Source organism: Schistocerca americana, chromosome 1 (genome assembly GCF_021461395.2).
Source record: "Schistocerca americana isolate TAMUIC-IGC-003095 chromosome 1, iqSchAmer2.1, whole genome shotgun sequence".
Taxonomy (NCBI): Eukaryota; Metazoa; Arthropoda; class Insecta; order Orthoptera; family Acrididae; genus Schistocerca; species Schistocerca americana.
The window spans coordinates 1,147,892,684-1,147,964,772 of NC_060119.1; the positions used below are offsets into that span (position 1 = coordinate 1,147,892,684).

Below are 72,089 nucleotides of genomic sequence, written 5' to 3' on the forward strand. Positions count from 1 at the left end.
TTCTGTTTTTTCATGCTGATGTTTTCCAAGTCTAATATGAAAACATTTTAATGACTTTGCCTGTTCGACAACGATTTCTTGCACACTAGCTAAGAATAACAAAATAAAACAAATATTTTTTTATGTTATTCAGTTTTAAATTGCTAAACAGAAAACACTCTTCTGATTTTTTTATGTTGGAAAGTATGATTATAGGCATCATGTGAAAAAAAAATTATGATGGTGAAACTCGTGATTTAAGAGCAAAAAATTTGGAAAAAAAGGTCTTTAGAAATTACTTTCATTACAGATTTGTAAGTATTAGTATGCATAATTCCAGCACAGCAGTAACTTTATATCGAAGTGGATCTTTTTATCTTTCTAATGACATCAAATTTAATAAAAGTAATTCATAAATAAAAGAAGTTATAATGCTTACAAACTTTTAATCCACCTTCCCTACAGACAACAGTTTGTGAAAATGAAGTGTATTTTAATCTTCTTTCATTATGTACTTCCTTGCACCAATTTTTAATAAACACCTGTGACAGTATGGCACCAAGATTTTATTTTGAGTGATTTTACATCATATGAGCCAGACCTAAATCCTGTAGTACTGGTTTGGAATTTTACAAAGAATAAGATTCATAGTCATAATATTTCAAGCAACTTGCTCTTTAACCTGAAAAAGTAATGGCTGATGCTTTCGTTGTTAATAAATAAATGTCATGTGTGACCTAGCCTGATGCAAGCCTTTCGAAGGAATATTATGTCAGTGACTTGCACACAATTTTGCTGCTTTATATTCAAGCAGCTTTTTTCAGTTGGTCCCACAAAAGGCTGACAGGGCCTCCTTCCAAACCCTTCATCCAGATAAAAATTTGAGATGATCACTGGGAATTAACCCTTGGACCTCAGCATTGCTAGCCAAAAACGACATCTACTAGACCACACAGCCAGTTTGCTTTTAGTGCCGTCAAATTACTGTTGCGACATCAGAAGAGTAGAGTTGGATAGGCTGTGTATCACATAAATAAAGTGTGCAATGATTACTGGAAGAAGATACTGTGCTGGACAAGGAAACTGAAAATATAATAAATCAGCCAGTAGACGTTCGAAGAAAGAATCGGTATTACCATCCACGACAAGCAGCAGGTGACAAATCAGCAGACACATTTGTGGAAAATAGCAGCATTACCGGAGAAGGTAGTTTTACAGATACTGCAAGCAAAATGTCATGAATGTCCAAGGTGAGATACACTGTTTGTTACATTTCTGTTCGAGAAGTAGTTTCATCTGTGGTAACCACAGCACATTTTAAGTAGCAGTAATGAAAAGGCGTGTCACAACATAAGTTTTTGATTAAGTATCAAATACATATATTATCACCAGCATACATACTTTCTGAGTGTGTTCAGGTTTACATAGGTCGTACCCTAACACTTAGGACCTCAATTTGAAGAATTGTTTTTAATATTGCTGCTGAAAATATTTATCTTTTTAGAACTTCATCTCTGTTAACACTGTTCAGATATATAATGTCTGCATCATTCTTTCTACTGTATTTTTGGTTTGTAATAAAACTGCCTTTATATTAATAAAGATCGTGTAATCTTGTTCATCCTAAAATGTTTACAATAGTACAATTATAATTCTGGATCATTCCCTCTTTCTGCAGTTTTGGGATTATTTACTTGCATAGGGAGGAGAGAACATAGTCTGCGTGCTTCCAGATATTTAACTTGCTTTTACAAACACGGTGTAAATGGAACTTAGTTACGTGAAATGCATATTCACTCAGTATTTTACATTATTAGTCAATGCTTCAAAATATACATGAGTATTGAACAAATCTGAATCAGTTTTATGGCATATATCAGTCCAAACTGCTAGCACTCCATTTTTTTACAACAAGGCATAATTCCTAACATTGTTTTTTTATACTCTTCAGGTAATTAGCGTGTAGAGAGATCTTGTCAGCTTATATTCTCCATATAGTCACCAACACCACTCAAGTTTGAAGCTGTTACATCAACTGTGAGGTCATCAGTCTGAAACAATAAGCAACTTCCTTTAGTATGTTGTTTTTCTTAGAAATAATACAGTTAAAGTTTCTTTACTTTCTGTTCTTCAGTTGACAAGAAACTGTTAAAGGCTAATGCTATGGTTCTGCTGGGACCTTAAGGTTGCAGCTTCAGTGGCACCATAGCTTCAACCTTTAACAAATAGTTACAAATAAAGTACTTTGAAAACACAAAAAGTTCATACCACTGATGCATTACTCAAAATATCATCAGTGCCAATATCTTCCTCTATCTCAGTATCGCTTCCAGGTGTGGTAAGTTTGCCACTTTTTCCTCCCTGACCACTGCCACTCACAGAAGACTGAAAATCTTCTTCATAGTTGTCAGCAGTTTCTGAAATGATACAGATGTATTCAGTATTCACTGTGTGGATAAAATTAGAAGAAACAGTTTAGATACTACAGTCATTCAACAAAGAAACTGTATGTAGCTTTTGACTTATAAAAACATTAAGGGGCTCCAGAAAGGTTCAAAATCATGAAATGTTCAATTTTTACTTTCTTGCATTTTAAAAATATACAGACTTTCCCCTTTCAATTGATATATAATTTACTCAGTTCAAAAGACTACAACTATTTTTAAAATATGTTCTGCACGGGCGTGACCCAATGTGGCACTGTTACGCTGCTGTCAAATGTTGAACTTTTGAATCTACATGTTCATCATGTACATTTTAGTGCAGTGAGAGAAAATAAGTGTTACAAAATAATGTTTTGTGGCTAACTTTTGATAGTTCAATATATATCGTTCGCCCGACTGTTGTGGTTTGATGTTTATTTACTATTTTGTAATCTTGAAAATATTCATAGTGAATTTTGTTCATTAAAGTGTCTGTTTTATTGAAGGATAATCATGTGTAAATGTAAAGTGACTATAAATCCTCTGAAGGCTTTTAAGAAAATAAAAAATGTTGGAAAGCCAAAGGTAGGTGCTATTACCGTAAACAATAGAGGTGATAACCAAGTGTGTGAATCTAACCTTGCTGGTACACCTGCCCATTGCAATAAAAGTGGGAAAGAAAGTATTTCGCAGAGGAAGCTTGGATCAGTTAGTGAAAACTATGATGTTTTAGTGGCAAATCAGATGTGAATGAAATATTTGATATGTCAGTTCTCAGTGGAATTTTTGCAAACTGTGTAAGATGTATTCAGTGTAGTGAAGTCAGTCTGGAACTACCAAAAATCATGTAGGACTCGCCTGTGAAATGGAACTGAAACTGAAGTGTGGCAAGTGTTCATACATGACTACTTTTTGGAATAGTGTTGCAGTAACTTCAAATGAAGAAAAAGGTAGTGAAATCTATGAACACAACATTAGATTTGTTTATGCCTGGTGTACTATTAGTATGGGGGCTACTGCAGGTGCAATTTTCTGTGGCATGATGAATCTTCCAAATCCTCCAACCCAGTTTACAAATAACAGATTTATATGGTCTAAAGTAGATGATGTCTGTATAGAACCTATGAAGAAAGCTGTTGAAGAGGCAGCAATAGAAAACAGTGGCAACAGAGACTTGACAACAGCATTCAATGGTGCCTGACATAAAAGGGGACACAGATCTCTTCATGGTGTAGTATCCGCCAACAGTATGTGTACAGGAAAAGTTTTAGATGTAGCAGTAATATCTAAACATTTAGGTGTCCACAAAAAAAAATAAAGGTACTCATGAAAATAACTACACAGCTAACTCTAGTGGCAGTAGTGGAGGAATGGAAGTGACTGGTGTTGTTAGTATATTTCAACATTCTGTAGCATGTGATATGTGAATTATCTTGGTGACAGTGACTCTAAAAGTTTCAAACATATTCACAAACTGAAGCCCTATGGTGGTGGTGATGTAGTGCAGAAATTTTAATGTATTGGACACGTACACAAACAAATAGGGTGATGACTTTGGCGACTGAAGCACTGTACAAAAACCAAGAACTCACTGATGATAAAGGGCTGGATAGGAAGGGGAGGTTAACTGATGGTGAAATTGGCTATTAGGCAAAACACACACAGTGTCGATGAAATGAAGAAGGCTGTTTGGGCTTTTTCTTTCCCCCCTCCATACTTTTTCAACTGATGAAAGTCCCCATCATTACTAGTGTCCCAAAGGAGAAAATATTGGTGTAAGTACAAGGGATTGCGAACTGGTGAAGAGTATACTCACAGACATAGTCTGCCTGATGTGGTAATGGAGATGACAAAACCTATTTTCAGAGACTTAGCAGCTCCTGAACTGTTGAAAAATTGTGTTCATGGAAAAACTCAAAAGCCCAATGAAAGTTTAAATAATGTTATATGGTCAAGAAACCCCAAGATTGTGTTTGTTGGAATAGAAACACTTCACTTTGGTGTGTATGATGCTGTTGCTACTTTTAATTATGCCAATGCTGTAAGGTACAAAGTATATCGAAATATGGGAATGAAGATAGATTTCAACATAGTACTAATGATGCTTGATTTAGACAAGGAATGTCTTCGGGCTACTGACAGGGCTGTAACTAGCATATAAATACAAGCCAGAGAAAACAGAAGGAAAAAGAGGAAGCTGGAGGAGAAGTTTACAGAAGATGAAGATAATCCATCCTATGGACCTAGAATGCACTAAAAAGTTGTTCAGCCGGTGCTGGCTAATTGATGGATAATACCCAGTGTTGATACAGATTTTCACTGTGGGCTCCTTGGTCTGTCTTTTCTCCATTCTGGATTTGAAAATATCCCAAAATTGGCGCACAATAGCTAACACTTGTCAACACTGTTCCTCAGTCAGGCTAGAGCCTATTGGCAGATCGATAGTACCTGCCCTTCCTGTGTTGTCCGTAGTGGTAGTACAGAATGATTCTTTGCCAATGGCATTAAGCTACCCTCTGTGGTATTGTTCGAGTGTCCCTAAGCACATAGCTTGAGGGGAGAGTTGGAACTGCTTGTGACACTTAGAGAATGGAAGTTCTCCTTGACCAACTACAATGCTTATCATTTTCACTGGTATGTAGATTTCTTTTGTGAGCCTGAGCATCATTTTGTAATTGAAAAAATCTTCATAATTTAATTGAGCATCTAGATTAACAACTGGAACTCATCTCACTGATGACTGTGGGATAAAAAATTTCCAACAGCAAACAACCATCCAGAGCAATCTTTGTTATGGATTCTTGTTGAAATAGCTTTGTCAGTCTGGAGTTCTGATCATCCACGGTCAACAACACTTTCTGATGCCTGCAAGATGTTCTATCCAAGAATAACACTGACAATAACAGCATGATCACATTCTGTAAAAAAAAAAAAAAAAACTAATTAGAAGGGCTGTGTTCTGTCACTGACAGTTACTCTTACAATACGTGTTCCCATCAGCTAGACATGTTTCACATTTGCGACTCTCAGCATAATCACTTTTATGGTATATCATGTAACAGAGTCTTCTTTATCTGGTGACAACAAGCAATCAACATCACAGAAAAGGAAGCCCTCGAATTGACTACTGCCTGGACAACATGTTAGCCATCAATGATTAGCTGTAAATGACAATATCAATAAAGATTCCCCGAGATATTAGTGACTGTCATCCATGGGGGATTTTCGTCTGTGGCAGCCTCACCTCCGTATGTGGTCAACCTCGCTTAGTTTTTCTGAGGTCGGTGGCTAGGTGAGCAGCTGGTACTTGTGTATCGTCATGGGAGTGGCTAAGACATCTTTATGAGCAACCTTCCCTATGGTACAGTGATGGGGTTTGTCCCACAGATCAACTATAATTGTCTACAATAGACTGGCATGAACAGAGCATATGTGATGATTGATGTCTGACAGCATAGCAGTCATCAAAAACTCATCATCTTTCTCTGCAGTAGCATATGTGTCCACAGTGTCCATAGTGTGGATAGAGTTTTTACATGTTGTTGTCTGTCTTACAAATGCCCGTTCTTCTGTGGACATTATACTTAATGGAGGAGTTGGTTGTATCTGAGTTAAACAGGTGCTGCGTAGTTGTTTGACAGCTGCCACTTAATACTGGGTTCACGCCACATAATTCTGGGTTCATTCCTCATAGCACGTTTGACTGGTTGTGTAGATTGCTGCTTAATACATCTCTCCTTCAACACTTTCTCCTCGTCGCCAATTTTGTGTTAGCGGAAGAGCCAACACTGTGCTATGAGTGGAGGCCGAAATGCACGTGTTTTAGCTCACGCAGACTGGCGTAAGGAGGGAAGAACTATACTGACGTGAGGTCTGGAAGATGACAAGGAATGAGAATTCAGAAAGCGGACGTAATTAGTTTGATACTTAACTTTAATCCATTAATGATGAACGTCGCTCTTGACGGTACATGATTCACAATATTATCTGTTCAGAATACATTCTTGAAGATAGTAGTTATAGTACCTGAATATGGTGCCTTGCTAGGTCATAGCAAATGACGTAGCTGAAGGCTATGCTAAACTGTCGTCTCTGCAAATGAGAGCGTATGTAGACAGTGAACCATTGCTAGCAAAGTCAGCTGTACAACTGGGGCAAGTGCTAGGGAGTCTCTCTAGACTAGACCTGCCGTGTGGCAGCGCTCGGTCTGCAATCACTGATAGTGGCGACATGATGGTCCGATGTATACTAACAGACCGCGGCCGAGTTAAAGGCTACCACCTAGCAAGTGTGGTGTCTGGCCGTGACACCACACTTTCTATTACCTCCTGCTACAAGCGGGTGACATTCTTGGCTGTTATCTCTTGCTTACTTAGTCTGACAGTTCTGGCTGCCTTCTCTAACAACCTGTGTGTGAGAGAGGTGTCATCATGGTAGTCTTCCATAACTGGCTTAGAGACCACATTTGGGACTCAGGCATAACTATTTTGTCAGACTATTCTGTTGCATTTCCACAATGCACTGGGACCACTTGATGAATTCCTCTGTTGCTGTGACATCCTTTACCATAAGAGCTTGGTACAGGTCTTCTTCTTCTTCTTCTTCTTCTTCTGTCATAATCAGACTTACAAAGTGGTATAAAGCCAACACTTTCTGTATGTAGGACTGTGTTGTTTCCCCATGATGTTGGCTCCTCTTCTTCAATTGTTCTACCAGTAAGTGGACTTGCTGCCGATTACTGCCAATTCTTCAGTTTGGTCTCGAATTTATACCAACTATTTAGCTTCTTTTCATTGTTCAAGAACTACTGCTGGGCTGTGCCATCCAAATAAAAGTATATATTTGCCAAACACACCATGTCATCCCACCCACTTTATTTGGAGGCTCAGTTGGATCTTTTCAGCCATTTTGTTGGGTATTGAACAGCACCTCCAAATAACACTGATGAGTGCCTGATGTGCAGCTGGAATCCAACTGTAAGGTTGTCAATGTACATCAATAGCCTGAACAGAACGTAACTCTGTACACAGAGTGGCGGTGTTTTCACGAACATCAAATATTTCAGAATATACAAACATAAGAACTTCCAAGAACTTTTCCAGAAATAACAAATATTAAACAACAAATAATTGCTGGTGGATGGGGTTTGAAATGGTGATCCACTGCATACCAGCCGGCAACACTAATCACTACATTGCAATGCAGGCAGCACAGCTCGTGGCAATATTTTTCATCCTCAGAAAAATTTTTCTTGTTCATTTGCTGTGTTAAGTATCTTGTAAAGACCTAATCCTCACTTGCAAGAATTAAATGATTTGGCATTTAGTTAACTATCAAGTCATTAGTGACCTGGTCCGGCTTTGTATAGGTAGTATCACTGGACAACTTGTCTGACATATCAATGAAGGTGTTTACTGGCCATTGTGTACAGTTAGTTATGCATAAAATTTAGAGAGCAGTGTTAAGCAACTAAACATGATCAGTTTCTGATAAGTTAAATGATTTAAGTGGGGCAAACCAGGAAACTTCTAAGTAGGCACGAATGTTATGTGTTTCACATTTAATTGGCGTTTGGAGTGACATCTTGTGGCAGTGATGGGTGTACATCATGGTATACGTAATATGTTTGCAACCAGCATAAGTAGTCCATGGCTCATTCCACGCCAAGTGGTCTAGAGGTCACCACATGACTATCACGAATTTTGATGAAGTTTTGTATGAACAATAGCACGTGGTCCCAATTAACATTGGTACAGTTTCATGATAATTAATTCAATACTTCCAGGGATATAATCATTTGTTTGACCACACAGTGCAGCTATCAACAGTGCACACGTGAGTTTTCGGCAGCTTTGAGACGTAACAACTCCAGTAATATTTTCTTGAAAGAAACAAAACTAGATTATCTTGTACAACTTTTTACACTCTCTTAAGCAAAATAACAAAAAAAAAAAAAAATTCCTTAATGATTCGCATATGGATAATTTGAACCAAAGTCGACCAAAAAAGTAGACACTTAAAAAAAAGGGAAGTTTAACTTTTTATATCTCTGGAAGTGATTGTGGGATGAACCTGAAATTTTGCACATAATAATTTACCAAAACAAGGTCTTAGAACATACTGTTTCATTCTCCTCCTGCTTTCCAATAGTTTACAAATTGCAGGCAAAGTTGATGATTTTTTCTAAACAGCGCCAAAAATGGCTATTTTTGGACCACTTCTACAAAAAATGTCTTCTGAAAACACTTTTAAACTGTTCTCATTATAAATACCATATTATAAACCACCTAAAAACTACATTTGGTTTTGCAATGTGAGCATACAATGCCCTAAAAAATGACAAGGTGTAGTTGCTGTTTAGTACTCTCTGGGGAAGGCAATATTAAAATTCTCGATTACTGGGAGGTGAGACAAAGCCCGAATAACTGGAAAAACTTCAGAAAATGGGTGTCTTTTACCATGACTCATTGTGACACATTTCAGTCAGTTTTTCTGCTATAACTACTGAATCAATCTGGTTATAAACTTCACAATCTAACTGTGCATTACCAAGGCAGAGGAGATAATGGTAGAAAAATTGCTGCATAACAGCTACAGTATGCACCATATAAACAGCTTGCAGGTTTTACATCACTGTCATATTGTGTAAATTTGTTAAGTTTAGATCAGTCTTCCTGACATTTTTGGAATGGATTAATGTTATAATAGAGGATTATTAGCACGTCTTTTTGTTGTGCAATGCTGGTAATGTACTAGTTTAATTCTGGTTTAAGGTATTGCACACACTGTGCTAGCGTAGTTTGCGGTTAATATGGGACATTAGTGTATGCATGAAAAATTGTATTAATGTGTTGGTGGGATCCAAGGTGGGTTAACCACTGCTCTTTCCTTTTAAAGCGAGAAAACCAGCATCCCCATTGCCATAGGGGCCATGACCAGTAGTTGTGCAGTAGCAGCCATGGGTGAGCTCCTTTATCATAAGTTCCCAAACCTGATAAGGGTTGCTTTACACAGATCCCAAGCTGATGATACATTTCTATACAATTCAAAGGCGAAAGCTAGAAGAGGTCACTTTTAGGATCCTAAGCTTGTTTACGTCACCTTGTTCTTTTTTGGGGCCTTATATGTGCGCATTGCAAAACCAAATACAGTATTTTAGGTGGTTTAGAACATGGTATTTCTAATGAAAATGGTTTAAATGTGTTTTCAGAAGACTTTTTTGTAAAAGTGGGACAAAAATAGCCATTTTTGGCATTTTTAGAAAAGCCGTCAACTTTGCCTTCAACTTGTAAACTATTGGACAACAGTAGGAGAATGAAATTTTATAGCCTAAGGCCTTGGATTGGAGAGTTACAATGTGCAAGGTTTCAGGCATACCCCGCAATTACTTCCAGAGATATAAAGAGCTAAACTTAACAGTTTTTTTGAATGTTTACTTTTTCTGTCAACTTTGGCTCACATTATCCATACGCGAATCACAGAGGAAATCTTTTTTTTATTACTTCTCTTAAGAGAGCACAGAATGTTGTACACGATGACCTACTTTTGTTCCTTTCAAGAAAATATTACTGGAGGTATTATGTCTCAAAGTTGCTGAAAACTCTTGTGCGCACTGTTGATAGCTGAGCTATGGGGTCAAACAAATGATTATATCTCCAGAAGTATTGAATTAATGATCGTGAAACTTTACCAATGTTCACTGGAAACATGCAAATGTCCACACAAAATTTCAGCACTGTGACGGTCATACAAGGACTTTTTCTGAAATTAGACCTCTTGGTGTGGAAACCCCCCCCCCCCCCCCCCCCCATGCAAATTGTGTAATTCTTTGCCGCAGACTATTTGTGGTAGACTTTTTCTCCCTGCCATGCAAGAATCATGTCTTCATCTATGTTTAGATTCAAAGAAAGCAGAAAGCTGGAAGTTAAGTTATCTCCTGCACTGCTGAAAAAACTTTACACAAAAGAACAAATCCCTTACACAAAAAAAACCACAGTTTTGGCTTAGAATGTTTTTCTGCCGTGCAATTGCTCTCGAACAATTGCTTGTGATACTTTGAAGTTAAGTAATACACTCCCCATTGTTTGAAGAATGTCCAGTGAATTAAGAGTGTCAATTGTGACTGCAAATAGAAGGCGCAGCAGAAACTGACACTATAAAATTTTCACCTTTTTTCAAAACGCATTCGCCAACAATCTGTGAAGTCTTTCAAAATCCGGCGAATCCCATTTCTCCCTCTATTTCTAAGGTGTAAAGATCATGCCCACAACTACTGTTTTTTCTTTAAGTAGACCATGAATCCATGAACGTTTATGAGCAATGCTGCTACTTTTCGATTGGTGCACTTTAGATTACACATGGCTGCACACAAAATGAAATACACATTAAGTTGCAGCCACACCGACTGCCCCATGCTGAACATGTTCCACCTGTTGTCTGTACATCAAACAAAATGGAGCATTTGCGCTGTGCTCAGTTTGGCCATGACTGCATCGCGCCATGCAGAGGTTTGCGTCTGAGTAGTTTCGCCATTCACTGCCAGGTGGCAATGGCATTGTTTTCACAACAGCAGGAGACGAATTCATCTTAGTTCAGCTAATCTGAACAAAATATTTATAAATTATACACACAAACCTTCCTCACAGATCAGTCCACCTATTAGTAAAAACTGTATCAAAATGCCAACAGTAGTTCCTGAGATTAGTCCAAACATATAGATGGAAGTGAGCAAGGGACTTCAACTTATAAATGTACATATATATAAACACTTACCATTCCCCAAATTGATCAATGGCTTCATGCTTCTGTCCCCTTCAGAACTTTTAGACATCTGCACTGCAGTAGGTCTAACATCATTCTTAAGCATGCCAGTCAGGGGAGGCAAGTTGCTCAGTGAAGTTAGTTGGCTCCCATGTTGTAAATATATTCCATCACTGAAACTTTATGAATTAATGTTACTGTTCTAAAACATAAGTTGCTACAGACAAAAATAATGATTACAGTTAATCTGAATGGTGTGTTTCGCAGAAGAAGAGAGTGTTTCTTATTGCTATAGTGTTGTAATTCTAGGGGGCGAATAATGTACCAACTTGCAGTAGCAATTAACATACTCAGTATCTCTTTTCCCAGCTGTGGCTGGTGGTGGCTTCTCAGATTTAGATGATTTATGGCTCACACTTCCCTTTGATATTTTGCTACTGTCATCCTTCTTACTGGTGCTGACTGTTTCTTCAGTTGGACCATATTTTTCTTGAGACTTCTGTCTGTTTCTGGTTTGAACAGAAACTGAATCTTCATTCAGACTTATATCCAAAATCCTACTTGTGTCAGGCACACTGTCTGCCACACTAGCATCTTGTGATGGTACTGACAGTATGTCACACTTTTTACTGGCTATGTCCTGTAAAGAGTTTTGTATATGTTTGTAATGGACAGTAATAATCTAATTATGAAGCTCACAGATCAATGGACACTGAGGATATTAAATAAATATGTATCTGGCGCCAAAGTGTCAAACATACATTTTCTGTTGGCTTTTCACGATGTTTTAAAACATTCTGCAGAAGACATGACAGGACTGGAGCATTTCTTTCTGAAATGAGAAAATTTAATGTTAGTGTTAATTTCAGTAGTTACATAATTATGGTTTATTAGTTTTATCATAACTTATTTAAAAAAGTAGAAGTTTATATGCATAAAATAAGAAGGTAAGAACTACATGAGTAAAGTAACTTTAACTACTGTGTTCACTGAAATTGAAATACATGTAAGATTAAAACTTTGCGGACGTTGCAACCTAAACCCAGTTCTAAGTATTTCATGGACAATATGCTATTGAAAGAGCCACCAAAGGATGTTTCAGTTTTCTATCTCATACTTTTAATGTCAGTAGTTCATTTGAGATGCTGCAAGACAAGCATATCTGTCATTAAAAAAATTAACAATTGTTAAAGGATGAAGCATGGTCTTGATTGTAGTACCTATAAAAATAAAAATTTGCTCTCAAGTTTTTAGAATGAGAGAGTATCAAAGACTGTGACACCCAACTGCAAAAGCAATGACACTGGCCACAAGGAACGGCAAGTTCTTCATAGACCCTAATGTTCCAGATACTTGTTTTGACTCCTGCAAAAAGCTTTTACATATGAAATCATTTGACCTAACTACAGTTCACAAGAAGAATGGCACAATTTGTAGGTGTGAACAGGTCGAGGTGCACACCATGTTGCCAAATATTCACAGATTCATACTATATCTGAAGTGTCATAAGATGGAAAAAATATAAAATCTTCATTATGTTTGATTCCACTGAATGGGTGTGCCACAATACTTGTGTAATCCAGGACAAAAAGGAAGTCAGCATCAGTCATCTGTCTTTTTTATTGTACTGCACAGATCTACATTTCAGCTGACAGTGCAGCTATCATCAGTACATTATAACTAGTAATGTAGACTGGAGTTATGCATTAGTCACATTAGTCCCTAATGCTTGTACAGGCCTGCATTAGGTTGGAATATATGACACTATAACTATGTTCAGTCTACATGACTATTTATAATGCACTGTCAGGTGAAATCTAGATTTGCAATGCAATAAAAAAGACAGATGACTTCACGGACAGTGCTGCCCTCCTTTCCGTCCTGAAAAATAAAAAAAGAGTATTAGGTTGATACCAAAAGACTCACACCCCACCCCACATCCAACTTTCAAAACAAGAGTTCCTGCTGCTGCTTTCAGTAACTCCTCCGTTGTCTTCATGATGCTGAGGATCCTAATCACATTTGGCAGCATCAGAAGTCAAGCCTGGGTTCTCCAACTACAAGTGAGACAGGCTGATTGTTCATTTATGGAGTCACAATAAAAAAGAAGAATATTATTTCAGTATTTTGGAGGCCATCTCCATAACAGTTTGAAGAGGGCAGCACAGTGAAATGTCTATCGGGTCCCAATTCTGAATTATTTTGATATGTGTAGGCATATTGTAAGGCATGATGCACTGAGTTTAAAAACTTTTACATTATGTGACTTTATGGCAAGAGTAATTTACAAACTGACTTTAAAACATTCCATGTGTGACTAAAGACACTGAATATTTGTGAAGAACACAATTTTAGTACATTATTTGAGATATTACATAAAGGTTGAGGGAGTTTCTGCAGCCCAAATTTCTCTGCCAGAGGATGGGGTGATTATGATTTGGCTTTGTGTGTGAGGGTTATTCTTTCTTGGATGTATTCTATTCCTTTAGCACTTGAATAGTGTGCATTAATTTTCTAAGCTACTAGTAGGAAGTGATTATCAAATACTCTGGCACCAGACTGCTAAAATTTATTATTTGCCTTTTTCTTTAATAACTAATCCATCACATTCCTTAACTGATTTTCTGGTTTATCTTATAACTATTCCCTATGTAAATGTAATTTGACTATCTAGATTGTTAAAGCTTATATTGTGACAGTCTTTTTGTTTTGCCTATTTGCAACTCAGCATCTTCACTATATGGTGAGTAGCAATTTCCCATTTCATAATACTGTTACATTTCAATGTTGAGTATTCTGATATATCTAACACAGCAGATCTGGTTTCCAGTAGACAATTATGAACCAGATATAAACGTACTGTCATGACGATTTTATTCCTGTGGGAACAGCTCTTCTTAGCATCATTGTATGGCTCTTCCATTCCATACCACAATACCACAAATGAGGAGAATGTCAGCCAACACTATACAACTAACCCCATCCATATTGCTTACCTACAACTAACACTGCCAGAAACAGAAACAGTCGGAGGGCAAAGAGAAGAGAAGGCGCTTCACTGTGTGTCAACAATAATTACCATGAGTCGTCTAGATTTACATCATACTCTGCAAACCACTGTGAAGTATGTGGCACAGGGTACATTCCATTGTACCAGTCGTAAGGGCTTTTTGCTGTTCCATTCATGTATGGAGCACAGGAAGAATGATCACTCCAGTGCATCTGTACGCAGTGTCATCGATCTACTCTTGTCTTTGAAATCTCTATGGGAGCAATACGTAGGAGTATGTAATATGTTCCCAGATTCCTCAAAGTTGATTCTAGAAACTCTCTCAGTATGTTTTCACAGGATAGATTGTGACTATTCATCAAGTGTCAACCAGTTAAGTTATTTTAGCATCTTCATGACACTCTCTCATGGGTTGAACAAACTTGTGATCATTCATGCTGCCTTCTTCATATCCATTCAATATTCCCCATTAGTCCAATTTGGTACGGGTCCCACATACTTAAAAAATATTCCTGCAGGAGACGCACGAGTTTTTGTTATAGAGTCTCTTTTGTAAAATGACTGTATTTCCCTAGTATTCTACCAATGAACTGCGCAGTTTGCAACCTGCCTTACCTGTGACTGAACCTATGTGATCCTTCCATTTCATATCTCTACAAATTGTTACACTTGGGTATTTGTATGAGTTGACCAATTCCACTGGGACTCACTGATACTACAGTCATAGAACACTACATTATTTTATTTTGTGAAGTGCACAGTTTTCTATTTCTGAGCATTTAAAGCAATTTGCCAATTTCTGCACCTCTTTGAAATGTTATCAAGGTCTGATTGAACATTTGTCCAGCTTTTTACAGATAGTACTTCATTATTGTGGTATCTGCTATCATTCAGCCACCAGCCGACAGTGGTGGATGTCAATAAGCACAAAGCGCGGCCAGAAATGCAACTGCAAAGATAACATACGCAGACCGGGCATATAGATTCGCCAACTGGCCGTGTAGTCCATTTTGAGATGACCACTAGAGGGCCAGTGTTGTGAGATGGAAGCGAGTCTCGACTCAGCCCCTGGCACCACCACATGCCGTATTCCTGGACTACCAGGATCGTATATAGGCAACTGCAACAGCATCGTACAGCCAGTTCCTATGCCTGCCTTTGCTTGTACTTGTGACTAGTGACCGCAGGTACTAGGAATAGGAACCCTGTGAAATGGGGTGTGGGGGGGGGGGGGGGGGGGATGTGACATGTGACAGGAGGAAGGGCATCAGGCCACACATTAAACTAAACATGCCAAATGACACAGTCACTGAAAGATTATGGAAAAGACACAAAACAGTAGCATCTTAGAATCCATAATTTAGAGCCAGATTTTTCTGGCACATGTGGTCTCACATAAAGGAAAATTCAGAAGTTGGTTTATAGATGTAAATAACATGTGAATTGCACAGATTTTTTTACTTACCAGATTGAATATGTGACACCTTCAACACAAGTGTGCCAAAGGAATACTGTAGTGTCAGTTTATTATAGTAAAATTTCAAAAACAGTGGACCACCAACAAAGGGCATCTTCAGCTTGTGGTTGCTGACGATGGAAACACTTCCATTACAATTGCAACACACATTTTGTATTACACACATTCCTGGCTCAACATGGTCTGGTCTCAAATGTAATTGAGGTCACAAACAAAACTAATCCCTATAGAAAAATACTCAGCAAATAATCTTGATCAAGCTCTGAAAAGTTGGCTAGTAGAGTTGAGGCATATCATACATGCATCACCAGCATCACATTATATTTGTGTGATTCTTCTGCTTGTCTTGTTTCCTTTTTCTTCTAATTTGTTCCAGAAAGAATTTGTTCAGTGGATTGTGCACCAAAATGAACTTCATTGTGAAACAGAGTTTTAATCTGAATGAGACCTTTATCTTTCCCCACTCAAGTCCTGTAAGCACACAGCAGTGGCCAACTCAGTACTTCATTAAGCCAATAACTGATTCCCGCAAAGCCAAATTTCACATGGGCTCACATTCACTTTTAACAGTGCTTATACCTAAATCACATGGTAGACCATCGGATCATCACTTGCAAACAGCACCCCTCGGTGAAACAAATCAAGTAGTGACCCACCATTTCTGTAGGTTCATTAACCTGTCTGCAAAGTATGTTTTATTTAAAATTTCCTGCCAGATTAAAACTGCATGCTAGTTCAGGACTTGAACTTGGGACTTTTGACCCTTGCGAGCAAGTTTTCTACGGATTGAGCTAGCCAAGCATGAGTCACAACCCATCCTCACAGGCTTACTTTTGCCAGTACCGCTTATTACATGATTTACAATTTTTAAATAATTTGATCCGGTAAGCAGGAGATACATTAAGATAAAAATGAAACAACTGCTTCAAACACAAAATTTTACATGATTTTACACAAACCATTACAATACTATATAATGTTGTATTTTTTTTTTTTTTACACAGAAAATATGTAAGATATGTAATAAAAAACATAATTGATTATTAAAAAACTGCTAAATGGAATTTATTGTGCCCTGTTCACTTTGTGCCAAAAATTCTAGCTCTTTTCAAGCCCACTGTTGATTTGTGGATAGTGTTCCATTTCATGCTGGATTAAAATCCATCTTCTACTGAATCCAGTGAATTCTACAGAGATACATACCATTACAACAGTATGGCTTCTTGTACTTGCATCTAGTATCTTCATTTGAGTGATGTGCAGATTTTCACGAATTTCTACTTACAGTTGCGGTGAAAGGTGTTGCAATATCAGCAGCTTAACATAATTTCTGAGTAAGTATTTTTTTTTTCTATTTTATGTTCTTGGATTCCTTCTCTACAAACAACAATTAACTGTTGCTTCAACAAACGTAACCATCTTAGCAGCATAACATAACTTACAACAGCATTTTAAACAGATTTTTGTAGAGAAATATAATGCTTTTGCTTAATGGACAGTTTTTTTTTTCCATTTGTAATTGCTGCTTTCCCCACACCTGTTGCAGAATTATCAAACCTTGACTATTTCTGACAAACTTACATTAAGTTATTTCATAAGTTTGTAGTGTTTTTGTCTTGTGCATTGATGTTGCAATTGCTATGGGTTTACTTATCTGAATAAAATTTTCTCTTTTTTCATGCTGCGTCAATTCAAAAAATTATCCACCTTTTGATGGCTCTCTCCTCCATCATCATCTGGAGTAGAACCACTGACTGCCGAAACCGGCATGGACTTTCACTTATATAGGACCGATTGCAGCCCCTGGCACCAATCAGAGGGCCAAAACGATGCATGCACGCAAGGTGACTCAGGTAGCTCATAGCAGCTTAAGCACACTGTGGAACCGAGTGACATCAGGTGGCAAAAGGCGGTGGCATCTCATTTCAAACAGCCACTCCTGCCTCACTACAAGTGATAAGCATCCATACCGGAACTGCTATGAGCTGCCCAATGCACCTCCCGTGTACAGGTCATTTTGGCCGTCTCTGATTGGTGCCACAGGCTGCAAGTATACCTATATAAGTGGAAGACAGTGCCAGCCCAAGCAGTTAGTGGTCTTTCTCCTAACGATGATGGTCGAGATAGCCATCAAAAGCTCGAGAATTTTATTTGAATTGATGCAGCTTGAAAACCGAGAAGATTTTATTCAGATATGATGCCGCAAAAGACTCAGAGAGAACATGGTTTATTTATCAGTTGTCATTTTTCATTCGTAGTTTACTGTTGCTATTTGAATTTACATATTATCACTTTATCATTTGGAGACAGTGAGTGGAGTTGTGGGCACTAGAAAATTGAGTGCAGAGTGGTTAAACATGAGCATTTCGAACATTCTTCTGTCCGAGTTCAATATAGGGGTGACAGCAGTGCAGACAGAAAGAAACATTTGCATTAATCCACGATGATCCACTTCAGTGTAATTGAGAGCTGGCAAATGTGATGAACTGTGATCATTCCACCATCATGCAACATTTCCATGCAATGGAGAAGATTCAAATATTGGGTGTACGGGTTCCGAATGCTCTAAGTCAAAATTATAAAAATTAGGGGGTGGCCATATGTGCATCTCTGCTAGCTCATCATCAATTGGCTCATGAACAAAACTGACCATTCCTAACCTGTAACGTTACTGGTGACAACAAATGGTGTTTTATGCCAACATAAAGAAGAGAGAGGAATAGTTGAGCCCAAACAAAGCAGCAACTTCCTGTGCGAAGACCTACGCACATCCACAAAAGACAATGTAACGCATCTGGAGGAAAGAAGACGGTGTGATGTACTATTAATTGCTTCCTCAAAAACTGAGACATCTTGCAGATGCAGTCCAAGAACAACAACCAGGAAGACCGCATGAAGTGATGCAACTCCACGATACTGCCTGCCTGCAGTCTGCTAGACTGACAAGAAACACTAGACAGGAGTTGGGTTGGAAGTTATTTTGCACCCACCTTATACCCCCAATCTTGCACCCTCAGCTTTTCACCTTTTCTGCTCTTTATCAAACAACCTTTAAGAAACTTTTTTTCCTGAAACTCCGCTCTAAACATGTCTTGACGAGTTCTTCACCTCAAAACTAAGGGTTTCTAGTCACGGAATCGAAAAGTTACCCAGTTATTGCATACTGCTGTAAATAGTGATGGGGAATATATTATTGATGACTAAGTCTCTGTTATTTGTATCTATTGCATTTATTAAACTTAAGGAAAAATTCTACAAACTTATGCATCAACCCAATATTTTAAAAGACATGGCCACACAATAATATGATGGCTGAATGGTAAAAATGAAAGCATCTACTTCCCGTAGCTCACCATTGACATTCATCATCATATTTTCGTTTTCATAACACTCCTCTCTTAGCATTCATTTATGAGTCAGCCTCAGCAATTGCAATGTCATCCCTGCAGCTTATAATGTAATACTGTCATTATGGTATTCTATTCCTTAACATTTATAAAATACCATGATTTTTTTAGTACTTAAAATCTTGTCTTTTCAAATCAGTTTGGTGGTTTCACGACATGAGAATGTAGATTACAACTATCCTCGTTTCTATTACAGTAAAAAAATTTTGAGCCACTTTGCCTCTTTAAGCAGCACCGATTTTAATACAACTCAGTACATGCTCAACAGGACTATCCTCGAAACTCTCCGCTACTGCTGCTAACGTACCACCCAAAGGTGAAACAATGCTAATTCTTTAATGCTGGACAGTTAGGATTCACAAATTGTTTCAGAAGAAATTAAGGAATAAGTTTATGGACTGTAGTAGCCACCAGAAAGATCGCGGGAGGCGCACATTGGCACGGCGCGTCACGGACGGTAGTTGCCGCAAGTAGAGTCCCATCCACCAGAGGGCACGCGAGAATTCGGATGCGACCTCTGCCGGCATGACAACAACAACAACAACAACAACAACAACAACAACTCCGGCAGCACGGGCCGTGCCCAGTCAGTTAACATCGGGCATGCCTAGGACACAGTCCCGCTCTACGCTAAGTGAAGTGCGACATAAACGTGAACAGTGTTACTACACAATTGGCGACGAGTAGGGTCGTTCTTTCGCGTGTTGCATCGTTGTTCCGGTTTCGCAGCTTCTCCACAGCATGGAGGATTTGGTGCGAGTTTTGGTTGCGCAGCAGACGGAACTCATGGCCACCATGAAACAAGTGCTTCCGGCGTTGCTCTCCATGCCGTCTGCTCCGGCGCCGTTCCCTCCTCCCTTTCCCCCGTATGACGAGACGGCGGAGGATTGGGACGCATATGAACATCGCCTTCGGCAGCATTTCCAGGCGTTTCATGTTGCCGATGCAGAGGTATGTCGTGCTCTCTTCTTTTCTTGGATATCTCCCTCGCTGTATCAAGTTTTGCGGCAGCTAGCGCCGTTGCAGGAACCCTCGTCCTTGTCTTTTGACGTATTGTGTTCCTTGCTGTCTTCATATTATCGCCGCCGCACGCATGTTGTGGCGGCTAGGGTCGAGTTCTATCAATGCAAGAAACAGACCCATCAGTCTTATCGGGCGTGGGCCGCTACCCTGCACGGTCTTAGTCGCAAGTGTCATTTTGTCACGGAGCAGTCGCGAGAGTTGTACGCCCACGTTATGGTACGCGACGTCATTGTTCGTTCGGCCCCTGATAGGGAGGTCCGGCAACAGGCCTTGCAGTTAGAAAACCCTTCCCTCGAGGAAGTCCTGTCCATTTCTCAATCGTATGAAGTCTCTCACGCAGCAGGTCAACAGCTGGAAGCGTGGTGCGACGTCGCGGTGGTTCAGGGCAGCGCGGCCGCGTCCACTGTGTCAGGGGTGGACGACGTGCGAGCGGTACAATCCGGCCGTTACGGCCGCTCCCGCACGGCGCGTAAACAGAATTCCGGCCGCCGGCCCCTGTTGCCGTCCTGTGCGTCGTGCTATATACATCATGATCGGTCAGAGTGCCCCCAGCGTTGGGCCGTTTGTCGCAAATGTAATAGAAAAGGTCACATTGCTAAAGTTTGCCGCTCAGCCTCAAAAGAATCGAAGGAAGCAGGTACAGAGGACATGGACGTTGACATTCAGGAAGTTTCATCGGGCCAGGCTCCCGACGCATCGGCACGCAAACTCTTTATCAAGGTGTCGGTTCGGTCGCGCCGGTTACAACTGCAAGTTGATACGGGCGCGGCAGTTTCGTTGTTGAATGTACAAACTTATTCCGACCTTGGATCGTCCCCGTTGGCGCCAGTTTACCGGCGTCTACGCGGTTATGGTAAACAGTTCATTCCCCTACTGGGTCAATTCACTACTGACGTGACTTACAAATCAGTCACTTGGCCTATTACTTTTATTGTTGTCAGTGATGCGAGCTCAGCTAACCTTTTTGGCCTGGATGCCTTTCAAGCTTTCGGTTTTTCTATCGCTGACACCATACAGTTGGTCTCCGAAGATGTTCCCTATCAATCATTGAAATCTTTGATCTCTGACTTTGCAGATATTTTTGAGGAGGGCCTGGGGCGTCTTTCAGATTTTGAAGCTCACTTAACATTGAAGGCGTCGGCTCGCCCACGTTTTCTACGCGCGAGGCTGATCTCCTTGGCTCTCCGCCCTCAGCTAAAGGAAGAGCTAGACCGGCTGACAGCCCTAGGGGTCGTTCTTCCCATTTCTTCCAGTGAGTGGGCTTCTCCCCTCGTTATTGTAAGGAAGCCCTCGGGAAAATTACATCTTTGTGGCGATTTCAAGGCCACCATTAATTCCCAATTGGTGGTGGACACCTATCCTTTCCCTCGTGCTGATGAATTGTTCTCCTCCGTGGCGGGAGGCCAATATTTTTCGAAAATTGATCTGTCGGAGGCTTATCATCAGATACCACTTGATGAGGACTCCAAACTGTTGGCGGTCGTCAATACCCCGTATGGCCTTTCCCAATACCAGCGGTTGGCCTTTGGAATATCCAGTGCCCCGGCGATATTCCAGCGTTATCTTGAGCATGCCACGTCGACAATTCCTCATTGTATTAATTACCTGGAATCCATAATTGTCACAGGCCGCAGCACGAAGGAACACTTGCACAACCTTCGCACCCTCTTTCTCAAATTCAGGTCTGTGGGCTTGCGTTGCAACCTGCATAAGTCAACCTTCTTTCAACCATCCATTGAGTATGTGGGCTACACCATCTCTCGGCACGGTATCCAGCCACTAGGAAGTTTGGTCCAAGGTATCGTCAACCTTCCTCAGCCCGCTTCGCTGAAAGAGTTACAAGCTTTTTTAGGCAAGATAGCCTATTACCACCGGTTCATTCCCAGGGCTTCCACTATAGCCCACCCCCTGTACTGCCTTCTGCACAAGGGTGTTCCTTTTGATTGGTCGCCTGCATGTGAGCGAGCATTCACCTCGTTGAAGGGCCTCCTCACGTCAGCCCCTTGTTTGGCTACTTTTGATCCCCATAAGCCGTTGGTCCTGGCTACGGATGCTTCGCAGTATGGGGTGGGGGCGGTCCTGGCCCATCGCAATGCAGATGGTTCCGAGCAACCACTGGCGTTTGCATCTAAAACGCTTAGTCCCGTGCAGGCCCATTACTCCCATGTGGAAAAAGAGGCTTTGGCCATTGTCTACGCTGTTACCAAGTTTCACCCTTTCTTGTATGGCACGAAGTTTCAGTTAATCACTGACCATAAGCCGTTAATATCGTTATTTGGCCCCGCCTCTCAGATTCCGGATAGGGCGGCCCACAGACTACAGCGCTGGGCCTTGTTCCTCTCTAAGTACCATTATGACATTCATTTTCGCCCAAAAGGACAGCATGCCAACGCCGACGCTCTTTCCCGTCTTCCGGTGGGCCCGGATCCTACGTTCGATCGAGATGAGATTATGTGTTTTCATTTGGATGTGGCGTCCCACCAAGCGGTTGATGGCTTCCCAATCACTAGTTCTCGAGTCGCCAGGGAAACGGCAGCTGACCCGGTTCTCCGGCAAGTAGTTCGCCTCATTCAGCAGGGGTGGTCATCCCGCCCTGCAGGCCGGGCCTCGGACCCTCTTCGTAATTATTTTCTTCAACGGGACTGCCTCTCGGTCTTGGAAGGCGTTCTCCTTCTGGCTACCGATGATACAGCTCCTCGCGTGGTTGTTCCTGCAAGTTTACAAAGGGAGGTCCTCACGTTATTACATGCGGGGCACTGGGGTGTTTCCCGTACTAAAACCTTGGCTCGCAGACATGTGTACTGGCCCGGTATTGACAGAGAAATTGAGCACTTGGTGGCCGCCTGTTCCCAGTGTGCGAGCCAACAAGCATCTCCCAGGGCAGCATTCTCTTCATGGCTGCCGGCAACCCAAGCATGGGAATGTGTTCACATCGATTTTGCGGGCCCGTTTCTCAACGGTTTTTGGCTCATTGTCATTGATGCTTATTCCCGATTCCCATATGTGGTTCGCTGCTCCTCAACCACTTCAGAAGTTGCAATCCAGGCACTAGCAAAAATCTTTTCTGTGGAAGGTCTGCCAATCACCCTGGTCTCGGACAATGGACCGCAGTTTATTTCGCAGACTTTCCAGGATTTTTGTAGGCGCTTCGGTATTCGGCACGTTTGCTCTCCCCCCTTCCATCCACAATCGAATGGGGAAGCCGAGCGCATGGTGCGCACATTTAAGACGCAGATGAAAAAGTATGTGCACGAATTTCCTGCGGAGGAAGCATTGACGTTTTTCTTGACGGCATACCGGACCACACCAATGGGAGAACGCAGCCCCGCAGAGCTCCTCCATGGGCGTCAACATAGGACTCTGCTGCACCTCCTCCGGCCTGGTCCTCGCCAGTCTTCACAAAACGGAGTAGCTGGCTTTCCACTGGGTATGTCGGTCTGGGCCCGTGGGTTTGGTCGCAATCCACGTTGGATACCAGCGGTGGTCCTGCGCCGAAATGGCCGCCGGCTCTATACCTTGCAGGCGGGGGACCGAGTGGTACGTCGTCACCAAAATCAGCTACGTCCACGTTCGGGCACCCACCCTCCGCCCTCTCGGACACCGGCTTCCCCATTGCCGGCACCTGTGCTGGTTTCACAGGGGACGTTGCCTCCTCTCCCCGCTGTGCCTCTGCCGCACTGCGATGGTTCTCAGCCTTGGCAGCCTCCAGTAGCTCCAGCACCGGCATCGCCATCGTTCGAGATGCCCCAGCGAGAGTCGGCCCCCCTAGCAGGCCCGGTTTCTCAGGAGGTTGGTTCACCTGTGGTCGTCCATTCCCCTACGTCCCTGCCACTGGGTCTTGCCCCTCCCAGGGTGGAACAGGATCCGGAGTTCGACAGCTTGTCGCCCGTTCTGTCCCGGGCTCCGGTTGTGGGACGACGGGGGCCTCTTCGTGTGGGTCACTTCCAGCCGTATTCGAAGGCTCCGGCTCGAGGGTTGGCAGATCCCCTCGACTCCGGCCATCCAATGGATGTGGAGGTCATCGCTCCGGCCCGACACTCCACCTTCCGACGCAGTGGATCACAGTGGCTTCACCCCCCAAAGGAGGAAGAGTGTAGTAGCCACCAGAAAGATCGCGGGAGGCGCACATTGGCACGGCGCGTCACGGACGGTAGTTGCCGCAAGTAGAGTCCCGTCCACCAGAGGGCACGCGAGAATTCGGACACGACCTCTGCCGGCATGACAACAACAACAACAACAACAACAACTCCGGCAGCACGGGCTAAGTGAAGTGCGACGTAAACGTGAACTGTGTTACTATATGGACCATGCACGAGACCTTACAAAGCTACTAACTGTGCAAAGATACTGCATATAGCTTTTGTTCAGCACCAACCGTTGGCTTCCCCAGTGTGATGCTGAGCATGGGGATTATGGATTAACAGGGATCGATACCTTTCTAGTTAAATATTGAGTGTAATTTTCGATCGAAGTACCCAACAATGTTAACTGATTCTTAGTGCAATATCTATTGTATTTGGATTTTTTATTTGGTCCAGTAAATCTTACATGTACAGCACATTAGATAACAGACAGGTCAATGCAAGTACGTTGAATCTTCGTGTATACATGTTTTCTACGCATTAATGAATACAAACAAATTCAGCTCTTATAATTTAAACCACTTTAATTAGAAGATTACAACTGAAAATATGAATAAACTAACATTAAAGATTACAGTCTTTACATGCTACTACTAGGTAGTCATATTTACATAATATTTTTGTAAGTAATAAAGAATGTGGCTTATTCAATTAACAGCAGCTTTCTTAGGCTCTCAAAGATTTTGGAGGAACTCTTCTAGACTATAAACACAATGTATTTACAGATATTCTTTTAATATTGCTTTAATTTTTTTTAAATCATTATTACGTTATTTTCTTATGGCAACTTATTGCAAACAATTTTACTGAGGTGTACTGTTCCTTTCTGGCAAAAAATGGTTTTTATTTGGAGCATGTGAAATTCAGTTTTCTGTCTTGTGTTTTGATGATGAAGATTTTCATTTTTGAGGAAGGCACTAGGATTTATTATTGCTTATTTCTTAATAAACAGTGCACTTTCAAAGAGGTAAATACATCAAAGAGGAAAAACCCTCATTTTTTAAACATTGGACTGTAGGGTGGTTCCTTTTTATTCCAACCATGATTCTCTCTATTCTTTTTTGCATCCTGAAGAGTTTTAGGCAGGATGGTGAGTCACACCAAAGTGATCCCATACAAAATGTATATTAGCATAGTAAACAATCATTAGACAACCCTTATGACGTAAGTTTTCCAGCACTTCATTAAATAGCACATGTTACTTCTTGTTTTTGTGTTGTTGTCTTCAGTCTGAAGACTGGTTTGACGCAGCTCTCCATGCTGTCTCTTCGTCTCCCCTCACTTCCCTACAGTTCGAAATTGGTGAACTCTTGAGGTCCCAGAATGTGTCTTACAAATGTCCCCTTATTTTAATCAGGTTGTGCCACAAATCTGTCTCCCCAATTCTACTCGGTACCTTCTCATTAGTTATGTGACCTACCCATATAGCCTTCAGCAGTCTTCTGCAGCACCACATTTCAAAAGCTTCTCTTCTCATCTAAACTGTTTATTGTCCATGTTTCATTTCCATACGTGGCGAAACTCCCAATAAATATTTTCAGAAAAGCCTTCTTAACACTTAATTCTAAATTCAATGTTAACAAGTTTCTCTTTTTCCAGAAAAGCTTTTCCTGTCATTGCTGGTCTACATTTTATATCCTCTGTACTTTGACCATCCTCAGTTATTTTGCTGCCCAAATATCAAAACCCATCTACTACTTTAAGTGTCTTGTTTTCTAATCTAATTCCCTCAGCATCACCTGATTTAATTAGACTACATTCCATTGTCTTTGTTTTGTTTTTGTTGATGTTCAATATGTATCCTCCTTTCAAAACACTTTCCATTCTTTTCAAACAATGGAAAATCCAGGATGGAATGTAACAATACCAGAGAAGGAAAGTTGCTACTCACCATACATCGGAGATGCTGAGTCATGATAGGCGCAACAAAAAGATTCGCACAATTATAGCTTTTGGCCATTAAGACCTTTGTCAGCAGCACACACACACACACACACACACACACACACACACACACACACACACACACACACACACACATCTGCAGTCTCAGAGAGCTGAAATTACACTGTGAGCCGCAGCACCAGTGCATGATGGAAGTGACGATTGGGTGGGGGTAAGGAGGAGGCTGGGGTGGGGAGGGAGAGGGATAGTATGGTGGGAGAGGGATAGTATGGTGGGAGAGGGATAGTATGGTGGGAGTGGCGGACAGTGAAGTGTTGCAGTTTAGACGGAGGGCAGGAGAGAAGGTGCAGAGGGGGGATGGGGTAAGTAGCAGAAAGGAGAGAAATATAAAGAAATTAAAAGACTGGGTGTGGCAGTGAAATGACGGCTGTGTAGTGCTGGAATGGGAACAGGTAGGGGGCTGGATGGGTGAAGACCATGACTACGAAGATTTAGGCTAGGAAGGTTATGGGAACGCAGAATATATTGCAGGGAAAGTTCCCACCTGCGCAATTCAGAAAAGCTGGTGTTGGTGGGAAGGATCCATATGGTACAAGCTGTGAAGTGGTCACTGAGATGAGGGATATCATGTTTGGCAGCGTGTTCAGCAACAGGGTCATCCACTAGTTTGTTAACCTATTCATTGGCTATTTATAGGAATCCTTCCTAAAAACCCAGAACCCTAAACCCCTCACCTGGTTCAGATTCTTTGATGACATCTTTGCTATCTGGATTGAAGGTGAGGACACCTTATTCACATTCCTCCAGAATCTCAACAACTTCTCCCCATTTGCTTCACCTGGTCCTACTCAACCCAACAAGCCACCTTCCTAGATGTTCACCTTCACCTCAGAGATAGCTACATTAGTAGCTCCGTCCATATCAAACCTACTAACCACCAGCAATACCTCCACTTCGACAACTGCCACCCATTCCATACCATGAAGTCCCTTCCGTACAGCCTAGCCACCTGTGGTTGTCGCATCTGCAGTGACGAGCAGTCCCTCTCAAAATATACCGAGAGTCTCACTGAAGCCTTCACTGACTGTAATCATCCTCCCATCCTCGTACAAAAACAAATCTCCCATGCCTTATCTTTCCAGACTCCCACCACCTCCCAGAGTCCCACAGTCTGGCCACAGAGGAGCATTCCCCTCGTAACTCAGTACCATCCGGGACTGGATCAACTCAATTACATTCTCTGCCAGGGTTTCAATTACCTCTCATCGTGCTCTGAAATGAGAAACTCCTACTGTTGTAGTCTGCTGTCCACCAAACCTACACAATATACTCATCCATCCTTACACAACCCCTGCTCCCAATCCCTTACCTCATGGCTCATACCCCAGTAATAGATCTCGATGCAAGACCTGTTCCATACATCCTCCTACCACCACCTACTCCAGTCCGGTCACTAACATCACCTATCCCATCAAAGGCAGGGCTACCTGTGAAACCAGTCATGTGATTTACAAGCTAAGCTGCAACCACTGTGCTGCATTCTATGTAGGTATGACAACCAACAAACTGTCTGTCCGCATGAACGGCCACCAACAAACTGTGGTCAAAAAACAAGTGGACCACCCTGTTGCTGAACATGCTGCCAAACATGATATCCCTCATCTCATTGACTGCTTCACAGCCTGTGGCATATGGATCCTTCCCACCAACACCAGTTTTTCTGAATTGTGCAGATGGGAACTTTCCCTGCAACACATCCTACATTCCCGTAACCCTCCTGGCCTCAACCTTCGTTAGTCACTGTCCTCACCCATCCAGCCCCCTACCTGTTCCCATTCCAGCACTACACAGCCGTCATTTCACTGCCACACCCAGTCTTTTAATTTCTGTTTATTTCTCTCCTTTCTGCTACTTACCCCCCTCCCCCCTCCGCATCTTCTTTCCTGCCCTCTGTCTAAACTGCAACACTTCACTGTCCACCACTCCTACCATACTATCCCTCCCCCTCCCTGCCCCAGCCTCCTCCTTACCCCCACCCAGTCGCCACTCCCATCATGCACTGGTGCTGCGGCTCACAGTGTAATTTCAGCTCTCTGAGACTGCAGACGTATGTGCAAGTTGTGTGTGTGTGTGTGTGTGTGTGTGTGTGTGTGTGTGTGTGTGTGTGTACTGCTGACAAAGGCCTTAATGGCCGAAAGCTACAATTGTGTGAATCTTTTTGTTGTGCCTATTGCGACTCAGCATCTCCGCTATATGGTGAGTAGCAACTTTCCTTCTCTGGTATTGTTCCATTCTTTTCAACCGCTCTTCCAAGTTCTCTACTGTGTCTGACAGAATTACAATGTCATCAGCAAACCTCTAAGTCTTTATGATGATAAAATCTTCTCGAGTTGACAGCTGAGTCAATGCATTGTTTTCCGGCAACATTCCAGCAGGTTTCTTACTTGCCATCTCCAGGCGAAGTGTCGGGTTCATGACTCATCTGGATCTTTACAGCTGCTGGACCACAGGCTCCTCTGTATGCAGAGAAGCCCATGGTCCAGTGGCTACACTGCTTGCTCAATGTACAGATTGAATAGCATTGGGGAAATGATACAGCCCTGTCTCACTCTGTTCTCAACCACTGCTTCCCTTTCAAGCTTCTTGACTCTCATATAACTGCCATCTGATTTGTGTACAAATTGTAAACAGCCTTTTGTACCCTGTGTTTTACCCCTGCTACCTTCAGAGTTTCAAAGGAAGTATTCCAGTCACCATTATCAAAAGCTTTCTGTAAGTCTACAAATGCTATAAACGTAGGTTTGCATTTCCTTAGCCTATCTTTTAAGGTAAGTTGTAGGGTCAGTATTGCCTTGCATGTGCCCACATTTCTCTGGAACCCAAACTTATCTTCCGCAAGGTCAGCTTCTACAGTTTTTCCACTCCTGTGTAAAGAATTTGTGTTAGTATTTTCACATGGTACTTAGTCTCTTAAATATGCTATCAATGTGAATATCCCATCTAAGGTTATCTTGGAGCCAGATCCCCAGAAATTTTGTATTAGCTACACTTGCAATTGTGTGTCTGATATCTGAATTTTATACCCTCTTCACTGTTTCTCTTAACATTATGAAAATTTAATGCTACTGTGCTACTTCTATGCGTTATTAGTTTGCTTTGGCTGAAGCAGTTTACAACCCTAGTTATGTCTCAGAGTTACCTGTAACAATTCTGCTTTATTATACATCAAAAATAGGAAAGGGCCCAGTATTGACCTTGTAGAACACCCCACTTCACTTCTCTGTAATCAGTATAGTGTCTGGCTGCTTTATTATCTTCTTGAAACCGTATTGCTATTCCTTGCTTGGGACCAGTAAGATATGATCAAAGCCAGTTGTTAAGTGTACCTCTAATACCAATACTAAAAAGTTTCTGCAGCTATAGCATACGATGTGGAAGGCTTTGACAGATCACGGCATATGGCAGTTACTTTTTCTCCACTATCACGTTTTTGGATCACTTCACTCAGAAATTCAAATATTGCCATTTCTGTTGACCAGCCTTAGCGGAAATCACGTTGGGCTGTGACTAACAGTTCTTCAGTAACATAATGCGTGGCTGAAATTTCATAAAGTCTCCTCTTTTAAGCGCAGTGTCTCAACACCTGTTGTCAGCCAAGAAACATTTCTTCTAATAGTTTTGAACTTTTTTGTTTTTAGCTGGGAAAGAAATATTGAAATTATGTGAGAATATTTCCATGAACATGTCAAGTTTTCTACATGTGCCCCCACAGTTGTATATGTCATTCCATGTTTCTTTTTTCATTAACTGCCTCATGTGTTCCAAGTTTTTCTTGCTAAAATTTCCACCTTTTCTTGTTGTTGGTGGCTCAGTATTGCCAGTGGTTTATATTGGGAATTCAATAAATTGTGCATAATAATCACCGAAATCGATATTCATATTTCCTGTTTTGCACAAATATTTATCTTTATTTATTAGTACCTGATCTGCAGTACTTCTGGACGATTTGGTGACCCTGGCAGGGGATTTAACGGTTGTGTGTATGTTGTAAGTTTTTGATAAGGCCTCAAGATTTAATCTGTATTTTGAGTTCATGTTGGAATCTATGTTGAAGTGACCGCACATGATATGAAAAGGATAGATTGCTATGCACAATATAGTAGAGATGCTGAGTCACAGATAGGCACAACAAAAAGACTATAAATAAGCTTCCGGCCAAAAGGAATTCATCTGAACTACGCAACGTGCACACACAATCACGCAAATGTAGCTCACATGCACAAGACCACAGTCTCTGGCTGCCAAGGCCAAGCAGCAGCACATGAAGGTAGAAGCAATCTGGGTGGTGGGGGTAAGGAGGTGGCTATAGTGGGGATGAGGAGTGTTTTGACTACCTCATGATGCTCTGAAATGAGGAATATCCTCCCTATTATTTCCCCCACCCCTCTCTACAATGGTATTCTGCAGCCCTCCACCTATGCAGTATCTTTGTCCATCCTTACTGCACCCCCGCTCCCAACTGCTTGCCTCATGTCTCATATCCCTGTAATAGACCTAGGTCCAAGACCTGTTCTATACACCTTCCCACCACCACCACCACCACCTACACTAGTCCCATCACAAGCACCACCCATACCATCAAAGACAGGGCTACCTGTGAAACCAGTCAAGTGACCTACAAGCTAAGCTGCAACCACTGTGGTGCATTCTACATGGGCATGACAACCAACAAGATATCTGTCTGCATGAATGGCCACTGATAGAACTGTGGCCAAGAAACAGCTGGTCCATCCAGCTGCTGCTCAACAAGACGTTCCTCATTTTGATGACTGCTTACAGCCTGTGCTGTCTGCATCCCCCCTACCAATACCAGACTTCTGAACAGCACAGGTAGGAACTCTCCCTGCAATATATCCAACGTTCCCGTAACCCTCCTGGTCTCAATCTTCATTACTCATTGTCCTTTACCCACTTATCCTCTTCCCTGATCCCATTCCAGCACTACACATAGCACTCTATTTCACCAACGCACTCACAGTCTTTTTACTTTTCTCTCTTCTCTTTTTCCGCTGCCCCTCCTTCCCCCCACCCTCTGTCTAACCTCCCAACTGCACTTAGCTGTCCTATCCTCTTTCCATCTCATCCCTGTATGTCCCCACAAACAGCACTTTACCGTCCCCCACCCATACCCTGCTATTCCTCTCCCTCCCCACCCCAGACTTTCCTTATCCCCACCATCCAGACTGCTCCTCCCATCACGCACCACTTACCGCAGTGTGGCCTTGGCAGCCATGTACTGTCGTGTGTGTGCGTGTGAGTGTGTGTGTTTTTTGTCTAATTCCTATGAAGGCATTTTTGACCGAACACTTACTCATTTGACAGTCTTTTTGCTGAGCCAATCTGCGACTCAGCATCTCCACTGTATGACGAGTAGCAATCTATCCTTTTCTATAACAATATTGATAAAATTATTTAATTGGATAAATAAAAAATCTGCTCACTAAGCAGCAGCAGAACACACATATAAAAAACTGTTGTGACTGGCAAGCTTTCGGAGCTAGTGGCTTCTTCTTCAGGCAGAAGGATTGAAGGAGAAGGAAGAAGGGTGAAGGAAAAGGACTGGAGAGGTCTAGGAAAAGGGTAGATTTTGGGAAAGTCACCCAGAACCATGGGTCAGGGGAGACTTGGCATATGGGATGAGAAGGATAGACTGATTGTTGGGGACTGCATCGGACGAGATTTGAAAACCTGAGAGCTTAAAGATGGAAGACAGGGTAATGTGCAAGACAGAGATTACTACTGAAACATGCACTTAGCTTCTCACTCTTATTAACTCGTGCACTTTGCTTTACTACTTACTTTTATACGTTATGTGCCTTCACAATATTTATAAGGAAAGTAGTTATGTTTCCATCCAGGCTTCTACATGTACAAATAACAATTCTATTTAAATAAGTCAGTTCTGTAGCAGAAATTTTGAAGGCATGCTCTTTCCCTGCTGATCAATGATCTTTAACAAACAGTGTTTGATGTCTTCTCCAACATATATGCAAGTTCCTCCAAGTATAAAGGTTTTTTTTTTTACAAAAATTTTTAACAAGTGAAATCTTTAACACATGAACAGTTTACCTAACAACCAGTCACAGAACCTGACAAACACACACACACATACACACACACACACAAAGAGAGAGGTGCAGGGGTGTGTAGCAACTTATGCAGCTTGTTGGTGTCACCACATTTTGGAGGAACTAAGTGCAGCTCAGCCAAGGAAACAGTATACATGCATATTATCAGATTTTTCAGAAGACGTGTGAATACGATTGGAACTAGCTGGAAACTGCGCCCCTCCATTAATGGTGTACTTCCAGGTGCTCAGTCGAGAGTGTATTTCTGTTTTCACAATCTAGTTGGAGTCCAGGCAGCAAGTACACACAACTCGTAGCTGCTGAAGATGATGACTGGGTTGGTTGTCAAAATAATGTGTGAAAATGGAAATAAAGATTCAGCTGAACACAAGGAAGTAAACCATTAATCAATCACGCAAAGAAAACCTGAGGGTCCACATTGTATCCCTTGCCTTCACCAGACACCACTTCCCCTCTACTTGCTACTCCAATTGCTAAATACCTACCGACTGTTAGATGATGAAAGGCTGACACACAACACGTTGTATCAGTACTGATCAAATTAAAACTATCTGAATTAATGTGAGAACATGGGAGGCTTTCTTTATTGCACTGTTGCATTTTAACTGTTTAATTACTCACCACTGTTGTTTTGTAATTTTAATTCTTTCATAAGCTCTGTCCGTCCCCCATAGCTGTATTCCTTTCCATGAAATGTTTCAGGGTCAAATACAGACAAAGTGAAATCCAAATTAAAAAACTCTAAAAACTCCCGTACCAAGCAAGTTATAAAAGCACCTTCAAAGGTCTTCAAAAATGCTCTCAGTGGTTGATTTGTGAATGGAAGCTTTGTCTGAAATAAACAATGAAAAGAGTAAATGTTAAGAAAGTTCTATTACAATACATATATTTCACAAATAACAATGGCTTACCTGAAATGCTTCTTGGTCTTCGATTGCCAAGATAACACTTGCTCTTAGCTGAGCCTGTAACAACAACAACAACAATAATAATAATAATAATAGTAATAATCATACATCTGCAGAAAAAGTTTCTGCCATCTCTCTCTGCATACTAAGATACAATGCATTCAGAGAAAGCACTATTACATGCAAGGTAGACAAAGAAATTACCCACCACAGTTCACTGAGGCGACAAAAGTCATGGGATACCTCCTAATATCGTATTGGACCTCCTTTTGCCTGGCATAGTGTTGCAGCTCGACGTGGCGTGGACCCTAAAAATTGAAAGTCCCCTGCAAAAATATTGAGCCATGCTGCCTCTATAGCTGTCCATAATTGCAAAGGTGTAGCTGGAGCAGGTTATGGTGCATGAACTGACCTCTAGATTATGTCCCATAAATGTTTGACAGGGTTAATGTCGAGCAATCAGGGTGACCGAACCATTCACTCAAATTCTTCAGTATGTTCTTCAAACCAGTCACAAACAATTGTGGACCAGTGACACAGAGCACTGTCATCCATCGCTGTTTGGGAACATGAACTCCATGAATGGCTGCAAACGGTTTCTACGTAGCAGTATATAACCTGGACCCAGTCCCTTCCACATACACAAAGTACACACTACTGTCGAGCCACCACCGGCCTACTCAGTACAGTGACTTGTTGACAACTTGGGTCCATGGTTTCATGACGTCTGCATGACACTACCATCCTACCATCAGTTCTTACCAACTGAACTCTGCACTCATTTGACCATACCATGGTCTTCCAGTCGTCTACGATACAACCAATATGGCACAAGCCCAAGAAAGGGGTTCCATATGATTTCGTACTGTTAGCAAAGGCACTTGACTTCCGCAAGGCATTTGATACAGTTCCCCACAGTAGTTTAATGAACAAAGTAAGAGCATATGGACTATCAGACCAATTATGTGATTGGATTGAAGAGTTCCTAGATAACAGAATGCAGCATGTCATTCTCAATGGAGGGAAGTCTTCTGAAGTAAGAGTGATTTCAGGTGTGCCGCAGGGGAGTGTCGTAGGACCGTTGCTATTCACAATATATATAAATGACCTTGTGGGTAACATCGGAAGTTCACTGAGGCTTTTTGCTTATGATGCTGTAGTATACCGAGAGGTTGTAACAATGGAAAATTGTACTGTAATGAAGGAGGATCTGCGACGAATTGACGCATGGTACACGGAATGGCAATTGAATCCAAATGTAGACAAGTGTAATGTGCTGTGAATACACAGAAAGAAGGATCCTTTATCATTTAGCTATAGTGCAGCAGATCAGCAACTGGAAGCAGTCAATTCCATAAATTATCTGGGAGTAGGCATTAGGATTGATTTAAAATGGAATGACCATATAAAATTAATCGTTGGTAAAGCAGATGCCAGACTGAGATTCATTGTAAGAATCCTAAGGAAATGCAATCCGAAAACAAAGGAAGTAGGTTACAGTACACTTGTTCGCCCACTGCTTGAATACTGCTCACTGGTGTGGGATCCGTACCAGATAGGGTTGATAGAAGAGAGAGAGAGAGAGAGAGAGAGAGAGAGAGAGAGAGAGAGAGAGAGAGAGAGAGAAGATCCAATGGAGAGCAGCGCGCTTCGTTACAGGATCATTTAGTAATCGCGAAAGCGTTACAGAGATGATAGATAAACTCCAGTGGAAGACTCTGCAAGAGAGGCGCTCAGTAGCTCGGTATGGGCTTTTGTTGAAGTGTTGAGAACTTACGTTCACAGAGAGGTCAAGCAGTATAATGCTCCCACCTGCATATATCTCGCGAAGAGACAATGAGGATAAAATCAGAGAGATTAGAGCCCACACAGAGGCATACCGACAATATTTCTTTCCACAAACAATACGAGACAGGATGTCTCACACCTGACGGTGTGTGGCGGAAGGTACTTTGAGTACCTCTACCGGTTCTCCCGTCTATTCCAGTCTCGTATTGTTCGTGGAAAGAAATATTGTCGGTATGCGTCTGTGTGAACTCTAATCTCTCTGATTTTATCCTCACGGTCTCTTCACGAGATATACGTAGGAAGGAGCAATATACTGCTTGACTCCTCGGTGAAGGTATGTTCTCTAAACTTCAACAAAAGCCCATACCAAGCTACTGAGTGTCTCTCTTGCAGAGTCTTCCACTGGAGTTTATCTATCATCTCCGTAACGCTTTCGCGATTACTAAATGATCCTGTAACGAAGCGCGCTGCTCTCCACTGGATCTTCTCTCTCTCTCTCTCTCTCTTCTATCAACCCTATCTGGTACGGATCCCACACCGGTGAGCAGTATTCAAGCAGTGAGCGAACAAGTGTACTGTAACCTACTTCCTTTGTTTTCGGACTGCATTTCCTTAGGATTCTTACAATGAATCTCAGTCTGGCATCTGCTTCACCAATGATTAATTTTATATGGTCATTCAATTTTAAATCACTCTTAATGCCTACTCCCAGATAATTTATGGAATTGACTGCTTCCAGTTGCTGATCTGCTACACTGTAGCTAAATGATAAAGGATCCTTCTTTCTATATATTCACAGCATGTTACACTTGTCTACACTGAGATTCAATTGCCATTCCCTGCACCATGCATCAATTCGTTGCAGATCCTGCTGCATTTCAGTACAATTTTTCATTGTTACAACCTCTCGATATACAACAGCATCATCCACAAAAAGCCTCAGTGAACTTCCGATGTTATCCACAAGGTCATTTATATATATTGTGAATCGCAACAGTCCTACGACACTCCCCTGCGGCACAACTGAAATCACTCTTACTTCGGAAGACTCCTCTCCATTGAGAATGACATGCTGCATTCTGTTATCTAGGAACTCGTCAGTCCAATCACACAATTGGTCTCAGAAAACATCATTCTTGTGCAATGCAGCTAGTTCTTTATTCGCACGAAGTAATGGCCGCTATCGACAGGGGATCTCAAGTTGATTCCGTATTTCTAGATTTCGGGAAAGTTTTTGACACCGTTCCTCACAAGCGACTTCTAATCAAGCTGTGGGCCTATGGGGTATCGTCTCAGTTGTGCGACTGGATTCGTGATTTCCTGTCAGGAAGGTCCCAATTCGTAGTAATAGACGGCAAGTCATCGAGTAAAATTGAAGTGATATCAGGTGTTCCCCAGGGAAGCGTCCTGGGACTTCTGCTGTTCCTGATCTATATAAATGACCTGGGTGACAATCTGAGCAGTTCTCTTAGGTTGTTCACAGATGATGCTGTAATTTACCGTCTAGTAAGGTCATCCGAAGACCAGTACCAGTTGCAAAGCAATTTAGAAAAGATTGCTGTATGGTGTGGCAGGTGGCAGTTGACACTAAATAATGAAAAGTGTGAGGTGATCCACATGAGTTCCAAAAGAAATCCATTGGAATTCGATTACTCGATAAATAGTACAATTCTCAAGGCTGTCAATTCAACTAAGTACCTGGGTGTTAAAATTACGAACAACTTCAGTTGGAAAGACCACATAGATAATATTGTGGGGAAGGCGAGCCAAAGGTTGCGTTTCATTGGCAGTACACTTAGAAGATGCAACAAGTCCACTAAAGAGACAGCTTACACAACACTCGTTCATCCTCTGTTAGAATATTGCTGCGCGGTGTGGGATCCTTACCAGGTGGGATTGACGGAGGACATTGAAAGGGTGTAGAGAAGGGCAGCTCATTTTGTATTATCACGTAATAGGGGAGAGAGTGTGGCAGATATGATACGCAAGTTGGGATGGAAGTCATTAAAGCAAAGACGTTTTCCGTCGAGGCAAGATCTATTTAGGAAATTTCAGTCACCAACTTCCTCTTCCCAATGCAAAAATATTTTGTTGAGCCCAACCTCCATAGGTAGGAATGATCATCAAAATAAAATAAGAGAAATCAGAGCTGGAACAGAAAGGTTTAGGAGTTCGTTTTTCCCGCGCGCTGTTCGGGAGTGGAATGGTAGAGAAATAGTATGATTGTGGTTCGATGAACCCTCTGCCAAGCACTTAAATGTGAACTGTGGAGTAATCATGTAGATGTAGATAGTCCATGCTCTCTTACTTTGTTCATTAAACGAGTGTGGGCAACTGTATCAAACACCTTGCAGAAGTCAAGAAACATGGCATCTACCTGGGAATGGCCCTCTGACTCTCGTGGACAAATAGTGCAAGCTGGGTTTCACACGATCGTCTTTTTCGAAACCCATGCTGATTCGATGGTACACTGCTGCAAGAAGTGCAAGAAGATGGTTAACTCCCTTTGCGTAAAATCAAGTTGTATCCCATCACGTCCCGCGTCCTCTCCTCTTTTGAGCAATTTTAATTGCTTTTCGATCCCTCTGTCATCTATTTTGATATCTACCATTTTGTCATCTGTGCGACAATCTAGAGAAGGAACTACAGTGCAATCTTCCTCTGTGAAACAGCTTTGGAAAAAAGACATTTAGTATTTCGGCCTTTAGTCTTTCATCCTCTGTTTCAGTACCATTTTGGTCACAGAGTGTCTGGACATTTTGTTTTGACCCACCTACCGCCTTGACGTAAGACCAAAATTTCTTAGGATTTTCTGCCAAGTCAGTACATAGAACTTTACTTTTGAATTCATTGAACGCCTCTCGCATAGCCCTACTCGCACTACATTTCGCTTCATGTAATTTTTGTTTGTCTGCAAGGCTTTGGCTACATTTATGTTTGCTGTGAAGTTCCCTCTGCTTCTGTGCCAGTTTTCTAACTTGGTTGTTGTACCACAGTGGCTCTTTAGCATCTATTACGATCCTGCCTGCCACATACTCATCTAACGCATACTGTACGATGGTTCTGAACTTTGTCCACTGATCCTCAACACTTTTGTGTTGAGCCATCAAGTACTCTGAAATCTACTTTTGGTCACTTTTGCTAAACAGAAAAATCTTCCTACCTATTTTAATATTTCTATTTACAGTTGAAATCACCAATGCTGTAACAGCTTTATGAGCACTGATTTCCTGTTCTGCATTAACTGTTTCAAATAGTTGGGGTCTGCTTGTCACCAGAAGGTCTAATATGTTATCGCCATGAGTCGGTTCTCTGTTTAACTGCTCAACATAGTTGTCAGATAATGCACTTCAAAAAATTTCACTGGGTTCTTGTCCCCGCTTCCCGTTATAAATGTTTGAGTCTCCCAGTCTATATCTGGTAAATTAAAATCACCACCCAAAACTATAACATGGTCGGAAAATATACTCGAAATATTTTCCAAATTTTCCTTCAGGTGCTCTGCCACAACAGCCGCTGAGCCTATAGAGACATCCAATTACCATGTCTGAGCCTTTCTCATTTCGGATCTCCTTCAATATTATTGCAGTTTTTATCACTACAAACATGCCTCCCCCTTCACTGTCCAGCTTGTCGCTGCACTACATTCCAATCTGAGTTCAGAATTTCATTACTGTTTACATCTGGTTTCAGCCAACTTTCCATCCCTAGTATTATGTGGACATTGTGACTGTTCATTAATGAGAGCATTTCTGGGACCTTTCTATAGATGCTCCTGCAGTTTACTATTACCAAATTAATATTGTCATTCCCTGTTGCATTTTGCCTACTGCTACCTTGTCGCGTCTCAGGAGACATCTTGTCAGGCCTAGGTACTCAAACTGTGTGCCATAGGCTGCCTGGTGCGCAACATCACTCCCGACGTCCATGGCGAGGTCCATCTTTGCAACATGACACCTTGCAGTGATGTACAGATGGGCCCAACAACATGCCAAATGGACCACTCAGGATTGGCATCACATTCTTTTCACTGATGAGTGTTGCATATGCCCTCAACCAGACAATCATCGGAGACACGTTTGGAGGCAAACTGGTCAGGTTGAACACCTTAGACACACTGTCCAGCAAGTGAAGCACGGTGGAGGTTCCCTGCTGTTTTGGGGTGGCCGATGTACGCCGCTGGCGGTCATTTAAGGTGCCGTAATGGCTATACAATATGTGAATGCCATCCTCCGACCGATTCTGCAATGATATTCGTACCCTCATCATGCACATCTTTTGAATGACTTCCTTTAGTATAACGACATTGCTTGACTAGAGCAGCCAGCATGTTCTCCAGACACAAACCCTATCAAACATGCCTGGGATAGATCGAAAAGGGCTGTTTGTGAATGATGTGACCCACCAACTACTCTGAGGGATCTACGCCGAATCTCCGTTGAGGAGTGGGACCATCTGGGCCAACATTGCCTTGAGGAACTTGTCGATAATATGCCACGATGAATACATGCGTGCATCAATGCAAGAGGATGTGTTACGGGGTATTACAGGTACCGGTGTGTAAATCAATCTGAACCACCACCTCTGAAGGTGCCGCTGTATGATGGTACAACTTGCAATGTGTGGTTTTCATGAACAATAAAAAGGGCGGAAATAATGTTTATGTTGATCTCTATTCCAATTTTCTACACAGGTTCTGGAAATCTCAGAACTGAGGTGATGCAAAACTTTTCTTGATGTGTGTATTTAATAACTACGCCTGACTTCTGGTAATATAGAAAATCAACAGTTATGTCCCAATCAATCATTTCTTAAATATTCAATTACTTTGACACAGAGCTGTTATCAGTCCAAATTTTTTTTTTATTTTTATTTTTTTATACTGAAACTCAAATACAAAATGATTAAAAAAAACGTGGGTTTTGACAGAGATAGGAGTTTCTTTTACATATTTAAGTATTTGTAAAACTATTCATATAGTCTTTTAAAGCACATTCTCTAGACTGCTAAGCGTTAGTAAGTGTCTCATGTTTTGTTAAAATACAAGTACAGAGTCACCAGCTACAATTTTAATTGAAATATTTTCATTGCTAATATTAACTTTATTTAAGGGTATCAAATGAGCATATTTAAATGACAATTATATTTTTTATGCAGACAACGTTTAAATTTGAAACATACATGCTCAAGCAGTGAAGATCCTTGGAGTTCTCAAGTGAATGTTTCATTAGCGTGTCTGTTTTGCACTCACTGTGAGCTATTAGATTCTGTTACCTTCATACCTTTTTCATTAAACTTAATACATTCTTCCTAGTGTGCTTAATACAGGTACACCAACAGTGCATAATATGTTTTCCAAAGGCACAAAACAAGTCTTCCTTCTCCGGCCAAAAAAATGAAACTAATGGTCAAGGCATCTCCTCCATCACATGCATTCCTGACAAAGGCATCATATACAGATGCCAGAAAAAAGTTTTGTTGAGAACAGGTACATGTCCACTGCAGGGCATTTTCACTGAATGAGAAAATCAAGGAAGTGTTTTCAAAACAAGTTACTTTTCTAATTTCTAATGACTCACAGGAAAGAGGCTTGTAATTGTGAAAATTCCTGGTACCAGCTAGTGTACCTGCTGTCAAAATTCTTCTAGAGTTTCTTCCATAGGAAATTTACATTGCTTTTCTCTAAGAAATAGAAAAATCATTTGTTGATATTAGCCTTGCAGTTTGATATTAACCTAGCAGAAGACTAGCTTTTCTCAATACATGTTGTACAGTTCCTCCCACCACATCACACCCAGATTTACTATAGCTAGTAGCAAAAAAGGAATTGTGGGATTTCTGTGGTGTTGTAGCCCAAGGAAACACACTCATTTCTGTAAAACTTGGTTTATTTCACTACATACATCCACATTACAACAAGTTTTACAGCCAACTGAACAAGCAAGACAAGACAGCTTGGGACGTTAGGTTAACAGAGTCAAAGAACTTGCAATGGTGGAGATGTGTTGTTCATACTTGTCGACGCCACACAGCCGCCAACCCCCTCCACCCCCGCAGTGTGCAGCACAGTTTGAGAGTAGCGAAAGAAGGATGTGTCTGGTGGTGAGGGAAATGGCAATGATATGATGGGAATGTCCATCTCCGGTGATTGTTGCGACAAGGACGACGCTGGGAGGTTGACATGGTATGGGCGGACAGCACACCTCGACCCAGTGTATTTAATGCCCGACGACATTATGCAGCCTTCCAGCACTCAGGACTTGGGCTCAAGCTATGTCCACTAAGAGCTGCTACCGCAGATCTCACCCGAATATGCGTCTGCACCACCAACAATGCCGTTCCTCCGGTTCTCGCCCTCTCTCTCTACCTCCTCCTCCCTACCCCCTTTAGTGGTTCTGCAAACCGACGTCCCACTCGAACATGTGGAGGACATCACCATCCTCATCAAAAACATCCACATCTTCATCCTGCTGCAAGAGAACTCGCCCCACCCGACTGGGGACACCGTTCATCAGTTGATCGCCCGCTCCCCCGAGGGGTCGATCACACATTTCTCCGAGCTACGGTAACCCCCATAGAGAGGGTTATAGTTCGAATGCTGCCAGCCGACAACACAGGGGACACAGTCCCTCCCCACACCGCTCCAACTTCATGTGCGTGCCGATGCCTCGTCTGCCCACACCACCTAGAAGTGTTCCACGTCGACATCCCAGCTTGGTCCCTGCCACAACAACCTCCAGAGATGGACATCCCCATCACATCACTGCTGTCTCCCTTACCACCTTCAAATATGAATGACATATCTCTGCCACTGCAAGTTCTTTGACTCTATTAACCTAATGGCCCATGCCATCTTGCTTGTTCAGTTGGCTGTACAACTTCTTGTAATGTGGACGTCTGTAATGAAATATATCGAGTCTTACATAAATAAGTGTATTTCCTTGGGCTACAACCCAACAAAATCCCATAGAATGTTCAGCATCACTGGAAAAATCATTTGTGTGTTCACAAGTTCTTCCTAACTTTATATTGAACAGCACATCCATCAGGAAAATAATGCGATTTCCTGACTTGGGGTAGAGTTCAGCCAACTGCTTAACCATATCTTTCTGATCAGCTTTTACAAATCCTACAATGTGATACATACCATCACTTATAAAGCAATGGTTTGCTGTTATCAATTCATTTTCCTCATTTACTACATAAACACAAATGGGATGGATTGTACAGCTGCTTCTTGTCCAGTGGTAACACTGGATTTCATTCTGAAACACTGTAGTTTTCAGCAAAGTCTATTAACAGAGTTGCTTTTTCCGGGGTTAGATTTTCTTTCAAAATTTTCAAGGCCCTTGACAGACACTTAAGATATAAAGAAGAGTGATTTATTTGCCTGTAATTCTGTTACCAACAAATCGGTGTGTTCATCAACAGTTGCAGATTGCTTTACCAATTCAGTACGATGGTCTGTGTTAATCCACTGGCTGTACTCAATTTCACTATCATTATCTTTGTAAGATAATGTTTCTTTCAAAAATTCTAGCAATCTGTCATCACTGGGAAATCATTACAGTGACTAAGCATGCAGTCATAGTTTACCGAGTCACATACAAGAAATTTTATGAGTTCTTCATATGTTTCTTGAGTGTGTTCCACACCCAAAAGCAGTTTTACATTTTCATGGATACCACAGACACAAAATGAATGAGTGCCTGCAGCACCAGCTGAAATATATCACTTTGGTCTTGGTGAACAAAATTTTGAAAAACAAATGTAAATGTTTGGTTTCTCCCATTTAAAACAATATTATGGTTCCCTTAGGTTGCAGAGGGTGTTTTTTTGCATACACTCATTCTTCTGAATGCTAACTTTGTCTTTTGCTCCTGGAAACATTCACGTATATTCACCATTTTGGTAAAAATCAGTGACAAACTTTACAACTTTGTCAATGATCATTTTACTTCTTTTTGGTTTAGGAATTGATAAAATACCCCTCTCTGTTATCCATTTCCTTGTCTGTCGAATTACATACTGACTAACATTGAATTCTGACATAATTTTTTCTGCTGACCAAGATGGAGGAGCTAAAATTAAAACTAGAATTTTTTCAGACCTTTTTACACCAGCCACTTTTTATTGCATTATAATATCACGTCATCAAAATCTTTGGCTTTGCCAACAATTTTATCGTATGTGTTATCCTCCTTACTGTCAGAAATTTCAGTACTGCAATCCAACCCCTGGTACAGTTTTCCTATCTTCCTTTTGCCATAAGTGATCTTGCTGTGATTTGGTGACCGGAATGAAGTTTTAAGGGAGAGTGTCCCAAATCATCTGAAGTTTTATTTGCATCCTTGATACTTCGACGTTTTAGCACTCACTCATGAAATGTCACCTCGTAGTCACTGCAGCACTTTCATTTTCATCACTGATGCATCTTTTGTTCAGAAATCTTACAATACGTTGTACTTGACATCCACTCTCCTAGCATTTAATGATTTAGACAAAGGCAAACTTGCTGACCTCAAGGATTTTCTAAAATGTCTGCCTGTGTATTTTGAAAGGATCACAACAAGTTGTTTGATGCCTTACAAAAACCCTCAGATATAGTAACTGAGATGTTCACACAGTTCTTTCTCGAACATCTGGGAAGTTTATACTAGACCTTAACACTACCAAATCTTGCTGGTCTTCACTCAGCTCTAAAAATTTTTAAAGACTTTTACTGGGATGATAGGTCATCAACTGACATGGTGTTTTAAGTATTTTTCTGACACTACATGAATTTGTATTTTCCATTGTAAATGACTGATGACTACTTCAGTTAAAAAGGGTCAACGGAGGCGTCCGATCCCACCTGTCAGCTTTGACCCGTGATGTAAGGCTGTTGTGGTGTGTGACGTCATGACGGTGTGGAATTTAGTTTATGAGTGTGTTGTATTTATAGATGTCATTTTGTTGGGGTCGGTGGTGCCCCATGGTGGTGTGTTTGAGGTTTGGTTGTTTTGTGGCTTATTGGGTTCATTTTGGTGTTGCTGCTTGTCCTGCAAGGTATTGGTTTTGACCGTGCTGCGACAGGAATTGGTTTCAGTGAGTTAACAATTAAGTTTTTATTGTGTCTAATGTATTGTAGTGCTGCTTGCTGTATGTCATGTGTTAATTTGTTTAATTTAATTTGTGGCTGCTTTTGTTAGGTATGGATATGATGGATAAAGTGAACAGTGCTCGTTTGCGTGCAGAAATGAGGGACAATGCGTTGTCCCTTATAAAAGTTTTGCAACTATATGGGCTGCTGGCAGAAGTGGTTAGGTGTCGCGCGTGTCGGCAGGAAATGAGGTTGGCAGAAGTTCCGGCGTCTCGGACCAGGGACGGCTACATGTGGCGGTGCCAGAGGGACAACCTATGGCGCTCCATAAGGCGTGTTACCTGGTTCGAGGGGTCTAGGTTGGGCACGCGAGAGATTGTGTTGATGACATATTATTTTTGTTATAGATCCTCTCACAGTTTTTGTGCACATGAGACTGCTGTGAGTAAGACGACGGCTCTTGACTGGTTTTAGTTTTGTAGGGAAGTGTGTTCTGAGTATAGTAAGTACAGGAGTAAGTTGGGTGGGCCTGGGGTGAGGGTGGAGGTTGACAAATCACAGCTTGGGAAGAAGTAGTATGGGAGGGATAAGTCTCTGGTTGGTTTATGGGTGTGGGGGGCACTGTATCTGGGGGTGTTTTTCAGAGTGTTTTTAGGGTTTTGGAGGGGCGGACGAAAAGGGAAGTGGTGGGATTAATTGAGTAGTTTATTGAAGAGGGCAGCACAATAGTTTCCGATGCTTTCTCCTTTTATAGGGGGCTGGGCGAGAGGGGGTATCATCATCTAGTGGTTAACCATAGTTTGGAATTAAAAAATTATGAGACTGGGGCTTGTACAAATATGATAGAGGAGTTTTGGGGGGCGGTTAAGTCAGTTATTGGGAGCGGGAACAGGTGCTCTTCTAACTCTCAGTCTCATTTAGATAAGTCCCTGAGGGCTACTGCGTTTTTCGTTTTTTTTTTTAAGGGCAATTAGTAAAATGTATAGGCCGAAGGTGGTTGGTTAAGGAGGTGTTGTGAGGGAGGGTGGCTCTGTGGCTCGGAGGGGGGGGGGGTGTAGTTGTTGGTAATGTTTGTGGAGATAGGTGGGTGGTTGTTTTGTGATTATGTTGTGGAGGATCTATTTTGTTGCAGTTGTCGTTGAGTTGTAGTGTGTGATTGAGATCTGTATTTTTTGGTTTTTATTTGTTGATGGGTCTTTCATTTTGGGGGGAGGGTCGAGGTAGGGGCGAGAGGGAGGTGGTGGGCTGCGAGTTTCTTTTGTGTGTGTGCGAGAGAGAGAGAGAGAGAGAGAGAGAGAGAGAGAGAGAGAGAGAGAGAGAGAGAGAGAGAGAGAGATTGTGGTGGCTGACCTAGAGTGCAGTGCTGGAACTTTTTTTTGGTAAGTAGTCTTTCTTGTTGGTATATGTTTTGGTATCGTAAGTTGCTGTTGACCTTAATAAGTGACACGAAGTGTCCGATTCCGATGCGCGGTCGCAGCTATGGGTGTTTTGGTATCGTGAGCTGCTGTTGAGCTATATAGGTCAAGGGAAGCATTCGATTCCACTTTTGTTTGTCTAGGTGTTCGTTTTGTGGTACCAATAGTTGTGGCGGTGGTGTAATTTTTGGAGGTTTATAATACGGTATCGACAGTAGCTGTTGAGCTACATATGCGAAGGGACGTGACCGATTCCAGAGGATACTGTGTGTAGTGGAATTTGAGAATTTTGTATTGTCGATTTATTTCGTTGTTTTGTGTCATTTGGTATGGTGGTGTGTGTTTATATGAGTTTGTATTTAGTTTGTCCCCTCCCAAAAACCCCCAATTATCCACACTTGTCCCGTTAGTCTGATTATATTTTTGAAGGAAGATGTGTGTTTTGGTTTTTTGATATATTTTCGTCTTTGTTGTCGGGTGGAATCAGACGCTTCTGTATTCTCGTTAAAAACACTGAACATTACAAACAATGATAAATGGTTGTACCACAAGCAAATATGACCCGTCTCACAGAAGAAAAGGAGCAATTGTACCACAAGCAAATATGACCTGTCTCACAGAAGAAAAGGAGCAATTGAGGCCACATGGACTGATTGTTGCATGTCAACAATGTTCAACAATACATGACAGTGGTTGTTGTAGTGTTTTCGTATACAGGTTTTAAACAAGCAATATGCACAGATACATGCAACATATTATATTCCTTCCAAAACCACTTAGTTAATAAAATGAAATAAATTTTTCACACTTAAGATTAATTTGTCTGCCTAGAATAACTGATGTTTAAATATGTTAATTTGAGACGCCAGCATCTGAGGCAGTGGTTGTCAGACCTGTCTGAACTTACTTGGAATGACTCACCTTTTATCACAGTAGAAAGTTTTTTGACTTTCAATTTATTTGTGTCCACTCGCATTAAAACCATAAATATTTTTATTTTAATAGAAAGGTTAACCTTAGAAATTTTTTAAGACCAAAGCTACTTTCCCAGCAGGATGGAGAAATGTGATGTTACTTTACTGCTTAAATTAATGTATTGTTGTTACCTATATGCCTCTCTCTCTCTCTAAAGTTCTGAAAAAATCCTAAATCAAAAGCTTGATGTACACATGAGTTTTATTTTGTGTAGATAGGTACCACCTTGCTTGGACATTCTCACAGAGCCAAATTCAGAACATCACTGTATTGAAAATTCAAAGTAAAAAAGTTTTAGTCTGAGACCAAATAGAATTTCTAGAAGTTCTTAGTTATAGATATAAGCAGATATACAAAGTTTCATGAAAATCTGAGATGGACCATTACAAATCCTAGAATTATTTGGTGCTTTGACATGGAATGACCCTACATTCAATGTCCCCTGTCAGTTCTATGTTGAACTGGTCCTCACACTTACACAGTATTTAGGATGGGTTGTACAAGTATTGTGCAAGCAGTCTCCTTTGCAGACGGATTGCGTTTTTCTAGTATCCTATCAACCAAAGCCTGCCACATGCTTTACTTATAACTGAGACTGTGTGGTCATTATATTTCTTATCCCTAAAATTTATGCTATTTTCTTCCTGGCAGTACTTAGATATGGATAAGAGCACCATCTGCAAAAAGCCCGTGGCCAATATTAATATTGTCTGCAAGGTCATTAACATGCAACATGGACTGCAAGGGTCCCAACACATCTGTCAGGGCCACACCTTAAGTTAATTCTACTTTTGACGATGACACTTCTCTCGAGATAACATGCAACATTCTCTCAACCAGTAAATCATCAACCAAAGATGCGATTGCACTTTCATTAATATGCGCTGGTTTAGTACTGAATCCTTAGATTTCAGGATACAATGTGGGGAACGGCCCAAGTCCGACTTCGTTTCGCCTACGGCGTACATCACTACCACAAAAACATGATCCGTTCAGCCCTTTCATGACTGACGGATGATAAACAAGCACTACCCTTCTGCAAATAATGTCTGCACATCTCGTGCGTCGTCCGAAGAAGACCACACATATACCAGTATAAAACTTATGACTCTGCTTTTATAACTATTTTAAACTTCGCTGTAATTATGAGAAAAAGTAATAGAAATTGGGCTTCTAACAACAAATCGAGATATGTCAAAAAATTGTAGTCGTACAGTGAACACTATTCGAAAAACGGTTGGAAGTCGTTCTTCTTACCCTAATTTTCGCCAAAACACCATTATTTTCTAGTGTTTGAGCAATCAGTTCACGTAACTCCGGTCCTTCTTCCGCTGACATAGCTACTGTATTTCATTCAACTTCCTAAAACATAAACAACGCCAAAACCCAAACTGCCTCCACAGATATGATAATGACAACAACTGACGCTCAAAATAAATATCGACCAAGGTTCATAGCTTCATCATCTGGTGAAATCTATGGTAAAACTTCGAAGTCCAGCTTCAGCAAAAGAAACATATAACACTTTCTGTTATATGATGCCTGACAGTACACAGTCTACTCAGTTTGGTTACTTGAACGCTTGTGGTCACCTTGTAGTACTCTGTCATGTGTCAACACATCGCAGAACTTTCATCGGCGTAGTATCTGTGGTTCTTGAGCAGTTTGAATTTCAGCGCGCTCAAGCCTGTACTCCTGGCGCTAAGTATTAGTTGCATTCGGTTGGAGGGTACGTTTGATTCTGAGTGTTTCCTATGATAATACGGTTTTAACATTTTCTCCATTTTATGGTAACTTCATTTACACTAATAACTGTCTAGAAGCAGAAAATATTGAAGATTTTCAAAAATTTGCGATTTTAAGGACTATAGCTCCTATTTTTCATTGCAGAATATGGCAAGAAGTTGAAAGATAAGGAGATATTTGGGTTGGTCTAGGAGGATTTTCCATATGATTTTAATACACTTGAAGGCAGGGCAGGTCCGTTCGTAAACGCGAATTAGGTGATGGCCTAGGGCTCTCGAATTTCGGACGCGCTTGACGATCGTGCGCGACAAGCCCGCATGCGCTTGCGCTGCGGTTTACTTTGCTGTTGCGCTACGGTACCGGGAGCGATGAATCCTCGGTTGCTGTACACAGACAGAGCAATAGACAGGACACAAGGCAACATTACACAGATTCTCTTTGACTCTTCAGAACTTTGCGAGTAAATGTTAAAGGAGAGACGAGTAGCAGTTGTTGACGTCACCTCCGCATCCCGCAGTCCAGACGCTTCCAGGTCTTGTGCCCACCCTTCAGCGGGGGCGGGAACACGGCTTCGCCTAGTCCGCCACTCGGCCGTCTACTTCCTGTATATTAATACTGCCTTCAAAGTTACAATCAGTTTTGTGAGACCATCCCCTTCTATTTGTTCATAATCTACTGTGTGATAGTGACTGTAATGAAGCAGTAAATAATTATTTTTAGATGCAACAATTGTTTTGCGACGCAGAAAGGCACTGTGAGCGTATGTCTCTCTCATTGAAGAGATGTGTGTCATCAAGTGAAGCAGGAGAGGGCTTTTCCAACTATATATGTCTTTATTACTCTCGAAACCATACACCCACAAACTACAGGAACGGAACAGGACGAAGTATTTCAGTTTACTTGTTGTGATGTGCATGATGCCAGCTACTCCCCCGCCCATTTGAGTGCATCTGACCCGCGGGGCACTTGTTGTGACCTTAGGTTTTCAGTCTGTTACAATGTTGTGAGTAGTTTAATTATTATTTTGTTTATCGCAGCTTTGAAGAAGAAAAAAAAAAAAACGGAAAACGGGGCACACAAACGACCTACATTCATACAGAGTCACCGGTTGCAATCGGCTGCAAGTAAGTACACGTAATGTTTCATTTTAGTACGTTCCCTACCTTTTATATAAAAAAGTATTCTATAGTACTGTAAATACTTCAGTTCATATAGCTAGACAAGTATTGTTCACTCCACATTTGCGTTTTGCGAAAAATCTGAGAAACTGTGAAATGATTGTGTCATACGTGTTGCTAAATAATTTAATGATATGTAGCTATTAAGTCATTACCCAGTGAGATAACTGAGCACGCTAAGTGCTTGCTTCCTTGATACTGGGTGGCTTATCAGCATAGTTGCGATTTCACATCGTATCATAGTGAACAGGTCTGTAGAGATGTTCAGCCTGGACGTAGTTTTAAGGCAGCTTGCCACATGCAATTAGGCAAATAGTAGGCTGCAAGCCGACCCCAATATAAGTGGGAGGAAGCACAGGGTACAAAAGAAATAAGTAATATCATTGTCTTAAGTTAACCTAATTGAAATTTCTTTATTTTACCCTGATAAAAAATAATTTTGACTAAGATAAAACTTTCTTACATAGAGTGTCAAAACAAAAATAAACTGAGGTAATCAAACTACTAGCACAAGAAATAATTTTTTAATGCAGGAAAAATTGAAGCTTATCTATAAAATTTAAAAATAAAAAGCTGTCTGTATATTCTGAATTGACATTATAGCTGCATTTAAGGTAACTATTTTTAATTGAATCTGATTGTTATTTAAACAAAATTACATTAGGTTGGAAACTTTCATCAAAGTAACTTCTAAATATTGGAAAATAAATTCTTACAAAAGTATTTTTTCTCTTAGTATACAATGATTTTAATCTATAGTTCGATAGAAATTGTTTTCTGATTGACTGTTTCGACAGATGTCAGAGCTTGGTGTCAATTGTAAGAGATCTGTTATTCAGGGTAAGCACTGGAAATGTTCAGCGATGTCTGACGACACGCCACTTCCTGGTGTTCTCAAGGAAACTTCTGTACCATACCGTAACAATGTTTGCGAATACTTGCTGGCCTTTGTTGTCACTGAGTAACCCAACAGACAGAATAGCGAATGTGTCGAGAATTCTTAAAAATACTTGTGAAAACTGAAAAAGAAACATGTGAATTTCAAGAAATGCGGGCAGGGCCTTCCCTCTTAACACCTGCAGCTATAAACAGAAATATGAGCAAGCGCGTCATAATTGGCTGAAGCAAAGAAGTACTTCCACTGCAGAAAATTCCAGGAAGGGCGAATTATGGGATATCATTGCAAGAGATAAGCCAGAGTTCCACTCTTGAATTAAAGTCAAATACGACCATGTAGTTCTGAGGCTGCCACCGCATCACAGTTATTTCAATCGCATTGATTTTAGATACAGGCAAATAAAGTAAAGCTCGGCCACAAAAACGTGGTGTCTGCCTCCGATGGCTCACGTCAATGACCGATCGAAATTCGTACTGTTGCCAACATGTTGTCAAACACAGCGATACAGTGTTATTATTAATTAATTTAACTTCACAGTGAAATGGGCATCACATTTGTCCAACAACGCTCTTTCACAAAGCCAAACTGATCAGAACGGCACAGTGAGCACACAGATCACGTTAGAGACGTGAGTAAGTTGCAGGCACTGACAATAAACCGCCTCCCCTCAGCTCTGTGCCACGTGGCCACAATGTCAGAAACTTCACAGCTCTCAGCAAGCTACAAGGCAAGGAGCCATGTTTTCATGGCTGCATAACTCTTTATCGCTACAAACAATAAAATATCATGTTGGCAGAAGTTGGAAGGTTGGCAAGAGATGCTGTAAAGCCGAGAGAGAGAACGGTGCACGTGCGTCGCGAAATGCAGCTGTGATTGACTGCAGGAACGCCGTTATCACTGCTGTATTTACATCTACATCTATACAATGCAAATCACCGTAAGGTGCATGGCGGAGGGTACGTCCCATTGTACCAGTTATTAGGGTTTCTTCCTGTTCCATTCACGTATAGAGCACGGGAAAAATGACTGACTGAACGCCTCCATGCGTGCAGTAATTATTCTATCTTATCCTCACGATCCCTATGTGAGCGATATGTATGGGGTTGTAGTATATCCATAGAGTAATCATTTAAAGCCAGTTGTTGAAGCTTTGCTAATAGAGATTCTCGGGATAGTTTACACATGTCCGCCTTCGAGAGTCTGCCTGCTCAGTTCCGTCAGTATCTCTGTGACACTGACCCATGGATTAAACAAACCTGACCGGTGATCATTTGTGCTGTCCTTCTCTGTGTACGTTCAATATCCCCTGTTAGTCCTACCTGGTGTAGATCCCACATACTTGAGCAATATTCTAGAACCGGTTGCACGAGTAATTTTTTGCAATCTCATTTGTAGACTGCACTTTCCCAGTATTCTACCAATACATTGAAGTCTACCATGTGCTTTACACTTGATTGAGCCTATGGAATCATTCCACTCCATACCCCTACAAAGTGTTACACCTGGGTATTTGCATGAGTTGGCCGATTCAAACAGACTCACACTGATATTATAGTCATAGGGTAATACGTTTTGTGAAGTGCAGAATTTTACATTTGTGAACATTTAGAGCAAGTTGCCCATTTCTGCACCACGTCGAAATCTTATCTAGGTCTGACTGAAGATTTATGCAGCTTCTCTCATATAGTACTTCATTTTAGATAACTGCATTATCTGCAAAAAGCCTGATTTTACTATTAATATTGTCTGCAAGGTCATTGATATACAACATGAACAGCAAGGGTCCAAATATACGAGTAGTTGTCTGGATCACACTCAAAGTTACTTGAACATCTGACGATGACTCTCCATCCCAGGTACGTTGCGTCGTCCCCATCAAACAGTCCTCAATACAGTCACAAATTTCACTTTATACTGCATATGATTGTACTTTTGACAATGAGTGCAAGTGTGATAGATGCTTTTCGGAACTCAAGAAATACAGCATCTACATGATCACCTCAAGCCAAACCTTTTCATGTGCCATGTGAGAAAAGTGCGAGTTGGGTTTCACATGATCATTGTTTTGAAAATCCATTCTGGTTGGCACTAAGGTCATTCTGTTCATGATACCTCAATATGTTTGAGTTCAGAGTATGTTCTAAGATTCTACAACAAATTGATGTCAAGGATATTGGACGGTAGTTTTGTGGATCACTTTTAGTACAGTTCTTATGGACAGGTGTGACCTGTGCCTTTTTCCAAGAACTGGGCACGGTTTTGTGTTCGAGGGATCTACGATAGATTATAGTGAGAAGAGGGGCTAACTCAGCTGCAAATTCATTGTAGAATCCGACAGGGATTCCATTGGGGCCTGGAGCTTTGTTCAGTTTTAACCATTTCAGCTGATTCTCAACACCATTGACACTAATACTTCATCCATATTTTCATTGGTACAAGGATTAAAATGGGGGAAATTCTCCTGAGTTTTTCTTTATGAAGGAACATTTGAAAATGGAGTTAAGCATTTCAACCTTTGCTTTGCTCCTCTCAATTTCAGTTCCTGTCTCACTCGCTAGGGACTGGACACTAACTTTGATGCCACACACAGCCTTTACATATGACCAGAATTTCTTTGGGTTCTGTGAAAGATCACTTGACAATATTCTGCTACGATAGTCATTGAATGAATCACGCGATGCTCTCCTGACAGCCAAACATGTTTAATTCAACATGTGTCTATCTAAAGTCCTGCACATTGTTTTACACGTATTAAGCAGTTAACTCTTTTTCTTTAGAAGTTTCTTTACAGTGACTGTTTACCATTGAGGTTCCCTCCCATTATGAACTGTTCCTACTGGGTGCATATCTATCCAGTGTTTTAAAGTTGAGCCAGAGTTCCTCTACTTGCTCCTGACTTGTGATGAAAGTTTCGAGTTCTCAATTAATATACGAGACTACTGATTTTTTACGTTACTGAACATGTATATCTTTCTACTTGTTTTAGTTGTCCTTTGTACTTTGGTAATCATTGTTGCCACAACCGCATCATGGTCACTGATATCAGTTTCGATATGTACACTCAACAGCAAAAAAAGTGGGTCATGCCTGAATTCCAACGTGTAGGCTGCACCTGAATGTATGCAACCAACATAGCATATCAGTGTTGCACATAGTCGCAACCCTCCACAGTACAATCGTTGTAAGATACACAATGGGTACCGCTAGAGACTACTAGAGAACACCGGTGTTTATGATTATCCGTCCAGATGTAAAGTAACACCACGATAGTACAGAAGAGATCAGACAGTCCTTAACGTTTGTAAACTAAACTTAATTACAATAAGTGACATTTCAAACATTATTGGACAACTAATTTTGTCACATAAATCGTTCAGAAATCCTTAGGCACAATTAAATATTTGAGACAGTATATGGATTTATAAAGTTGTATGGCAATTGGAAACAAGTTCTTTGCTGCCTAAAAGGTTTACCCAACACATGCTGAACGTCGTTGAACGTTCAACGGGGAGTGGTTTCGCATCAACTTTATGTAATACTAAGCAGTTAAAAGAAAACGTGATTAACGGTGGCAAGCACTCTACAGATATCCCAACATTAACAGCGAATCACAAGTAATATCATTGTTCACATTACTCATCAACAGTTACTTGTACACAAAGTTGTACTTTTAATGACATGACCAACGTCTTCGTTCTGGATCCGAATGCAAACCCAGAACGTAAAGCCCTTGTTAACCAAGCAAAGCTTTGTGCCTTATCGAGACTCGATCACTAGGCAGAAAGAGACGTCAAATATTGACTTTTGCACTAGTATCAGTTATCAATTCTCAACTTGAACGTAAATGACGATAATGCTTGTACGAAACCAGGAACCCAAACATGACAATTACCTTCTAGGTAATTAACCTCGAAAAACGTTGTATATTGTTGCAATGTCAAGGAACAAAGGATGCACATGTTTAAAGTTGAAATGCCATCATGTAATGCTGGTGACAAGGATGCGAACCCAGCACCTAATCGGATTGTTGAATAAGTACGTAAAATCAGAATGTAGATATCACAGTTTGTCACCAGTAGTGAGGTTGGAACTATAAATGACGACTGAAGTTGTGTTGCCTGACTGGAATTCGAACCCGGCGCCTACTGCCGTCGTTGTCTAACCAGGAACAGACGAGAAATGTCCAATGTTGGTCCACCATTAGCGAGATGTGCGCACGTTTAACTGTAATAAGGCGACGAAAACGTCTATGCTGACAGAGTCGAATGCCGCATACATAGTTATGAAGACACATTAATAATCAAATTCTTACTCAGTAGTTGCTAGGAGTAGCACGTTTAGTTGCAAACCTTAAGGCCTTTCTCATCCCTAATAACGTGTTGCCTAATATCTGCGATATCATGGTGTTAATTTGCAAGTGGATTGACTGCCATAAAGAGCAATGTTCTCTAGTAGTCATGTATCATTGAGATGTAAATGAAGTGCCTCAGCAGAAAGTAATTTCCGTTGTGCAGCACGTATTGTTTCAGAGACACTGAGTACATGTTATAAGTGCACAAAACGCATATTACTATTATTTGCAGAAGCTGCTGCCAAACCTGTTTACTTTTACATTCCGCTTAGTTGTCGTGGTTGAATACACGTTTCCTTAAGGCTACATCTAATGCAGAGCGCTTACAAGAAAGAATAGTTTCCTGCATCATGCTATTGCTAGCTAGGTGAAATATTTTGTGGTAGCTATGTTTAAAATAAATGTATTTTTGAACGTATCGTTCGTCAAATATTTGAATGAATCGTCAACTGTAGGTGTGCCTGCACATGTTATAGCATAATAGCTGTAGCTGCGTTAGTTTATACTACAGACTTGGGTAGATTAGGTGTAACTTTTGATCCTTCAAGAGTTGATCGTGGCCTTGCGGCCCGGGTCTGTACTAGTCGCGGCTCGCGAGCTACGGGCCAGCCAGGCTGGCCGAGGCGAGACGGAAGTGAGCGAGCTGGCGGTTTCGTTGGTGGGCCAACAGCCCGGGATGAGCCAGCATGGCTGCCCCGCATGCCTCTGCCTCTGCCGCTCCGTTTGACGTAAATATGATTACCTCCTCCTGGCATCAGTATAAGAGCGGCAAGCGGAAATACACATCAGGCTGTCTGCCGTAGTGGCTCACTGGGAGAGGTCTTCGCTCTCATTGAAGGAAGAGGATGTTCCATCAGAGAAGCTGGCAGACGGTATGGCGTACCACATACCACTGCAACGAGATGGTGGAGGATCTGCCTTGAAAGAGGCACCACAAATAGGGCTCCTGGCTCAGTCAGGAAGAGAGTGAGCTCACAGCAGGAAGATAGGGACCTAGTGTCTAGGAGCAGAGAAAATCCCTTTCTGAACGTGGAGCAGTTGCAGCGGGAGACCAACTTTCCGGGCTCCAGTGACACAATTCGCCCAAGGCTGAGGGACGCTGGACTGCATGCACGACGATTTGCCGTGAAACAAGAGCTCAGCGAAGACAACGTTTTATATAGGCTAGCATTTGCGGAGCTCCATCTGTGAGCTTCGTGGGACAACGTCATTTTCACTGATGAGAAGGTGTTTTCCACTAGTAACGATGGTCCACGAATCGTTTACAGGCCGCAAGGGACTCGCCATCGACGCGAATATGTAACTACGACAAGATGAAGTGGCCGGCTATCTGTTACCTGCTGGGGTTGGATTTCTGCGAGAGGGCCAGAAATTCTTCACAGGATAGAAGGAACTCTGCACAGCATGCAGTATGCCCACATATTGGAAAATGTGATGCTTCCGTCAGTGCGAATTCTATACGCAGAAGGGGATGTCACATTGCAAGAGGACCATTCCCCCATTCACAAGTCTGCATTTGTTCAGCAGCGGCTCTCCACGATTGGCGTCAACGTCATGGACTGGCCGCCACGGGCGGCTGATATGAACCCCATGGAAAACATGTGAGCTGAGGTCGCCAGAACATTTACAGAGAACTGGCCACGAAACAAACCGACTACTGCCGACGCTCTTTGGGACTGTGTCCTGGAATCCTGGGAGGAAGCTGCTTCTTCAGCTTTTTACGTCCGGCGGCTTATACTTTCTATGCGAAGACGCGCGATAGAAGTACAAAATAATGAAGGATTCTGGATAAAATATTAGAGTCCCTAAAATGTTTTGTTATGTCTTCTTTTTCGTCATTTTTCCTCATTGGGAGCTAGTGGAAGATCGCGTGGCAACAGAAAAGATACAATATGGGTTAGTTTTCCTTTGAGTTGCCTTTTTAATTCAAGTGGGTTTCTTTTGAATATGCAGTTTGTTAAATATTCTATTTTGACTTCATTTATACCCTGTCTAGATACTTGCAAACTAATCAACATAGATGGACTCTGTCACAGTAGTTTTTGTTATTTCAAATACATCTCTCTCTTCCCCTCCATCTATGAATACACCCTCCGTCCTCCACACAATACGCAAACGATTTCACGTTATGTTTACTCGTTATTAATATCTCCTCTGTTCTCTCTCACACTCTCTCTCTCTGACACTATCGCCGCAAGTGCCCTTCTATTCCATTCACCCAAAACGTTATAAACAAATCTATCGGTTTCCATTGACGCTACATTTTCTCTTTTAATTGTTGCTGTCTTTACTCTTTGTCATCCCTCTCAACACCTATGAAACCGTATTCTTTGATCTCCCCTTCCCTATAACCCATTCTTCGTTCTGAAAACAGTCCTTCCTTATCTCTCGGTCCTAAGATAAAACTAACTGTGGCACACACCTAAGTAAGCAATACTTTGCAAGCATTTCACACTTATGTTTTGCACTTCTGATCTTCTATCCATTCCCAGATCCCGCCCTCCTTCCTGTTCCCGTCCCTTGACATCTGCATCTAAATCTAAATGAATACTCTGCAATTCATAATTATGTGCTTGGGAGGGGGTTCTGTGGTCTGGTGGATTAATCTTGTATTGATGTGTAAAACGTGTAGGTTCATGTCAGGCGTAGATTTTTAACACACACAAGTAACTCTCCTTCACCCCTAGTAACGCCAAGTGCAGAACGTCAGTAAGCTCCGTAGTTCAATATCCGCAGTAAAGATAACATTCCTTCGCTGCCGACTAGGGCAGAGCGGCATTCATTTGAGCTGTGACAGATGGAGAAACCCCGGAAGGCAGAGACTCTGTCACTAGCAAGCCGTCGTAACTAGAAAACGTATTTCATTTAATGACCCAATGGCCATGTAAGTTCACAAGGCAAACTCTTCTAGGTCTCCTCGAAAGGCACCTATCTGGTTTCGAATCCTGATCAGCACAAAATATTTCAAGCCCTAGCATGTGCACTCCGAACTACTAATGAAAAATAGTTGCATTTTCAACGTCTCTTCGTGCGTTGTCAGCTGTAACATGTTCGTTTCAACTCACAGCCACATGATGAGCTTTTTATCACAACATTACAAGATCAAACGTTTCCTTACATCTTTTCAAGTTCAAACATTCCTCTCCATCCTACTGGCGAAAACGGATTTGGGTTTGGCGTTGTGTTCACCAACGACGATATGATGTGGATTCAACTTCTAGCCAACAGAGTATTTTCCATCACATCATTGAAAGTACAAACATGCCACTCCTAGCTATTATTGGAAAAGAATTTGATAGTCAAAGTGTCTTTATGATCACGTGTGCGGGGTTTGAATTCCATTCAGCACAAAACTTTTCGTCACCTGATGTCTAGCTAAACATGCGCACATCTCACTACTGGTGAACCAACAATAGCTATTTATCGTCTGTTCCTGGCTAGAAAACGACGGCCTTAGATGCTGTGTTCGAATCCCAGTCAGGCAAAAACAATTCTATCGTCTTTTAAGGTTCCAACATCTCGCTATTGGTGAAAACATTTGATATTTAACTTCTGATTTTACACACTTCATTAACAATCCGATTAGGTGCTGGGTTTGCATCCCTGTCACAAGCTTTACATGGTGGCATTTCAATTTTAAACATGAGCATACCTTGTTCCTTGTGAATGACACCATATTAAACGTTGTTGGGGTAGTTCCCAGGAAGGTAACTGTTATGACAGGATTCCCAGTCCAGTGCAAACATTTTCGTCATTTATTTTCAGGATCTGAATTGATAACTGATACTGGTGCAAACGTCTATACTTCACGTCTCTTTATGCCTAATTATTGGGTCTCACTAAGGCACAAACAAAGCTTACTTAGTTAGCAATGACTATAGGTGCTGGGTTTGAATCCAGGTCCAGACCGACGACGTCGGCCATGTCATTTAAAGTTCAAATTTGTGTACACGTAGCTGTTGGTGTGTTATGAGAACAATGATGTTACTGGTGATTCGCTGGTAATGTTGAGATTTCCGTAGAGTGCTTGTTGCCATTAATCGCGTTTTTTTACCGGTTCGTCCAACATCTAGTTTCCAGAGCCACTCGCCGTTGAACGACGTTCAGCACGTGGATGGAAAACCTTTTCGAGGGCGAAAAACTTTTTTCCAATTGCCGTACAGTTTTGGAGCTTTGTAACTCCATATATTGTCTCAAGTACTTAGTTTTGACTAAGGATTACTATACGATATATGTAAAATAATCCGTTTTCTCAGAACTTTTAGAATGTCACTTGTTGTAATTAAGGTTAGTTTATGAGTGTTATGGGGTGTCTCATCATTAAGAACGTGTTTTCTAATATATTTTGTATGATGATATTAGTTGACGCTTAGACTGACTGCCATAAAGACCTTTGGTCTCTAGTAGTGTCTCTTGCGGTACCCATTGTGTGTAATCAAACGACTGTACCCCATGGGGTTTTGGTGTTTAGAGGACCTGCAACACAGCTACGTTATGTTGGTTGTATTCAGAAGTGACCCACTTTTTTTGTTGTCAAGTGTACATCCTCAAAAAGATAAGGTCCATTTGTTGCCAATAAGTCCAATATATTTCTATCATGAGTGGGGTTCATAGTAGTTTTCAGAGAAGGCATTTAGTAAAGTTTCACAGGATGTCTTATAATGCCCACCACTAACAAAACTGTAATTTTCCCAATTAATTGTTGGATGAATAAAGTCTCCACCAACGATTACAATATGACTGGGAAGTTAGGTACAAGTGATCTGCTGTGAGGTTTTTGGTTACAACAGGAGATGAGTCTGGTGGGCGATAGAAAGATCCAATTATCATTTTATGCCCACCCCTAATACTGAATCTTGCCCAAACAGTTTCACATGCAGCTTCAAATCTATCTCGGTGGATTTGAGTTTCTTGTGTACTGTGACAAGAACACCACCTCCATTTCCCATTAGCAAATCCTTTCGACATATACTTAAATTTTCTCCAAAAGTCTCACTGCTGTCAATTTCAGGTTTTAATCAGCTTTCTGTGTCTAGTATTATGTGAGCTTCACTGCTTTTCATGAGTGCTTCAAACACCGGCACTTTGTTGTGAATGCTTCAGCAATTTACGATTGGGATTTTAATACTCTCACCTGTGGAAGTCATTTCTTTCGATCTTACATGGTACTTCTGAGTTTCCTATAGCTCCCGTTACTTGGATTTGATGGAGAGTCGACTAATCTAAAGAAACCCTTGTGTGCACCCTATGCACAGTGAGCTATCTGAGTATCAGTCTCCGATGTGTAGTGCACACCTGACCTATTTAGGGGGACCCTACAGTTCTCAACCATATGGTGCAAGCCCAAAAGGTCGCATCCTAGCTAGTCATAGAAATTTCGAAGTCTCTGGTTCAGTCCTTCCACTCGACTCAGAGCCAAAGGTTCACGAACAGTTCTGGGGACAGTGCTGCAAATTGTGAACTTCATTGAAACTCCATGTGCAAGGGTGGTCTTCTCAGCCTTCTCTGCCAATCGCTGGATTGCCCAAGAATGACCTGGAAGCTCAAATGACAGGCATCATTTGTTCCAACGTGTGCCACAGTCTGTAGGTGGTTGCCCCTGTTCCCTCAGTGGCTGCTGGAATAGCCTCTTCAACATGCTGAATGAAACTCCCAGGCATACACACCGAGTGCACCTGGTGTCCTTTCCTATCCCTTACTGCCATTTGTCTATGGAGTACCATCATTTACCGTATGTTTAAAACGCCAACGGTTAATAGACGCCTACCCTTTTGTGTTTGCCTCCTCTTGACACTAGACGAAACAGGTGTCCATAAAACAGGTGAAGTAAGTCCCACTGCCTCAGTTTCAGTTTCAGTGAAAGACAGCACTTCAAACACAGCAAATCCTGAGTCCTCCCTGGTCTCCATCCACCATGTAGCTAAAACGTCAAGTCATAGGGAAATTTTAATACGACTGTACTATTAAGTGGCTAAAGGTATGATCGACGATTCATGTTTGGTGCAAAGTTCAAATTTGCATTAGTTTTTTTTTTTTTAGTTAAACTACGAGAAATTTTCTGTGATTCTGAACAATATTCTGAATTTAATAATAATGATAGTGTTAAGCGAGCAATTCTTGGTCACTGGTGCTCCAGTAAAAGCTTCTTCAATTTACGTGAAACTTTGTACTTAGCTATTGTCTCACATTCCAGATTTATAGGTGTCATCCTGAAGGGAAAAAAGACGCTAGGTGGAGCACTCTTTAATTAAATATTCTGATATGCTGGATTGCGTTTATTTCTACAAATATCTTCAAACCTAATGTGATTGATGCATGTACACGGACTTTAAATGTGGTTGCCTTGAAATTAAAGAGTGTTAAAGAATATTGCAAAGTATGAAGTTTGACATAACCAGTAAATTAGTTTGCTACAAACATAAAAAGCTGAAAATTTGAATTGGCCTCCAATTTTATTGATATGTACTTAAATCATTTTTCTTTTAATTAAGCTTTGGTTAATTCATGAGACACAGCAGCTGAGAGAAAAAAATTACCCAGAACACGATTTCGTAAAAGGCAGTTGGATAAAGAATTGTCATTACCAAAGCAAGCAGGCTCATTCTAGATTTATCTTCGTCCAAATCGTCAACAACCGAAATCAGGAAAATCATGTGACAAAAGAAGCAAACAATTCTCACACAGAAACCTGTAATATACAGAGTCCGCCTTTGATTTCCGAAACAGAAAGCATCCCCCAAAATTGGGAAAGGAGAACGAGTAAGAATAAAAAATTTCTGGCCGTATTAAATTTCAGCGACCCTGCTACCTGAGATACTTCTAAGGATCATGTGCGGTTACTTCTTGAAGAACATGGCTCAGACCAAGTGAAAAATGTCACCTTCCTATTTGACAACAACAGAAGAAAGTATTCTACAGTACACTACAAAAGGAATCTAGTTAACAGTGGAAGTGTATCTCCTCTGTGAACACAATATTCAATTTCAAGAGATGCAGCATGCTACTTTTGTTGTAAGCTTTCTTAAGGTGGTAAGTACCTTTATGTACCGTAACAAAAGGGTGAACGACTGGAGAAATATATCTATAACACTATCAACTCATGAGAAAAACAGTAGTCACTTGTGAGTTTACCATGAATGGAAAGAGCTACATCTTAGATTGAAGGTAAATAAAACCACCAATGAGGAAAATGTGCCTTTAATAAGGGAAGAGGAAATATACTGGCAAACGATTCTGGAGAGGTTAATCGCGCTGGTGAGAGTTCTAGGAAGTCAAAGCTTACCTTCTCGTGGAACGCATGACAGTGGAAACTCTTTAAAAATAGTTGAATAGGGGAGAGTGGGGGAAATACACGCACCTAAGAAAAAATCGATGTGAACCATTCATTACGTCATTAAAACCTACGAAAATAAGTACATACCATACAATGGACATTTCTCCACATATTCCAATCGTCTATAAATATTTATAAACAGTACCTTAATTTTGAACATTAAAATAAAAAAAGTGCAAATGCGTGGTATTGCCCACCCCTGAGGGTAATGACACGCAAAGTACTGGGTAATAACATGTAAAACAAACAAACCATAAAAATGTACAATACTTGCTATTTTTATTTGTTTATTAGTTACTACAAATAGTAAACAGTATATTTAAGAACGAAATAATGTAATTCTCCAAACATCTCTTGTAATTTTCGTTTTTTACATTTTTTTATGTGAAAAGAGTTCATTTTCTCATACCATACAGCAAAGATCGCACTTGTAACCTTTTGGAGTGTTCCAGCCATTACATTCTTCATGACTCCATCTGCTACAAGAAATACATCGGTACCATAGTTCTCCATCCTTCCCAAACTCTCTACAAACTAAACAGACATCTTCTGAAATCGCCACGTTTTTACCCCTTGCCCAAGACGTGGCCCCACCTATTTGTTTAACACCTTTAGGAGCCAAAATTCTCTCGGGCTTTTGTACAGTATTTATGCCCGTTTCATCGACGTTGAACACTCGCCCCCCTTTAAATGAATATTTATCAAAGACATGTTCTAAGTTTTTAAAATATGCATTACCCTCTTCTTCATTAAATGCCTGTATTCTGTTAATGCTAGTTACTTCAGATTTTCTCATGCTAATACTTGGGTTTCTTTTTAAAAACAGAGCTAGCCAATCTTTTCCAGCTAACCTAGATGACTTATCAAAATTGTTTGCAATATTGTTAGCCTCTGCACACTCAAATGCAATCTTTCGCAGCTGGATGCATGTAATACCATTGTAATAACATGATCCCTAATCTCATTTTCCTGTTCTGTCGAAAATGTTGGGTTTCTTCCAAGTTTTGGACCCTCTGTATTTTTAAAGTTCATTCTCGTTCGCAGAGTAGCTTCATCAATCCCGAAAGCTCTTGATACTTCTCTTATTTTTCTTCCAGATTTGATGGCATCAAGAGCCTTACAGAGCTGCTCGTGCGTCCATTTTGCTTTCTGGGTTTTTCTTTTATAATATCTACCCATCTGAGATTAAAAACCTCGTTAGTATTGAAAATATAACCTGCAAGGGGGAATACCATGCACTTCAACAGCTGCGTGGCATTACCCCACTGTAAGTTCGATGACTAACCTAAGCATTACTCGGCACCTAATTCAAATAGCGGGACAAATCTACAATTAAATTAAAGGTTTCATCTAGGGCTAGTTGATACGCAAGAATTACATTAAAGCAACTGATAGTAGAACTTACCTTGCAAAATACAGCTGACCAATATTACATGAGACACGCCGAAAATAAACAATACTTCACTGCTCCAACAATGCCACTGGAAAATTGCTGGCATAAGCCGCATCGTAGTTGTTACTCCTGCGGGAAGGGTGTAGCACCAACTGGGAACAGCTTGCGACATTCATACTGTGTAAATCAGCCTGCATGGGATTACCCACATGCGTGTAATTCCCCCACCTGGCTTTATTTGATCCTGTTATGTAACATCACCCGAGAAAACTCGCTGGCACGTCCTTCTTCAACCTGATCCGAACGATTTAGGTGTGTTTTTCTGCTTCAACTTATCGTTAGGATGTCCTTTTGTGCCACATCTCTGTTCTGACACTAAAACCACTGAGTGATACTGCATGGGAAAGTAGATTGATGCATTGCGTCCTTTACGTTATTAACTAGCTGGACACAAGAAAAGGCAGTTTGGTTGTGAAGCAAAATCAGTTCAAAATTATTTTTTTTTGCAGTGTTGGATATCGCAATAAGTTAAGTTCAAGAGGGATTTAATTTCATTAAAAATGTCATTCGTGCTTTTGGCTGTGTCTATAACATTCATGAGATACAGAATAAAACTTCCAAAGTTGTTTTCGAAGAAATTTGGAAGAGTCCCTAACTCACAGAGACTCGAAGGATATTGGTAAGCAACTGATGTGTGCAATGAAATACAGGCCATTGCTGTAAGAGTACCTAATAGCTCAAGGCCACTGGAAGTTCTGAATTATACAGTATTTGTAAAAATGGGCTTAGAGGCCGTATACCCACTGTGGTTACTGTGCTAAGGGTGTGCTCTTGTGTCTGTGTCCAGTAGTGAGCGCAGCTTCTCGAAATTAAAAATAATGGAAACGTTTCTGCGTTCTACAATGACTTAAGAAAATTTTTCGGGTTGGCAACTTCATCGATAGAACAAGAAACAGCAGAAACAATTGATGTAAAGGAGATCGTCTCCGATTTAGCTAAAGCCAAGGCAAGGAAAACGAAGCTCACAATCATATCACTTTTTGTAAACTATAAACCAGAACTTTTTAAAAGACAGAATGAATAAAAGATGAAATAGTAACACTGTTTTATAAAAGGGTGTGTTGTGTTTTTTGTGGCTGTAGAGTTTTAATTGGAAAGTATGTTTATATAGTATGTATGTCGTGATCACCATTTGAATAAAAAAGGTGCTCTGTGTATTTTACGTTAATGATTTGTTTGTTGCGATTTTTTTAATGTGCACCGTTGAAGTAATTCGCCTAGAGCGCTGAGTTTGTTCGGGCTGGCACTGCTCGAAGGAACGTTCCCTGTGAGGTGAAGGGGAAAGCCTCAGTAACTTAGAACGGTCAATTGTACAAAATATTTATTTGTAAAGCGCGATATAATGAAACGTCCACACTCAGTCATGACACAAAACACACTGAAGTCTCTGCTCTGTCCAAAGCTAAACCTTCCTTTGCTCGACAGCGATGTATGTTGCTTTCGATATCATCGCTGAGCCACCCCCATCTTAGTGCGGAGTTGTGAAGGAGAGACATGCTGCAACGTCGTTTGAGTGGGCGGGTCTATAAAGAGGTGCGTGATCAGCTGCGTCGTGGCTGGCTGCACTGCAAAGCACATCTGGACCGTTTCTCAGAGTTGTGATGTGTGTGATGCCGATGTCATAGAGCTGTTGGGAAGCAGGAGGAGTAAGAGGCACTTAGTGGTCCCATACCTGGACACCATTGGTATGTCGGGGGGGGGGGGGGAAGAAGATACAAGAGTCATTTCTGCAGTGGGTTTCCTCCCGTCATGAGGTGGTTAAGTGAGAGGACTCTCGGACAGGTAATAGTTTGGATGCCATTTGTAGAAAGTGTGATGACATGGAAGTGTAGTCAATGTCACTCGGGAGAGTGTACATGTTAGTGTGGCGGCGAATGCTTGTAATGTCGCATGGAAGCATGTCATTGTCACAAGCTGTTAGCAGAGATCGTTATGGGCAAGCTAGATGGTGATGTCGTTTGAAATGAAATCACTGAGCTCTAGCTGAATAGAGGTGCAATGTGGTGTATTTAGAGTTACCATCTGTTTATTTATTTATTTCGTGTTCCATAGATCCGTATGGGAAAATATCCCTGGATATAGAACGAGTCAAGGTTTTTACAGATTATTGTTTTGTGCACAGATACATTGATCTTATCATTAGATTAAAAAAACTGTGAAGTTTAGCACATATCCTTACATATTAGTTAAGGTATGGGACATAAATTTGGGTATTGTTGTTAAGTTATACAGGCGTCATACACAGACATACATAAATTTGGGTATTGTATTAAGTTACACTGTACTTACAGAGTATGATTAATCAATTGTAGAGGTCACGAAGTAAGGTTTAAGCACAAACAAGAGAGTCTATGCCTTTTTTCTAAGAAATTCATCAATACTGTAACAAGATTCATCTAAAAGGAACTGCTTCAGATTTTCTTTAAACTTTGTAATGTTTCCAACCAGTTCTTTAACGTGCAGTGGGAGGGCATTAAAAATCTTGATGCCACTGTAAGCTTTTGACAGGTCACAAAATATTCCAACTGTCATCATATTATTTATGGCTTCCATAACATTGTCAACAAAGGTATGTATAGCATCCACAGTTGATACCCCTTTCCGAAAGCCAAACTGGCTACTGCTGAAGATGTTATATTTACTAAGATGCTCAACCATTCTGCTATGCATCGATTTCTCTAGTACCTTGGAGAAAACTGAGAGTAATGAAATTGGTCGATAGTTTGTAGCCTCAGTCTTTTCTCCCTTTTTATTAATTGGTCGTATAAGCCCATATTTTAGCCTGTCGGGAAAAACACCTTCCAATGATGTATTACTAATATGACAGAGGACTGTACTTATTTCTTTACAACAGTGTTTCAGTAACTTGCTGGAAATGTCAATTCCAGCAGAATTTTTACATTTTAAAGACACAATTATTTTTTCTAATTCTATCACTGTAGTTTTTTGAAGATACACCTCCTCTATTTTGTTAGTTAAGGTGTTATGCAAGATTTCTGTAGCTTTCTTTACAGAACCCTGGCATCCCATTTGGTTGGTGACTGTTAGGAAATGATTGTTAAAGATATTAGCCACCATTTCGGGAGCATCCACCGAAAGGCTCCCAGTTCTTAAGCTAATCACTTCTTTGGCAGATAAGCTTTTCCCTGCCTCGCTTTTAACATACACTCCTGGAAATTGAAATAAGAACACCGTGAATTCATTGTCCCAGGAAGGGGAAACTTTATTGACACATTCCTGGGGTCAGATACATCACATGATCACACTGACAGAACCACAGGCACATAGACACAGGCAACAGAGCATGCACAATGTCGGCACTAGTACAGTGTATATCCACCTTTCGCAGCAATGCAGGCTGCTATTCTCCCATGGAGACGATCGTAGAGATGCTGGATGTAGTCCTGTGGAACGGCTTGCCATGCCATTTCCACCTGGCGCCTCAGTTGGACCAGCGTTCGTGCTGGACGTGCAGACCGCGTGAGACGACACTTCATCCAGTCCCAAACATGCTCAATGGGGGACAGATCCGGAGATCTTGCTGGCCAGGGTAGTTGACTTACACCTTCTAGAGCACGTTGGGTGGCACGGGATACATGCGGACGTGCATTGTCCTGTTGGAACAGCAAGTTCCCTTGCCGGTCTAGGAATGGTAGAACGATAGGTTCGATGACGGTTTGGATGTACCGTGCACTATTCAGTGTCCCCTCGACGATCACCAGTGGTGTACGGCCAGTGTAGGAGATCGCTCCCCACACCATGATGCCGGGTGTTGGCCCTGTGTGCCTCGGTCGTATGCAGTCCTGATTGTGGCGCTCACCTGCACGGCGCCAAACACGCATACGACCATCATTGGCACCAAGGCAGAAGCGACTCTCATCGCTGAAGACGACACGTCTCCATTCGTCCCTCCATTCACGCCTGTCGCGACACCACTGGAGGCGGGCTGCACGATGTTGGGGCGTGAGCGGAAGACGGCCTAACGGTGTGCGGGACCGTAGCCCAGCTTCATGGAGACGGTTGCGAATGGTCCTCGCCGATACCCCAGGAGCAACAGTGTCCCTAATTTGCTGGGAAGTGGCGGTGCGGTCCCCTACGGCACTGCGTAGGATCCTACGGTCTTGGCGTGCATCCGTGCGTCGCTGCAGTCCGGTCCCAGGTCGACGGGCACGTGCACCTTCCGCCGACCACTGGCGACAACATCGATGTACTGTGGAGACCTCACGCCCCACGTGTTGAGCAATTCGGCGGTACGTCCACCCGGCCTCCCGCATGCCCACTATACGCCCTCGCTCAAAGTCCGTCAACTGCACATACGGTTCACGTCCACGCTGTCGCGGCATGCTACCAGTGTTAAAGACTGCGATGGAGCTCCGTATGCCACGACAAACTGGCTGACACTGACGGCGGCGGTGCACAAATGCTGCGCAGCTAGCGCCATTCGACGGCCAACACCGCGGTTCCTGGTGTGTCCGCTGTGCCGTGCGTGTGATCATTGCTTGTACAGCCCTCTCGCAGTGTCCGGAGCAAGTATGGTGGGTCTGACACACCGGTGTCAATGTGTTCTTTTTTCCATTTCCAGGAGTGTATTTCCATATGGTTTTCATTTTGTTATTTGATTTGTCAATTTCCTTTTTTAGATACATACTTTCAGATTTCTGGATCACCTTCCTTAATATCTTAGAGTACACTTTATATTGCCCCATCACTGCAATATTGTTAGACCGTCTGGCTGAGGCATACAATTCTCTTTTTGTTTTACATGAAATTTTGATGCCCTGGGTAGTCCATGGCTTAAATGCAGGGCTACATTGATTTTCTCTGTCTCTTTTATTTGGAAACACCTCCTCAAGGAGATTTGATGTTAAATTAATAAATACATTAAATTTTATGTTGACATCTGCTGAGTTGAATACTTCAGACCAGTCAACTAACTGTAGCTTCTGCCTATATGTCTCCATTGTTTCTTTATTTATTGGTCTCACATTTTCCCAGATAGCTTTTGGTTTTCTGTTAAGATTTAAACGGGGGATTGACAGAAGTATAGCATCAAGGTCTGACAGCCCATTTAGGACTTGACCGACTGTCAAGCTACTATGCCTAGACTTATCAACAAACACATTATCAATTAGAGTACTGGAGTGATCAGTTATCATAGTGGGAAATTCAACTACTTCCATTAGATTGTAACAGCTCATTAGTTGCTACAGCTCCATTCTTTCATAACTTTCATTCAGGAAATTTACAATAAAGTCGCCTAGTATTATGACTGAAATGTTTTTTCTATACAATTTTGATAATGTTGCCTCAATCTGTTTGAGAAAGATTCCAAGATTCCCTGCAGGTGCTCTATAAATTGATAATATGACTACTGATACACTATTCGTTGCCAGTTCTATACCACACACTTCAAAGTGCTGCTCAATACAAAATTTGCTTACATCAAGAATTCTAAATACTACATTATTTCTAACATAAACCACTGTTCCACCCCTCTCCATGTTGGATCTGCAATATTGAGATGATAAAATGAATCTAAGTACATCTGAATACCACAAGTAACATGATGTTCAGTGAAGCATAGCATATCTGGTTGCTTTTCTCTTTCAATACCATTTATGTTTATTAGTAGCTGGTCTAGTGAATTTTTAAGTCCTTTTAGGCCAATGTTGTGATAGAAAATTGTGAGTGGTTTAGTCTTTCTTAAGTCTGTGCCATTTTTACGATTAGGCTTACTTGGTATCAGGGTACTTTCACTGTGTTCATGTAGGCCTACTGTTGGTTTGAGCTTCGGAACTTCTGTTATATCCTCTTCATCTGCATTGAATGATACCAAAAATCCTCCTGGAGCCTGGAAGTTATCTTTCTTCTTGACTGCTTCACCACTTTTATGGTCGCTGCTGGAGATTCCAATGGTTCTGTCTGGCTGGTGTGTTGAACACTCTGTATGTTGCTGGCACAGGACACAGTACTTAAGTGAGTTGGCAAATCAGTTGAGAACGAACTATTTTCGTAAATTAGGGTACTTAGTTCGATCTTTTCTGTAATCAGTTCGTTTAATCTTTCACACAAAAATTGCTTTCCCTCATAGTTCAAATGTAATCCATGTTCAGTATGCATGGATTTATCTAATCTCCCTATATCCAAAATCGAACATTTTTCATATTTTTTTGAACAAAGCAGTTTAATCTTTGCATTTGTTTTTCTGATCTCTTTGTTAACACACGAATGGTACAAATGTTAAATCATGCCGATGTGGAATGGTAGCAATAACAGTATTTTTAGATTTGTTTTGTTCTTGAAACATGGACAAGCCTTCGACACAGGTCTCAGCTTCATTAAACGCCACGTCATTTGCGCTTGCTATACATACAATAAAATCATTGTCCAGCAACATTTTGCGTTCTAAGTCTACATTTGCTACGATGTTTTTGGTTCTTGCTCCTGGCTTCACCACGCTGCTTACTTGGATTTTATTGTTTACACTTTGCAGGGTTTCCGCAAACTTTCTTCCGTGGCTATCAGCAAGCAAGAGACTATTGCACATCGCATTGGATTTCGGAGTGAATTTACAGTTATCATCGCGCAGTTTATTGGGCTTGTTTATCTTGTTAACTGTCTTCTTCCCACTTGTGTGGACCGTTTCACTACCTTGTTACAGGGCTTCGATTTATGTAGCAATTTTTTTTCTACCTGTTTTGTTTTGGTACTCACTCGCTGTTTATGGAGTTCATTGTTCTTAGTGCGTCCGTCACTATTTGTCGACAGTACTGTGAGTCTGTTTATTTCGGCGAACACAATATCATTTACAAAGTTAGATACATGTTTTGCACATCTTTTCCGCTTCTCAGGATTCTCTACAGCTCCAGTTTGCAATTTACTTACAGTTTTATCGTTAGAAACACGACACACCTTCTGCAGCTCGGTATTTTCATTTCTTAGTTGCGAAATTTCGAGTCTTAGGACTTACACGATTTTTTGTATACTTGAAATGCGTTCGCTTAATTTCGCTATTTCACTGTCACACTTCCGATAATTTCCTTTTTTTAGGGCAAAACTGTAACTTTTTTTCGCTTGATCACTATGAATAACAACACTAGACGCCATCTTACTTTATTAGTAATTAATCTTACTTTATTAGTAATTAATAGGTGCCATCATTACTCTTGTTTCCACAGTCGGTATTCACATTGAGAACATAGCCTGGATTCAAGCAGTTGATCGAGACACTTATTAATCAAAATATCCACAGGTGTATCGCCGGTCTACAGTGTCCAACGGCCACAATATTTCGGCGATCATACATGTCGCCATCATCAGGTGAACTGACGGACTGAGTTCCTGTGAACGTGCCGGTACGGAGATCCGTACGCTATGGCTGCTAAGGGGGAACTGGATTCGCTCGCTTTTTTTTTTTTTTTTTTTTTTTTTTTTTTGCACTTTTCATTCCCTTCTCAGATGGAGAAGGGCGGGCTGCTTGAGAGCGCGCGATGCTCTTTTCAGCCATTTGGTTTGGTTATTCTGCTTTGGCTCTGTTTATTCTTTTTTGCTGGGGTGCAAGGAAGGGGGGGGCATTTCTCCCAATTGGGAATTTATTTGCAGGAGTTTATAGGGGACAGTTCCGGTATTTACCTTAGCGGCCAAGGAAAACCTGCAAAACCCGGCCAGAACTGCTTGTGTCTTGCTTCTCTTTACTTTCCGTGTTGCCAGCGTTGCCGCTGGCGATCACGGCGGGCTTCGCGTCTTCTGTCACGCTCCGCCTCTTGCTCGTCTCTCTGTCTTCGGAACTGCTCTTCTAGGGCTTCCTCCTTTCTTCTTATGGGCTCCCTGCTTTGCAGGAAGCTCATTTGATGTTCATCTCGGTCGGCCAAGTTTGGGATGGTGTCGTCCAGGATTTCGCTGTCCACTAGGGTTTTCCAGTGGTTGACGAACTCCTTGGTTTGGACGCTTTGGTCCTGACGTGCTCCCAGTGCTCCCGTGCCTTCTGACGAGACCTGTATGGCTCGACCGATGGTCAACTTCTTCGGCCAGGCCGTTTGTGTGGCCTGGTCGTCTGATTCGCTCGCGGCGGCGGTCGATTTAAATAACCTCCGCCCGCGGCGCACTCCCTCCGCCGTCCGCGCCCTGCGCCACGGTCGCGCGGTGGATCAGATTGCGACGGCGTCTGAGATGACGTCGGTGTGATGGCTCTGTCCGCCGTGGTCGTCACAACTATACGTTTGCTCGATTTACTCTTGATTAACCAAATCGCTGGTTCCCAAGCCTTGCTAAGATTATAGCCACAGTCACAGTTTATGAGGTCGTCATTGGTGCGAATTTCGATGGCCTCTCTAACAACGCTGTCCCAGTATCTCGACGTCTGTACCAGAATCCTCGTGCGTTCATACTCCATAGCGTGATTTTCCGACAAACAATGTTCGGCGACCGCCGACTTGCTCGGATACATCAGTCGAGTGTGTCTCTGGTGTTCACGGCATCGATCATCGACGGTACGCATCGTCTGACCAATATATAACTTGCCACATTGACACAGAATCTGGTACACGCCGGCCTTCCTCAAACCGAGGTCATCTTTGGCGCTCCCCACCAGTGCACGAGTTTTATTCGGAGGACAAAACACAGTTCCGACCCGGTGTTTCTTCAAAATGCGGGCGATTTTCCCCGAGAGTGCGCCTGTATATGGAATA

At 41.5% G+C, this 72,089-nt stretch overlaps 1 protein-coding gene across 2 annotated transcripts; it reads right to left on the reverse strand.

Moving 5' to 3' along the window:
• Nucleotides 1–1,567: 1,567 nt before the first annotated feature.
• On the reverse strand, nucleotides 1,568–48,041 carry LOC124619324 (centrosomal protein 43-like). 2 transcript variants are annotated; one of them, XM_047145643.1, is made up of 8 exons: nucleotides 47,701–48,041; nucleotides 33,187–33,240; nucleotides 32,897–33,107; nucleotides 11,924–11,994; nucleotides 11,513–11,802; nucleotides 11,175–11,335; nucleotides 2,248–2,396; nucleotides 1,568–2,030 (listed from the first exon to the last, which is right to left on the reverse strand). In XM_047145643.1, exons 1-8 carry the CDS (start codon nucleotides 47,779–47,781, stop codon nucleotides 1,956–1,958), a joined length of 1,092 nt encoding a protein of 363 aa, XP_047001599.1. In that variant the 5' UTR covers nucleotides 47,782–48,041; the 3' UTR covers nucleotides 1,568–1,955. The 2 variants fall into 2 exon arrangements, with proteins under 2 accessions (XP_047001599.1, XP_047001592.1); XM_047145636.1 differs by having other exon boundaries at nucleotides 11,175–11,341; nucleotides 47,701–48,040.
• Between the last annotated feature and the right edge of the window lie 24,048 nt (nucleotides 48,042–72,089).

Coding starts and splice junctions, on each gene's coding strand:
- LOC124619324 (XM_047145636.1), bottom strand. CDS start 47,781: ATGTCAGCGGAAGAAGGACCGGAGTTACGTGAACTGATTGCTCAAACA. Junction 33,241..47,700: donor GTGTTTTGGCGAAAATTAGG/GTAAGAAGAACG, acceptor TTGTTGTTACAG/GCTCAGCTAAGAGCAAGTGT. Junction 11,995..32,896: donor AAAATTACAAAACAACAGTG/GTGAGTAATTAA, acceptor TTCTCATTTCAG/AAAGAAATGCTCCAGTCCTG.